This window comes from Chenopodium album, chromosome 4 (assembly GCF_948465745.1).
Source record: "Chenopodium album chromosome 4, dcCheAlbu1.1, whole genome shotgun sequence".
In the NCBI taxonomy this organism is placed as follows: domain Eukaryota; kingdom Viridiplantae; phylum Streptophyta; class Magnoliopsida; order Caryophyllales; family Amaranthaceae; genus Chenopodium; species Chenopodium album.
In genome coordinates, this window is record NC_137837.1 from 51,705,252 (window position 1) to 51,777,340 (window position 72,089).

The following is a 72,089-nucleotide window of genomic DNA, read 5'->3' on the forward strand; positions in this document are numbered from 1 at the left end:
CTTTCTTCACCTCCACCAGCAGGGGAGCCTTTCTTTTCTTCCCGGCTGCTAATGGGGCAGGAGCTGGGTCGGCATCCTTGACGTTGTCAAGGTCTATTGGTTCCTGTCCGCCTGGGGTCACAGTATCTCGGACGACTGAGAGATAGCACTCTCGGGCCGTCTTCTGATCCCCATTCAAGGAACTAACAGAGCCGTCATCCCTCTCATACTTGATGAGCATGAGAGACGAGATGATTAGGGCCTTGGCTACGTTGAGGGTTGGCCTGCCAAGGATGATGTTATAGGCGGTCAACTCCTCAACGACCAAGAATCTGACGACCATATGTCGTCCCTGGCCTTTCTCTCCCAGCCGGATGGGTAAGTCAATTCTCCCGGCTGGGTAGACCATCCCACCCCCAAAACCAACCAAGGGGTGGGTGACCGGATGCATGTTGCCGACGTTGTATTTCAGCTTTTGCAGGCACCGGAGGCTGATGATGTCTGATGGGCTGCCGGTGTCTATAAGGATCCGTCCAACCAGCTTGTTGGCAACCTTACATTCGATGACCACCGGGTCATCATGCGGGCGGCGGACGCTGCCCCTGTCTTTCTCAGTGATCAACACGTCTGGGAAGGAGGAGCTGGCTTCCGCCTGTTCATCATCATCTTTGTTCATCTTTCGAAGATGGCTCTTGGTGCCCCGGATGGTAGGGCCACCACATGAGAACCCGCCTGCTATGGTGTAGACCGGCTCCTTGTCGGTATCCGAACTACTAGCAGGCTGGGGGTAGTCTTGGAGGACTGACCCTTGTTTTTCTTTTTTGCCCCGGCTGGGGACTTAGAAATGTAGGACTTTAGCAGCCCTTTGTCAGCCAGACGGTCCAACGCCCGCTGAAGACTAAAGCAGTCGTTGGTGTCATGGCCAACTTCCTCATGGAACTGACAAAATTTATTTTTGTTCCGTGACTAGACAGAACTCTTCATAGGATTCGGCTTCTCAATGGACAGCCGGTCCTTTACCTCCATGAGGATGGAGTTGCAATCTTTGTTAAACTCGTACTTGGGGACGTACGGTTTAAACTCTTTCTTTTTCTTCTGGGACGGTTGGTCAGACTCAGTAACCGCCCAGACTTCTTTTCTTTTCTTGCTCTCTTCTTTATTTTTGGCCGGCTGAGCTGACCGGCTGACTTTCTGTTTGTCGGACTTCTTAGAGTCCGGCTGGCTACCAGGCGAGCAGAGGTCGGTAGCTTGAATGTAGCTTTCCGCCTCCCTGAGGGCCGCCTGTAGGGTGAAAGCCCCTTTTCTGACGAGGTCGAACTTAAAAGTCGACCCGTCTCTCAGACCCTTGAAAAAGTCTGTAAAAGCTACCTCGTCAGACAGTCCTTGAATCTGAATTCTTATCAGATTCAACCGCCTGACATATGAGCGCAGCCCTTCTTTCTCTCCCTGCTTAACAGTGCTCAAATCAAGGCTTGTTTTCTTAGCAGGGATGTTCATTGAGAAGTTGGAAGCAAACAGAAGGCAAGCTTCCTGAAGCTGTCTATGGACCCGGCTGGCAGGTTGCCAAACCATTGTTGGGCAATGCCCTTCAATGTAGCCGGGAAGCATCGACACCAAGTGGCATCATCCAACCCCTGCAGATACACGAGGTTGGTGTAAGCCATGAGGTGGTCTTCCGGATTGGTGGTGCCATCATAGGTACCAACCAACACATTCTTAACCTTGGACGGTTGTGCCGCCTCGGTTATCTCCCGAGTTAACGCGGAAGGTTGTTCACCCAGGCGCAGCAGACGAAGCTGCCAGTCCAATGGTTGGACATTTGGATATGCCGCCTGACCCCCAAAGAAGGCCGGTTGCATGAAGTGAGGAAAATACTGCCCGTAAGCCTAAGTAGGCACATACGGGACAGCTCCAATCATATAAGGGCCAGAATGGACGGTATTACCGCCTGTCTGACTCTCATGCAAGGAGGGTGCACTCCCTGCAGAAATGTTGTTGAAGCTGTCTGGAAAGTTCGACGTTGAAGCCGACTCAGACAGCGATTGATTTCTCTTCCGGTTAATAATTTCCCGGGCATTAAGAGTTGATTTTTTACTTCTCACCGGCTGTTGGGGCCGGCGAGTGTTATTTGTGTTCCTCCCAGGAAGGAGAATTTTAGACCAATCAATGGTCCCGGCTGCCTTCTCCTTTGGATGAGGAGTAGGTTGCCGGTTTCTGACTGACTTCCCCTTCTCTGGTGGAGTCTTCTTAGCCGACTGACCTTTACTTGGGCCAGCCCGACTTTTGGTGATCAGCTCTGTAATTTCACCCTTGAAACTAGTCATGAACCTCATGAGTTCGTCTCGGATGACAGGGGCTGATCCTGCTGCCGTTTGGGTTGCCCCTTCCGGCTGCCCAGTGGGTCTGCTCGGACCCGCCTGGGAGGCGCCCCGCTCCAGAGTCTCTCTGGGCCGGATGCGCTTGACTCTGAGAGAGCCGTCCTCGGCTGTAGAGGTTTCGACCTGAGGATCCTCATCCTCCTCATGGTCGGTAAAGACTTCTGGGTCTTCGCCCAGACGGTTAGGAGGTACAAACTCTTGAACCATCTTCGAGGTACTCTCCCCACAGACGGCGCCAAATGTTTTGGGTGTTTTTGTCCCTCGGGAGAGTTACAACACGAAGACTGATCCGGGATGAGCTGTACCTGCAAAACAAACGGAGACACCTGTTGGGTGGTGCTCCGCCTCCGACGATCAAGTTAGTAACTTGAAAAGGAATAAAGAGTACGGAAATTTAGGTGGGTATCTGCTCGGATTCCAAGCTCAGGTGTTTCTCTAATGTAAGAGAAGGCAGGTGTATTAAATGATAAAACGTTCTGTCCTCAAAGTGAGGGGTATCTCCCTATTTATAGGGTCTTTGGGAGTTGTGCCCCTGATTAGGTCACTGAACCCTAATCATTGGTGGGCTGCGCCGTTTTGCGGCATTCTCGGGATTTGGGCCTGAAGGCCGACTTTTTTCCCTTCTTTTCTGGAGTGACACGTGTCGAGCAGGGATTGGTCCACTTTGGGCCATCCTGAGGCTGACACGTGTCATCCTCTGATTGGACCACGTGGCGGGGTAAAATTACCCTAAACAAATTCTATATGCTCTTGTGGTTTGCTCTATTTGACAATTGTTAGGGAGGACGAGTGATTGGATGGATGAGATTGGTTGATGTTGATGCATGTCTGTCGGATTTTCCTTGAGTTGGTTGTTCTTAATTTTGACTATTTGGGGTGAGGCATGTATTTATATATTCATTGATGAGATCTTTGCTTAGGGACAAGCAAAGGTTTGGATTGGAGGAGTTTGATATGTCCATTTTATATAGTATTTTATCCCCGTCCCTTGGTCATAATTGGTAGTGTTTTTGGCTTGTTAGAGCCACTTTTATTACTAATTTGTGTTTTTTAGTGTTTTCATAGCTTTGGTTGAGTTTTGTAGGGAATTGCACTTTTGGAGCATTTTCCTGGGATTTATTGGAGCGACTACGAGCATTGGAGGAGCACGACCATCTTTCATAGCCTAAGGTCGGTTAAAGTCATCAAACTGGTGATTAAGGGCTCAACATATGTGATACCAGGGCATTTGGACCAAGTATTCAAGACCCGAAGAGAAAATCCAGATTGGGCCGAAGGATCGGAGCCCAATCAAGAGTCCAAGATAGCCCAAGAGCTTCGCCCGGCCAATTTGGTCTCGCCCGAAGGCACGCCCGGCCGGGCGGGGCGAAAGAAGAACGAAGCATTGCTTTTCCCGAGAAGGTCTTATGATAGCAAAAAGGCGGGCCCGATCGGGCGGTGTTTAGAGCGTCCCTAATGAGATTTAGAGCGTCGTTTAGTTGTTTTAGTTTAGGAATAACTTGCTTAATATAAATACGATTTCGTTAAGCAAGTTTAGCACTCTCTTTTAATCTCTTTTAATTCTCTTCTCTTAGACTTTCTCTCTCTACTAAGTATTATTTTCTCTCTCTATAACTCTATACTTTGTTCTAGATTCAACTCCTTATTTACGTTAATTTCGGTAACAATTTCTTCTCTATTAATTTCAGTATTTTATTTCTTTTATTCATCATGTCTTCTTTAATTGCTTTGTTTAGTTTAGATTTAATTATGCGTGAGTAGCTTTCTTTCTAGGGTTTATGGGGATCCATAAATAATATGAATGGGTAATTTATTATTGTTGATTGTTAATGCTTGATTAATTTCCTATTGATTGATTAATGCTATGCAACTAGACATGCGCAGGTCTCTTATGTATGAGTTTAGCAATGTTAATTCGAGATTCGAGAGATAAGAATTGATATTTAGGCTTAGTTTCAATAGGCAGGTTAATTTATAGATGGTTAAGTCGAGATTCGAGAGATGAGATTTAATACCGGTAGATTAATTTTGTGATTGTAATACGTAGCGAAAGCCTGATCTGGTTAATTGATGCATTGATGATTGATTTTCATATTTTACCCTGGAGTATTATTTATTGGTGAACCTATGCCCTAGGTCCTTTATTCATTGATTTCTCTTTACCCTTAATCTTCGTAGTTTAGTTTCCCTTTCTTAATATTAATTTGTTACTTAATAATTTAGATTGCTTTAATTAATTAAGAATAGAAAGACCAATTTCCCTGTGGATTCGACCCTACTTCCCTATCTGCATTAGTTAGAGGATTTAGGAATTACTTTTGATTGGGTGATACGACTTTAGCCTGTCAGACACGTGTCACCACCTGGTTGGCCCACGTGGCTTGGGTAAAAATTACCCAAAACAGCTATTGTCGTGGAGTGATAAAAAAAAATCACCTAAAAGTTTCATTTTTTTAGGGGGGGGGGGTTGTCAATTTCTTAATTGTTAATTTATGAGGCACGAACAATGCGTTTTTAATCTGTAAAACTAAATATACAAATGAAAAACCTATTCAGACTAATCTCAAAACCACCCTAACTTAAAAACTTGATCAAAAGCATCATTTGTTCTGTTATTTTCATCAATTTCATTTTTAATGTTGGAATTTGCAGAGTTGTTTGAGGCTAATTTCAGTGGTTGACACTTCACACTTCATTCCAATAGCCAAAGGTACTTTCTTCTTATTATGCAAATCAATTTTTAAAATTATAATGCATATTTCCTTTTGGGTGTTTATGTATTATGAACAAATCTACGTTTACTCTGTATAGTTGGTTAATCTCTCATTGTCACTTTTGATCAATTTCAATTATAGCTCAATTACCACCTTTTCATGCATGTGATTACATTTATTATTACTAAATCAGTTTCTGAGGACTTTATAGAAGGACTTTATAATTCTAGCTCATAAGTTACAACTACATAATTCTAGCTCAACCTGCGTTGTTTATGAGGACTTTATAGAAGGACTTTATAAAAATAATTTCATTGCCATGATGGTTGAATTTTTACAGGGAAACTAAACAAACGAAGCTTCTCAACTCTAGAAAGAACCTTATGCAAGGAGAAGATGCAGAAGAAAAACAATTCCCAACAAATAACAAAGATGCATCACAAAATGAAAAAAAAAAAGAGACATAGATAGAGTATAAATGATTTACTTGATAAATAATATATCCTACTTGTAGGGAATATTGATGAGTGTCATTTACGGCACTCATAGGGTAGTGTTTTAGGATATTTTCACTATATTTTTCATGCTTTTCTTTTACCATTTTGGTCATTTCTCCTTTAGTTTCTCTATTTCTTCTTTCTTCGTGTTTTACTTTCCTTTATGTGCTTTTCTTCGTGTTTTCCTTTTATATTGCTCTTTTTCTCTTCTATTTTCTCTCTTTGGTTTCTTTTGTAGGTGCCTAAGGATTTAGCTTTGCAAAGGATTCAAGAGGAGCAAAAAGAGTCAAGCAAAGGAGTTTAAGTCTCATGGGGAGGGCTTAATTGGAGAGGGCGCTCCGCTTCTTCTCATGGTCGCGGGCGCGGAACCTGAAGGCCTCGGGCGCAGGTTATATGCATCATTTTGGTGATTTTGGGAAGGAATTTTCCGCGCCCTAGTCGCGGTCTAGCCGCGCGCGGGCGCGGAGATTTTGGAGAGGCCGCTCCAGATAGAGAGACCGCGGCCCCCTACTTTGCCTGGAACAGGGCATCTGCCGCGCCCTGACCCGCGGGCGCGGGCTACAGTACCCGCGGGCGCGGGTTTTGCCCAAATTGCCTGCGGAGTTAGTTATGGGTTCCGTACCCATTTTTGCGTGTCCGCGGAGTCTTCTTGGAGAAGGCGTGGCCGATCAATTTTTCTTCTTTGTCTATATATACTCTTGTAAATCCTTTGGAAGGCCAACTTTAAGATAATATTTCATTTGCTTAGTTTTTAGAGAGAGAAACTAGAGAGAAAGTAGAGATTGTAATCCTTAGATTTGATTTGATTTGTAATTTAACATTGTTTCTTCAATCAAGTTTGTGATTCTTCTTCATATCAATCAAAGTTTGTAAGATTTCTTTCCTTTGAATTTACTTCAATTGCAATTTACTTTTATGCTTGAATGTTTGGTTTTGATTTTGATTTAGTTTTGAGAATTTGTTGATTGATTGTATTTCCTTTTGATTTAGCTTGAGATGAATATGTTTGTTATTTTGGATTTCAATTTCACCATGATTAGTGAGTAGATTAGTTGCTAGGGAGAAGGGGAAGCATGCTTGATTGATGATTTTTGCTAGTTGATGATCCTTGACTGATTGAATTGTTGCAATTAAATTGGTTGACTAATGAGTCTATTTTATGTATATTTTTATTCCCCGTCCCACGGTCATATTTGTGCTTATTTGAGCTATACGGAGCTATTTTTACTACTAATATATGTTTTCTAGTGTTTTTGTAGAGATATTATTATTTTGTAGGAATTTGCGGAATTATGATGATTCCCTAGCTTATTGAGCCACTACGAAGACATTGGAGTCGGACCGTATTTTATGACCAAATATTTTAAGCCCAAGACCGAGTTAGAGGAATTTAGTTCGGTAATTAAGGGCTCAATTAAGCGCGTAGGCTACGAAGGTCCAAGTTACTAGCATGAGTTCAAACAAGTATGATGGACTACATTTATTATAATGGACGAATTAGTGAACAAAAGAGAGAATTAAGGCCTGCATTTGATGGCCCAAGATTGCAAATCAATGGACCAAGAAAATCCAGCTGTTGGCCGTTATTTTAGCAGTCTCGATCTATCGGACCAAAGCAAAGTGGGTTGCTGATCTTGTAATTTGAGTTATTGTATTGGGGTAGGAAAGCAAAGTCGATGGACTATTTTAACTGAGGATTTGTTTATAGTGGAGTTGGAGGAGGATTAGAATTTAGAAGTTGATTTAGTTTTAAACTCATTTTTCCTATCCTATTTAAGGAGGTAGTACGTAGGTAGTTAGGCAAGTTTTTCTTACTTTAGTTTTTAGACTTCTCTTAGTTTTCTTTTAGCTTTGTTTCTGTTTCTACTCTTCGTATCAATTTTATTATTTTGTTTTCTTTTTACTTTCATACTATTATTCTCTTCTCTTAATTCTTGCATTTTATCATGCTTTCTTTAATTTCTTTGTTTAGTTTAGTTTTTATTATGTTTGAGTAGTTTAATTCCTAGGGTTGTGGGGATCCATGAATCATATGGAGGGTTAATTTATTATTGTTAATTGTCAATGCAAAATTAATTTCCTATTGATTGAATTAATGCTATGTGACTAGATTAGGCCTGATCTTTTATGCATGAGTTTGACAATATTGATTCGAGATTCGAGAGATGAGAATTGATGTTTAGGTCTAGTTTCAATAGGCAGGTTAATTTATAAATGGTTAAGTCGAGATTCGAAAGATGAGATTTAATACCGGTAAATTAATTTTGTGATTGTAATACGTAGCCAAAGCCCTTTATGATCTGATTAATTATGCATTGATGATTGATTATTATGTTTTACCCTGGAATATTATTTATTGGTAAACCTATGCCCTAGGTCTTTTATTCATTGTTTCTCCTCCTACTTTTATTCTTTTCCACTTATACTCTTAGTAGTTTAGTTTCCCTTCGATAATAATAATTTGTTACTCTATAATCTAGATTATATTACTCAATTATTAGGAATAAAAAGACTCGTTTCCCTGTGGATTCGACCCTACTTCCCTATCTATTTTAGTTAGTGGTTTTAGGAATTACTTTTGATGAGGTGATATGACTTTAGCCTGTCATTGACATAGCTGTGCATGTGATTAATTAGACTAGGAGTGATCAACCTATAAGATTAATCTAGATTGCATTGCAAATTTCAATGACACGAACACTTGATTTGGAAATTGCTTTAACTGATTGAATTTGATTGTAATTCTCCTTGTTAGGCATTCATAGTGAACCCTAGTGTCGTTTATAGGAGATAACCTTTGAATTCCTTTGATTGCAACTATTGTTTGTCCCTTGCAATGTTTGAATCAATTGGGTGATCTATCAATTAGCATGATTGTTAAGCTTGCATGTGAAACCTATATCCCTAGTGTTTAGCTATTTGATTGAATTCTTTGAATTGTCTTGATTCTTGTTTTCTTAGTTACAAAGCTCAACCATTAATATTTCTTCAATTTAGCTTAACATTAGACTATAGCATAGCTTCGATTCATTCCTTTGGGTTCGACCCTTAGCTTGCCTCTATAGTCGTATAAGGTTTGTTAAGCGTTTACAAATTTAGTTTGACCAAGGGAGAATTAGATGACGACCTAGTTCCAACCCTTGTCAAATATTTCAAGCATTACCCCAAACTTGAACCCCACTGTGATCATACACTTAAGCATGGTAGCGTCCAAAGGGAAGGAAGCTAGAGCAAAAGAGTCGCCAACAAGTTTTAGGAACTTGTAAACCGTTCACTAGGTGAAGGTTACACCCCTTAACGATCCAGGAGATCGTCAACTCCAATAGGTCTGGAACCAAGACTGGAAGTTCGGGGATGAAGGTACAAATTAATCCAATCTAAAAGAGAAAGAACTCGCCCTAATAATAGGCCTCTACTGTAACACCCCAATAATTCTCTCTTAAAACCTGTAAATACCCTGAAGAAAATCCAAAAGAATTACTGGCGTGCTACCGCCACGTGTTCAAACGTTAAGGCTTTATCAAAAAATAGCAGCGGAAAAACTAACTCAGTTATAAATAAGTTTCAAAACCAATAACCAAAACCAAATTAAATCATACAACTTGGAACCATTAAGGTCCTTATTCAAAACCCCACAAAAGTAGTAAATAAATAAAACCAGATTTTAAATAAATTCAAACATATAAAAAGAAATAAACTGCGAATAATAACCAACTCTCTACTCAAAATCCCACAACCATGATGCGAATGCTGCATATGTAAGAACCTGTGGTTAATCTGCTCCCCAATATTACAAGTGTAAAAATTGGATCGTCACAGGGTCATTGAAAGGCGAAGGCCATGACCAAAGAAAGACACACAAAGCACACAATCAGCAAAGCTGAGTACATACAAGCTGTGAAATAAAATAAGAAATCCCTAACAAGCTAATCAATCATAAGCATCATTAAATTATAGACTCAGCACATGACTCAACCATCAAATTTATTAAGACTTCACTAGTTAATATTAACTAACTTATTTATTTATTTCATTGGATTTAGCAATAGACAAGGTTGTCCAACCCATGTCCCATTTGGAACATCAATAAAAGAAAAACCCCATGCCTCCTTTCGGAAACATCAATAAACATCCAACGACCACGGGCGCGACTCCGTGACCGTAGTTAGTATGAGATCTCACCTAACTCCTAGTTTTAGAAAAATAATATTTGAAATAGGAGACTCGTAGATCAGACGGCCTCGATAAAAGTACACGGCTAATACCCCATGTACCCCAACCCCTGATTGTCATTACTCCAGAAGTGCACCAATCTAGAGTTTTATTGCTCATCCATCTTGCACTTTACGTGATTTACAGGTTTAGACTTGGTGATGACTCATATGCATAACAATGCAAACATTCTAAACACAATTCAATCAAACAAGACAAGTTTCCAATTTCAATTCTTGATTTATTAGTGACAAACAACACTTATTATTTATCTCTTTACTACCTCAGTGTATAAACACCTTGAGTGCATAAGGCACCCCAAAACCTTAACCTCGTCTTATAAGACTTGAATTCTTCCTTTCCTCATCCTGTTTGCATAATCATGAATGAGTAATAAATTAATCTTTACACCAATCACATACCTTTGCCTCTAAGCGCACCTTGCATAAGTAGAGCACAAATAATACTTGCAATATAAAATAGTGCACATCATTTGAAATTCACTATGTATAACCAAACAATTTAACTCAGTCAATCCTATACATGATACTAAGTTCTCGATCCATCCTTAAACATGCACCTACAAGCAAGGTTTCGTAACTTGTATGTACCTTGAATAATAAACGAATTGGTATGCCACTTTACTATCTAAAAATCACCTTCTATAAACTCCTCTCCTAAACCAAACAATAACATCTCAATCAATACCCAATCAACCAAATTTACAGCAATACTAACTTACTTTAAAACCTTCAAAATCCAAATCAAACAACACTTTAAAACCTTCCCTTTAGTTAAAATTAAAGGCTTATATATAGTTCTTTAAATTTTCTTCATAAAAACCTTAAAATACACTCTTATACATTAAATTACAGCAAGTTTAAAGTTTAATAAAAAATCTGAAAATTATTTAAAAACCCCTAATAATCTCCCTTTTTAATGGGTGATTAAACCCTCTTTATAAAACATCAAAAGTAGTACTTAGAAAATATTTCCAGCACTTAAACTTCAATTAAAACATATATTTATACTTAATTAACTTTAAACATAATTAATTTTAACAATAAAACTCAAGGATAATATTTTAAGTATAAAAAAAAAAACTTTGTTAAAATAAAAAAAAATTGCCCGAAAATCATATTTTGAGGCTGTATTTGGCCACGAGATGGTGGTACTCACTACCAAAGGTAGTGAGTATTTCTTAAAACATTGTTTCCACATGGAAAACACTACTTTTTTGTCAAAATCGAATGAGTTTAGAACCTGATCGGGATTAAAACGGGATTAATATTAACGAACGTAAATCTAAAAATTAAAACACGAATTTACATGTTCAAAATAATATGGAATTAAGTTAAACTAATCATTAGTTATAATCACCAAAATTTCAAAACATCATTACTATAAAAGCCCTAAATCAATTGTTCATAAAAACCTTAAAATCATGATTTTCAATAATTAAAAACCCTAGGTTATAAAATTTACAAAATCTGAAAATTATGACATTATAAAATCTGAAATTATAAAGTTTAATCATCAAAATACAACTTGATACTAATTAAATTACTTTCAAACAAAAAAAATCAAAATCCATAAATCAATAATTATAATTATACAAATTAATAAAACAAAGGAGAGAGAAAATAAGACTAACCTTTTTGTGTGGAAAATTTTTGGGGATTAATGGAGTATTTATAGGAGAGAATGTTGTAGGGTAAGTAAGAGGATTGTGCCTCATAAAATTAATGGGCCAATTAGGTAAATGAAATGGACTAGGCTTTGTTTGTATGATCATGAATTGTAGAACATAGGTTCATAAAATAGTTTGTGCTAAAATAATTTTCGACCAATATTAATAATTTGAAACTTTTGTAATTAAATTCCGGAAAAGTACAAATAAATATTATAAATAAAATAAAATTTCATTTATAAAATATTTAAAAATACGGGGGATTACATCTACTTTATTCTTCTCGTATTCATGTGCGCTTTCTGACTAACATGCAATCAATAGGTTCACCCTAAACTTGTTTACTCTATGTTGGTTGAATATTAATGCACAAATAAAACCTATTATTGGGGATCACTTGAATTATAATCATATTATCCTAAATAAGATTATTAACTATCTTATTAATCATGATTACAAATTCTCTTTAAACATGCATAAAAGGCGTGATCAAGCAATAACAATAAATATCAAGCAACATAATAATAAATAACAATAATTATAACAATCATAATTAAAATAATCATGTTAAAGCATAATATAGTAATAGCAAGATCCTAGACATGATACTAACAAGATTAATAACAAATCCTAGTATGTCACTAAACAATCAAAGATCAAAGCTTTAGCCCTAACATGATACTAACATGGTATTAAGAAAGAAAATAGAAGCATCATAGAAATTATAATTGATTTAAGAAACTTATTCATTACCCTAAACATGATACCAGGAAAAGCATCCTAACATAATACTCGAAATCAAAATAACAACCTAAACATGATTTCTATATCATAATATCAATTAAAGCACTTACTTGGATGCCTCGTACCTCTTTCTAATAACAAAATACACGCGTTAGTAACTTCAAGAAAAATATAAAATTAAAGAATTAAATTAAATAATTGAAATAGAGATTTGGGACCAAACCCTTAGAAATACCAAACCTTTCACTTCTAGGGCGAAGGCAACTTCGAACTTGGCTAAGTGTGTCTAGTGCTAATGTATGAGGAATTGTGTTTGTAAAAGGCTAGGCTAGAAAGAGGGAGAGAGAGAATAAGCTTTAGCTTAGAGAGAGAGAAGAGAATTAGAGAATTCTGGTTATCGAAAAACAGAGGTCCAGGGACCCTATTTATAAGAAAATAGTGCGAAATTAATAGAAAAGAATTAAAGTTCGAAAAGGAATAAAACAGGCCTCTGTCGCCAGGCGACGATTTTGTCGCCTGGCCAAGCGACAAACCTGTCGTTTGGCAATACAAGACAGTTTTTACGGATTTTGTTTTTATCATATGTTTTGATCCAGAAGTCCAAATAAGTCATATAATATGTCGTTGGAAAGCTCTTGAAGTCTACTTTCCAACCCAATTAAAATCAGATTAAAATCTTTTGTTGATAAAAAGATATAGCCGAAATAGTGAAAGGGTGTCAGTTTTGGATAGAGTTTCGTATCTCATTCATATATTTTTCGTTATAGCTCGGATTTAAAATTATAATATATCATTGGAAAGATAATTTCAAGATCTATGCAACCATATAAGATTTGGATAAAGATTATGAGTGATGTGTCCAATTTATATAGTGTTTTACCCTCATCCCTTGGTCATAATTAGTAGTGTTTTTGGCTCTTTAGAGCCACTTTTATTACTAATTAGTGTTTTCTAGTGTTTTTGTAGTTTTGCTTGAGTTTTGTAGGAAATTGCACATTTGGAGCGTTTTTCGGGTTTTTCATGGAGCAACTACGAGCATTAGGAGGACACGACCACCTTTGAAGCCCAGGTTTGGTTAGATTCAGTGATTAAGGGCTCGGTGTGTGATGCCGGGGTATTTGGATCGAGTATTTAAGACCCGAAGAGGAAATTCGAATTAGGCCGAAGAATCAAGCCCAATCGAAGTCCAAGCCTCGAAGAAGAAGCCGGGCCCGATCGGGCAAGCTTGCGCCCGATCGGGCGGGCGCGCAGAAGACAGCACCAGCAAGAAGGCGCGCCCGATCGGGTGAGCACTAGCTCGATCGGGCGCGGCTGCCTAGGAAGATCGTGAAGAAAAAGGCAGGCCCGATCGGGCGGCCCTTCGCTCGATCGGGCGCGTGTTTTTGGAGCTGAGGTTTTATTTTTTAATTAGGATTTGTTTTAGGGATGTTTAAGTACGATTTTTGTACGTAATTTTGATTACCTTCTCTTTTAGACTTTCTCTCTCTACTTAGAATATTTTCTCTCCCTTAAATTCTCTCAACTTTGTTCTTAATTTCATTCCTTAATCCAGATTTCTTTTGGTAACAATTTCTTCTCTTTTAATTTCAATTATTTTCTTTAATTCTTGCATCATGTCTTGTTTTATTGTTTTGATTAGTTTAGATTTAATTATGCTTGAGTAGCTTTATTTCTAGGGTTTATGGGGATCAAATAAATAATATGAAGGGGTAATTTGTGATAGTTGATTATCAATGCTTGATTATTTTCCTATTGATTGATTTAATGTTATGCAATTAGGTTTGGCCAGATTTAGTTGTATGAGTTTAGTAATATTGATTCGAGATTCAAGAGATGAGAATTGATGTTTAGGCTTAGTTTCAATAGGCGGACTAATTTATAAATGGTTAAGTCGAGATTTGAGAGATGAGATTTAATACCGGTAAATTAACTCTGTGATTGTAATACGTAGTGAAAGCCCTTTATAACCTGATTAATTGATGCATTGATGATTGCTTATTATGATTTACCCTAGAATATTGTTTATTAGTGAACCTATGCCCTAGGTTTTTCCTTCATTGATTTATCTCCTATTTTATTCCCTTCCTACTTTTACCTTTAGTTGTTTAATTATTCTTTTACAACAAATTTGGTTACTTGATAATTTAGATTGCTTCTAATTAATTAGGAATAAATTGACTCCCTGTGGTTCGACCCTTCTTCCCTATCTACATAGTTAGTGGATTTAGGTTTTATTTTTGATTAGGTGAATACGACTTGAGCCCGTTAATGAGGCACGAAAATAATATCTTAATATATTCCATTTCGTACAAAACAAGGATTCTCAAAAGGAGTAGTTTTTATTCAATTTCAAACTTTTTGAAACATAATTATCAATCCTAACTCCATTAGGATTTAAGAGAATCTTCTAGAGTATTCTAGAAGACTATAATCAATCCTAATAGTTTTACGAATGATAATTAATAATAGGTCCTCCTCTATATCATCGGGCCGTATGTAAGAACCAAACCGGGCCCAGTTTAGTATTTTGGCCATAACTTTCTCATTATTCATTGGAATTGGGCTTATAATATATCGTTGGAAAGGTCTTTTCAACCCCATCCAACTACACTATTATTGGACCCATATCATGGACCAAACTAAACCGGAATGCACGTTTTTCATAAATAGGGTAAAAAAAGAAATATTTTCAAAAACAGAAAGAAGAGATATTTTAATAAAAACATCCTTATCACTAGACTTTTCACACTTTCACCTCGTTCGATAATCAAATGACATGAAAGATATTCATCACTGGGTTTGGTTTTGGGGAGACACATTTGGGTGTCTACACTACTGAATGTAAAAATTAGCAATCAAGTATGGTATTGTTAATTACTCTAATTATTACTTATGCATTTACATGATTTTATTATTGCTATTTAATTTTCAATATATGTGCTATTTATAAATGAAAAACTTGCAAATTATAGGTACATAATTTTAGCAAGACAACATAGTGGAATTAAATAAAATCGTCACACACAACAACTTATTAACTAACTTTGTGGAATATAAAGTAATATTTTAAAAAAAACTATAAGCTGAATATCACAATATCTACAAACAACAAAGAAACAAAAACACGGGGCATCGTCCGGGTCACTAACTAGTTTTCAAATTTAAATTGAATCGGCTTGCTAATCATTCAACTCGTTATAAACCAATTTGTTATTTTACGAAACTGATAAATCCAACCCGAAACCGACCAGTTAACCGAATTGACATCCGTACCGGCTTCAAGGCTCCAACGGTCCAACCCATTGAATTGCTCTGCCTATAATTCTCAAATGTCAACAACTCAAAAAGGAAAAAAAACCCGGATGAACGTAGCTATACCTCTTCCTTCTCTTTCTCAGTTCTCCATTGAAGCGCCTATGATGTTCTCCATTGAAGCGCCTTCTAATACCTGTATCCCCCTTTGAAGCAGCTTCTGAGGTAAGTTGGTGTTTCCTTTTGTAACCATCGTATCAATATCACAATCTAGGGTTTAATTTAATTTAATTTAATTGTCAGTTTAGTTAGTTTAGCGTTTGGAAATCTGAACTATTGGTTTTAATTACTGAGATTATGAAAGATTATAACCAGCGATTATGTCGTTAATAAATAAAATTATGAGCCTAATTGATGATTGAATCAAATATGCCTTTTCTTCCTAACTTATGTGATAATTGAATCAAATGTGGTTGCTAATGTATTGCAGAACCCTTTAATGTTAAGATCGAACTATGAAATAAGAATTAAACGTAGTTTTTCGAGCTTACTTTGATAATTAAGTCAACTTTGGTTGCTAATGTGTTGCAGGCTTTGGTTTATACTCTTTAATGTCAGGACGAAACCATGAAAATGGACCTTTTTTCCCCTGGGCAGGGCAGCTGCCCCACCTGCCCTTGCTCAGGGATGGGCCTGCTTATATAAGGTGCAAAAGCATTAGGCATGTGAGAAGACACTTGTATGTTACAGATAAATGATTTGTAAAATCTTATGTGACAAACATGATACACTGATATGGGTCATAAAATAAATTACTGAGCTTACTTGTTTCCGAAAATGAATCTAATTGTTGTGCACAATGAATTAATGAGCTAACACGTGTTGCATAAGTCAAGGCACATTATAAATTTTGCAGCTAGTCTATGCCCGATTTGGGAATCAGAATAGGGTTCTTCTATTATTCATGTATGTAAATAATATACTAGTATTCCTACATTTTCACAATACCTAAAACTATAGTTTACTTAAATATAATAAGGAAGAACCGAAGAATAATCCAACCTTTGTCCGATTCTTCCAAAATAATCCCACCCTTTAATTATTCTAGAATAAATCCAACCTATAGGGGTATTATACTCGTACAAATCTAAATGACTGATTACATAAACAACACGCTATTTTTTTTCCCTTTTCCTTTTTAATCACATTATTAATATAATTAACTTATTTTTCATCCCTAAAATGAAATTTTAAAAAAAAATGCTCTCCCTCCACCACTACCAAAATCACCAATCCACCATCCACGCGCCTTCACTGAAGCTAACTCCAAACCCAGCCACCATATCCAACACTCCCCCACCACCACTCTCCTTCCTTGAAAAAAACAAAAACCCATATCACCACTTTAGCTCCCCCCCTCCCCCCGCCCCGACCTCACAACCCAACATGGAATTCACCTCCGAATGCCTCTGCATCACCGTATGCGCACCTACCCCTCTGCCCTCAAATCCATGGAGACAACCACCTTTCCCCGAAAAAATCCAAACACCAACATTGCTATCGCCCCATGGAATCCACCCTAACAACCCCAAAGACCATATCAATCCCCCTTGGAAACCAACCAACCCAAAAATAGAAAGAGAGAAGAAGAGGAGAGAGAACATGAGAAGGCAGGTTAGGTAAAGAGGAAGTGGCGTGGTGGATTGATGGGGAGGAGAGAGAACATGAGAAGGCAGGTTAGGTAAAGAGGAAGTGGCGTGGTGGATTGATGGGGAGGAGAGAGAAAGGAGCAAAGGGGCATCTAGCAGGAGAGGAAGAAGAAGGGGAAGAAAGGAAGCTACGGTGGTGGGGTGCCATGGGAAGGGGAAGAGAGAGAAAGAACTAGGGAGAGGAAGAGAGAGAAAGAAGGGGGAGGGTTATTATGTTATTGTAATTATTAGAATTATAAAAATAAAAATAAAAATATTTTCATATTTAAATAAAAAGTTTAAGTCAATTAGAACATGACACATAGATTGGCAACTGGAAACTAAGGTTTGGTGACCTACTGGGTTGCTACGAGTACATGGGTATCATAGCTTGGATTTTTTTTAAAAAAAATCAAAAGATAATATTATTGTGGGAGAAGTAGAAAAATGTTGTATTATTTTGGGCAATTTTTTCTAAAAAATAATAGATATCATGAAACTACACGCTACGACAAATTAATTTTCTTCTTATAGGTTAATGTGAATATGTGGTCAAAGATTGACTTAAACTTTGACTCTCAATTAGCATATGGAGTTAATATTTACACTTTGTTTGGACAAAAGGAAATGAAGGGAAAAGAAGAGAAGAGAATGGGAGGAGGAAACTTTTTCATGTTTGGGTAAAGTTTTGGGGGAAGAAAGGTGAAGGAGAGGAAGGGGTTCATTTTTCTTCCCTCTTTAATAAGCATAATCCCCCAAGGTTGGAAAGATTTAGAGAGAAAATGGAGCTCACCTTTTCCCTCCTTTTCTCTTCCCTTCCCTTCCTCCACTTTCCCTCCCCTTCCTCCTCTTTCCCTCCCCTTCCTTTCCTTCCTTCTTTGTTAAACAAAATGCAAGGAACGGAGGGTGTATATGCTCTAAAATTGTAGTGTGAACTGATGGTGTTTTATAGTGGTTTTCTGGTATATCTTATGTTCTATCATTAGACACCTTTGAACATAATTGTTTAATAAAACTGCTGTATCTATGTGCAGAAATATTCCTGTTGGTGTTTTTCCTGCTGGCTTACTATTGGCATGTGTCCCTATTTGGTATCTTTAGATCTATTTGTTGCCAATTTTTGGAAATAAAATGGACTTGGATCCAAAAATGTGATATATATCCCCAACTAATGCTTCTAGAGATTCTTTTCAGACGTGATTTAGTGGAGTTTAGCACCGTTTCTGATATTAGGTATCAACAAAGAGAATCAAGATTCTGTTGTGTATTGCCAGAGGTAGTGGATTCTGTAAAAGCCTAGCTATTTTAGCTTACAGCAATTGGGACTTGTGTTCTACTAGTGGGTGCTCCTTCATAGGTAAAATACTTGTCTCTACTAGGCTATTATTCTGTGAGCAATGCCTTCCACAAGCTGCTGAGTTGTGGGAATATGCTGTCGATCTGGAGGATGTCTATATTTGCTTTGGTTCTTGCGTTCATTTTTTTTTTTTACTATGCTATCTGCAGCATCTGAGAGTGAAGAGGATAATAGAATGGCACTATAAGAACAATGGAGGTCCTAGAGAAAAAATATCCCGTTGATGCAAAGGAATACAAGTTGTATGAGGAAGTTGGGGAAGGTGTGAGTGCTACCGTGTACAGGGCTCTTTGTATTCCGTTCAATGAGGTAGTTGCTATTAAGGTTCTTGATCTAGAGAGATGCAATAATGACCTGGTATGTGCTTACCTTATTAATTCTGCACTTATTGTATGACTTCAAAATATTATTTGAATCTAGTTGTTGCAATTATTCCATTTACTTATTATTGCCTACTTTTTCATAATTGTAAAATACTTCTTTTGGAATTATTCTCTCTGGAGCACGTGATTACTATTATTTGAATGTAGTTGCAACCATTTCTTTTACTTATTGCCTATTGGAAGTATTCTCTCTAAAGCATGTGATTACTATTGTATGTTTTTCTATTTCATTATTTATAGTTGTAAATATTTTGGAGTCCCTATAAATATGAGTAGTGCGATAGAGTTACAAATTTACAATGGTGGCCTATATGGGAGATGACCTGATTAGTAGGCTTATATCATGTACATTGGATTCTAAACATTAAAGACTTCTTTAAGTTCTTGAGTGTACCTTTCATGGCAGTCTTGTATGTCATTGAGTGGAGGACAAAATGAATGAAGTGAAAATTGATTCAAGTAATGGCCATCTTATCAAAAATTCTACGTAAGACCTTTCATTATTGCCTTTTCTTCTTCTTCTTCTTTTTTTTTTTTTTTTTTTTTTTCCCTTGGCATATTCTAAATTGACCCTCTACTTTTTTATATATCTCCAACGTGCCCTTGTAATTGTTAATGGCTAAGTTTTGGTTTTTATGGTTTTTTTTGGTTAAATAAGTAAAATCACTAACAAACCTTCCTAATTATCAGAGAACCACACGTTTTATGGAGGTGGAAAGAGGGCCATATTGCAATAGAATTGAATGACTGCTGCAGATTTGGTCTTAGTAATGGTTGAGTATTGTGAAAATCCACTGTATTTCATTACTGTATGAAAGATGGCGGTTTATGATACTTGACATAATTGTATGCATTGGTCATATATTGGATAGTTTCAGTATTTGGGAAAGCATTAGCCTTGTAATTTGTGTTGGCCATCTACTAATACTTGATAACCCCTTACAACTCGGAAATATATAATACCTTGATGGCAGTGGTCTCCAAGAATGAACCATTTACTCAACTAGGTGAATGGAGAAATATTGTGGGCCTATATTGTTGCCTTTCATGTTAAGTGTCAATAAATAAAAGAAATTCTTTGTCCTTCCATGTATTGGCATATTTTGACCGTATGATGTACTTGAGTCAACAGAGTTCTGTGATTAAGCTCTTGAACTCTGTAGGCATTTAGGTATGTGATGTTTTTGATTCTGCTTTGACCTCATCTGATGTTATGTGATGCAACAGAAATAATATCTGTATTTTTCTTAGTGGAAAATGTTATAATATGTTTATTTTTTATGTCTTATCCAGGCCCAAATATATAGGATGAAGATTTTGTTTAATTCTTGATATAATCTGGTATTCTGGCATAATTTTAATTTTACTACTGAGTGCATGTGCTTCATCTTATGCAGGATGGAATTCGTCGTGAGGTCCATACAATGAGTTTGATTGATCATCCAAATGTGTTACGTGCTCATTGCTCATTTACAGCAGGTCACAGCCTCTGGGTTGTGATGCCATATATGGCGGGAGGATCTTGCCTTCACATAATGAAGTCTACATATCCAGAAGGCTTTGAGGAACCTATTATTGCTACACTACTTCGTGAAACTCTTAAAGCACTTGTTTATCTACATGCTCATGGTCATATACACAGAGATGTGAAGGTAGTATCTTCTGTTTTATTTAAATTTTTTTTTTTTGATTTATTTATTTCTTTAAATTATTTAAAATCTTCGTTCAACATATTTTGATGCCTTTTTACATTGGAGATTTGTTGGTGTCCAGCCTCTTCTTAAGCAAGCTTGAAATTATAATATCAATTATCCCTAGTTTTTAGTTTGTTTCGGCATTGTGAGTTATTGAAGGATGAAGAAATAATAGTTAAGTTCTTTGTATGCTTATGTGCTAGTTCCTGAAATAATGCAAAAAAATTTATAGCCAATGGTTCATTGCTTGAATTTGCCCGCCTTCTTGCCAACAGTTATTGATGACTCATAATGCTAAAGACCTAATTCTGTACTCCCTTTGTTCTTAGTTTCCAATTAGGATGGTTTAAAAAGTTTTTTATTTGGAATCTTCCATATATGGTTAAAATATTTCCTTCAATCTTCCTATATATATTTGGTGAATGTGCCAACTTACTTTTTTCTCTTTTTTAGACAATTTTGTAAAACAAAATTCCACTATATTTATTTTCCCATGCATTTCCTATGCATGCTTTCAAATTTAATCACCATTCTTTCTTCCCAATCGATGCGGTTAGTGATTTTACTTATTTAACACAGAATTGATGTGGTTATCGCGGATGTGGTGATTAAATTTTAGTTATATAATTTTATATGTTTATTAATATAATTACTCATAAATTTTAAAAATTAAATTTTTATTTCATTTTCTTCTAATAAAAATTATATATATATTTTTTATCATAATTATTTCTAGTATTATTTTAATTATTATTAATTATTGGTACAATTCCTCTAAAATAAATATTGGGTAACAACTGTAACACATAAAGAGTAAAGAATTTTTTTGTTAAAGTTTTTTTTTTTTTGGTAAATAAATTTTTTTTTTTTTTTTTTTTGTTAAAGTTAGTAGTCAAAAGCAACACAAGTGGTATAGAAAATGACACCTCTCCTATACCTATTTCCCTACCCTGGACCTTTCTGACAGCCCCCCTCAAATAGCACCCATCTCCTCTTCCTGCCCCTCTCTCTCTCTCTCCTCCCCCTATTTCCTTTGCACTCTCTGGTTTTCAATGGAGTTGAAGAAAATTTCGCGAATTCAAAGCGATTTTTCCGGCGATTCGTAATGAAATCAGTGTAACGGCCGACTCAGTCCGAAAATGCGGTGTATTTTAAAAACCCACATCAAACCGCTAAATCTCGGTTCGGTAAAATTGAAAACCGCCACAACTCGCCCGATACTTGATGGCGCGGCTGCATTTTTGAAACCTGGCAGGATGGTCTTCAACGATATGGATGCATTAATAAGGTCTTAGGTTGTTTTTGGATGTTAGGCTCACAAATTTTTATATTCCCTTGGTGTTAAGTAAGGAAACTAAAGGAAGGTAGTGGAGAGTGTACTATCTTTATAGCTAGAAATTTCAATAGAGTACAACCTTAATTTTTTTAATTTTAAATAACTGTTTACTACTCATTAATTCCTCATCTCTCTTCGAGGGATGGTATTATCTTTCTTGGTGTTTCATTTCCGAAGGAACCCTCATGAGTTGAAGGAGCTAGCTAATTTGATGAGATCTTATTTTTTTTTTCTTATCACACCGATGATGGAATCTTAGAGTCTTTGCTTTTATTAGCATTTTTGGAGAATGATAATTTCAAGATTCTTTACTTAGAGTATGGTTTTCCAGTGGGTAAAAGCTTTTGTTTCAGTTGCTAATTAAGGTGAAATTGATGCTTAGGGTAGACCCCAGAAGAAATTAAGTCCTTACTTTTGCCTTGTATTTTGCTAGTGAAGACATATCTTTGATTTACTTTGGTTGGGATTCGTTGGATTGTCCTTTTCGAACCATTTAATTGTTTGCAATAGTATTGGTTATCGTTTGTCCTTTGTCTTCCTTGGCCCATGGGTTGGCAATAACAAATGTTGGAAATGGCAGTTATTCTCTAAGAAATTTTCTCATGACAATGGCATGTTAATGGAAATCCATCCTTGACTCGTTTTATCCTCAGAAATTTCTACCACCACTCAAAAAACTTTTAAAACAATGAGAAATGGTAATGCAAATTCATGAAGAAAAGGAGAGATTTAGGGCTGGCCAATCATGGAGAAAAAAGCGATCTAGGTAATTAAAATTCATGGTGAAATGAAAGATTTGGGACTGGACATTGACATATCTTATTTATATAATTACATATAATTTCATCATCATTACCATCACCGCCTACCTAACATATTATAATATTAGCTGAATTTTATGCCTTGTAAGGTTGTTCAAAATAATGAATGTTGTTATCATTCATTTTCTAAATTCTCCTTGATTGCCTTCTTATGGAAATATGAATCAATACAAAGTGTGAGAAGGATAAAGCTCTAAGTTTGTTACAGAAAATACACCAAATAACTAGTTGATTAAATTATTTTATTGCTTCTAATGTGATGTTTCGGTATAAACTTTACATTGGATTTGCTCGTGATGTCTGACTCATGATGTGTTTTTGAATTTCGCATTGTAGGCTGGAAATATATTACTTGACTCCAATGGCACAGTGAAGGTGGCAGATTTTGGTGTCTCAGCTTGTATGTTTGACACTGGTGATAGACAGCGGACTAGAAATACTTTCGTTGGTACCCCGTGCTGGTACTAGTCAATTGTTTCATTTATTTATTATCTGCAAGTTTTTATGTATCAATTCCTCTTAAGGATTACTCTGATTTTTTTGCAGGATGGCCCCTGAAGTTATGCAACAACTGCATGGATATGATTTTAAGTATGTGCATGGCAATCTCAACAATGTCATTTCCTTTAGTAAAAAAATTTGTTACCTTTTAATCTTAACTTAAATTAATTTGAAACTTGGTCATAACCTCTCTTTAACCTTATTCATTCATGTATCTATATCAATGGATTCTCGGACATGGGGTTGGACGCGTTATTTCGGACCAAAGTCTGCAAAATATTCATAAAAAGTGTTGACTCTAACACCAAAATGCATCAGTTTTGATACCAGAACCCGAGTTTGATTTAGAGACTATCATTGTTTTTGTCTTCAGGGATTCGTAGTTTTGATATTGATTTTGAGTCTGTTTGTTTTGCATTTTTTTAAATTTTGTTTTATTACTTTTGCCTGCTGAAGTCCTAACAAGAATTTTACTACTTAAGTCCTGTAGGTTTTGGCAATTTTGTAAAGTTTATTTTTATATGTAAACAGAGCAGATATATGGTCTTTTGGGATAACAGCTCTTGAGCTTGCTCATGGTCATGCCCCATTCTCCAAGTACCCTCCAATGAAGGTATATTAATGTTTACCTACTTATATCAGAGACCAATGCGTTTGTCTAGATCATCATTTTATTCTTTTTTTATGGAATTTTATAGGTTCTTTTGATGACTTTGCAAAATGCACCACCAGGTCTTGATTATGAGAGAGATAAGCGATTCTCAAAGGTGGTGGTTATATTCCTTTTCTTTCTTTCTTTTATTTTGTGGGGAGGGAGGGGGGGGGGGCTGGGTGCAGTTTAGAGATAAACTTTGCACAAATTGCAATTTTTTCACCATTTTCCCTCAATTTTACAGTCTTTTAAAGAATTGGTGGCTGCATGCTTGGTGAAGGATCCAAAGAAACGACCCACTTCTGAGAAATTATTTAAGCATCCCTTTTTCAAACATGCAAAATCATCTGATTTTGTGGCTCGCTCAATACTTGATGGCCTGCCTCCACTTGGTGAACGTTTTCAAATGCTTAAGGTTTGCTGCTTTTCTTTTGCCTCTGCTGGCAGCTTCAAATTGCCAATCTGCTAATTTTCTATATTTAATAAATGTTTTTATTTATAATTTTTTTTTTAATTTTTTTTCTTCTTTGTTATCCGTTGTAGGCAAAAGAAGCAGATCTTCTTGTTCAGAACAAAGATTTGTATGGGGACAAGGATCAGTTGTCTCAGGTAACAACTTATCTTTCCTTGTAGAGATAATGCACTTAGATCAATGATTTCCCAAACAATTATCTTTTTCATTAGATCTTGTCACGTGCTTTAAATCCACAATAAGATTCTTATTCTTCTTTAAATGTTATTGCCTAAGAGTTCAAGTCTTGTATGGACACCACTATCCCAGGAAGAAGTGTGATACAGTTCAAGTAAAAAACATTATAGCATGATAGTAGATAAAGTAAATTCGAGGGGATCCTGTTACCCATTGCACTCTGTTCGGTTTATGTGTTTGTGTGAGGGGATTTATTTGAATGTATTGACTATTGAAGAAAGGAAACATATAGGATTGCAAAAATAGGAACTAAAAAAATTACTGGTCAGCTTGGCCTTCAATAGTGATATGCTGCTATGGTATAGGCCATGGTATAAAAATGCGGCCGTTACGTCGCGAACCGGCCGATTTGTAACGGATTTTGATCTTACCGATCCGATATTTAGCGTTTTAGCACGGAGAATTTCAAAAGGCCGAGATTTTGGCCGATATAGCCGATACGAAATGAATCTCGCCCGCATCGAACGTTATTGACTCAAAATTTGGTTAATTTCCAGAAGATATACTCACTTTGTAGACAAAAAGAAAGGGAAAAGAGGAAAAAAATGGAGAAACTCCATTAAAACCGATGAGTTTCTTAGATCAGAACCAAAGGAAGAGAGAGAAAGTAAATAGTGGCAAAGTAAAGTAAATAGGTAATCACGTGTAAGTTGAATTGGGTTTGGTAGGCTTTATTTATTTATTTTATTTTATTATAGAGTAATATAAGATGGTGGGTACTGGTGGGTCAATAGTGGGCCAATGGTCACTTCTATGACAGGTGGCTTTTTATGTTTGGTATTTGTTTTTAAATTGCTGTCAATGGGTAAAAAGAAAAACAAACAATCTTAGGAGTAATACGGACTTATGGTATTGGTTTAAAGGTCATAAAGTATACTCTTAATAATTTAGTTCAAATCCCATATAAAAATAAACGAAAAATCCTAAATTATAATTTTTTTGGATTAATAAATTTTAAATAAAATTCTACCGCTACAACCGCGATCCGGTCCGCGATCAACGCATCAATACCGTTACTGTGATACCGCAACCGTTCCCCCGATCGCGACCGAGACCGCATTTTTATACTATGGTATAGGCACTTGTATAGTTGTATTTGTTCATGCCCAGTGAGCAGTGGAAGGTGAAGGAAGGAGCAAAGGGCTAGGAGGTCAAAGGTGAAGTGTCGGTTAGAAGTTAATTTTATATAAGTGGGTTGGGCTTTTGGTTAATCTCGTATCTTTGGGGAAAAGGATGGGTACATGTATAAGTCAAATTTAAAGTAGGTTTTTGCTTTATTATTTTTGTCCATTTAATGTTTTTTTCGAGTAAAGTTTTTTATTTTATTTTTATTTTTATTTTTTTAATTAAGAAGGAGGATTTAACAGGATAAGAAGGATTTATATAAGGTTTTCATTAATTTGGAGAAGACATTTTGCGGAATTATATTTTATATTTTCATCACTAAGGACGTATATGCGAGAGCTATCTCGAGATTGTAGACCACTATTGGGAAGACCGAAGAGTTCGTGTTAAAATTAATTTGAGTTTTGTTTCTACCCTACCCCTTTTCATTTTGTCATAGTCATGTATATTAATTTACGAGTTCAATTCAAGTTGATATACAGGGATGCATGATGATTTTTGATGAGACGAAGGAATGCGTGGAAATTAAGTTGGAATTGTGGAGACAATTTTTGGAACCTTAAATGGGATGGCTCTAAGGGGAGTAGAAGTAAGTCAAAGTATTTGGAATGTAAGTTTAGTGGGATTGGAAACGGGGAGGCGATCACCTTTTGGATCGAAAAATTGTTCAAGAGGTCTTTGACAATCCTTTATTCAAAAGGATGGGGGAATTGGATGGAGATGTTGCTCATGGGTTCAAAGCAGGTTGGTTCAAATGTAAGGTGCTATGGGGTTTTTATGTGATCCTGGCATGCCTCATAGATTGAATGGTAAATTCAACTGAATGACTAGTAGGCCTAATTAGGTCCAGTGAAGCATGTCACGTTCATAAGATGAATGTGGCGGAGATGCATACGTTGCGATGGATGTATACCTATACAAGAAAGGATCGGTTGAAGAATGAGATAATTAGGAAGAAAGTAGGGGTTACGCTTGTTGAATACGAATTGAGGGAGAATCGCCTAAGGTGGTTTGACCATGTAAATTGGAGGCCAAGTATGATGGGATTGCAAGGGGTATGGGAAGACCTACCAAAAAGTTGAAATTGTGTGATTGAGAGTGATATGAGTACTTTGAGGATTGAGGAAATTATAGTGTTTGATTGGTCGGAGTGGAAGAAAAATAGGAAAATTTGTCAAAAATAACACCACCTTTGGGCGGTCTTCCTATAATAGCACCACCTTTTGATTATTCTAGAATAACACCACCTTTCACATGCATTTGCCAAAAATGAAACAAAAAACCGGTAGCCTGTTTTATAGGTAACCTTGGGACACGTGTTCTAATTTGATTGGTCAATTTATTTATTTTTATTTTTGATTTGAAAAAAAAACTTAAAAAAACAAAAAAGTAAAAAAAGTAAAAAAAAAAAACCCTTCCCAGCCTTCTGCCCACCCCCTTTCACCAGCATCCACCACCCCCACCAAGACCATCCACCTGAAAGCACCCTTTCTCCGGCCCCTCCACTTCCCGACCCAATTTTCAGCACCCCCTCCCCTTTACCGACCCATTTTCGGCCCTTTCCCCTCTTCCCAAGCCATCCAAAAACCACCCTAAGAATTTGGGGATTAATGTTTCGGGTGGTGATTCGTGGGGGGAAGGGGTGGAGATGGTCGTCTGAAGGGAGAAATTGGTTTGTCGGCATAGTGGAGGTGGTTTGGCGCCGGCCGGTGGGGAGAGGAACGTTTTCGAGGGGAGGGAGGAGGATTTTCGAGATGAATGAGGAGGGTTTTAGGGCGGGAGGAAGGTGGTTCAGTGGTTGGAGCTGGTGGTCGGGGTCTGGGTTAGGAGGGGTGCCGCCGACACCGGAGTTGGGGCTCTGGCCGCCGGTGGTTACAAGGAGGCCTAGTGTTGGGGTTGGCTGCTAGGGAGGGAGGGGTTTTTTTTTTTTAATTTCAGTTTTTTTTTTTTTTTAAGAATTTTTTTTTTAAAGGTTTGTTTTTTTGAAAAAAAAAAATTTAAAAATTGACTAATGACATTGTGACATGTGTCATTAGTAACCTTTTTAACAAGTTACCAACAGGTTGCGTTTCATTTTTGGCAGATGTGTATCAAAGGTCGTTTTATTTTGGAATAATCTAAAGGTCGTTCTATTCTTGGAAGACCGATGAAAGGTGGTGTTATTTTTGACAATTTTTCCAGAAAAATATTCACGTTAAGGCGTGTTATGATTTAAAATTACTTTTTGGTTTATTTGTTTTAAGTGTTTAGCTTTAATTATTTACTTGACTCATGTTTTGCAAACTCTACTTATTTCCTTTGTTAAGGTTTCTCAAGCCTTTATAGTGTTTTACTCGCATATTTTAGGGTTTTAAGATATAGTTGCCACATTCTTACTTTTGGTGATTTATGCAGCAAGAGTACATTCGAGGCATAAGTGCCTGGAATTTCAACTTGGAGGATTTGAAGAATCAAGCAGCCCTTGTAAGCCTCTTATGCTCACTGAATTTACTCCAATCTCCTTGCTATGCATCTATGTGTAGATGCAAGTGTAGGTGGAAACAAGCACCTGTTTTGTTTTGTTTGTTTGTTTATTTATTTATGCAATTACCATATATTTTAGTGAATTTCTACCTTGTGAATTATGTTTTGAATACTAAAGTGTTGCCGCAGATTCAAGATGACGACAATAATTTAATTGAAGAAAACCCTAATTTAGGGTTGAAAGACAGGCTCGATGAACAATCTTTTCATACAGATAAACCATCTTCCGAGGGGACGATTCATTCAAATACTTCAGATAGTCATGAGGTAATTTAGCTATTTCATTCACACTAAGTGGTTGACATTTTTATTTGATGTATCCTTGGTGATTGCGAACACTTCCTATCTCAGGATGGGTTTGATGATCTTGATAGCTTGGAAGGTTCACTGGCTTCATTTCCTATTCAACCCCTGCAGGCACTTAAGTAAGTTTGATTTCTATTGTTTGCTCTGATGGAGACGTTGGACCATCTTCATTCCATTTAGAACTGATGGTGCATTTTAAATAATTCAATGAACCTTTCATGTGATATACTTTTTTTTTTATTATTATTTATTTATTTATTTTTATTTATTTTGCAATGGGGACATAATGGGCCAGTCTTTAAATTTTCTGATTAATAATATTTTGTATTTTTCATGAACTTCATTAAGAACCACTTCCATAAGCTAACTTCTAACTACCAATAGCCTATGCCTCCTTGCTCACTAATTATGTGTGGGAGCGTTCTGCATCCTAAATTTCAGTTGGTCCAGTCTTTAAATTTTCTGATTAATAATATTTTGTATTTTTCATGAACTTCATTAAGAACCACTTCCATAAGCTAACTTCTAACTACCAATAGCCTATGCCTCCTTGCTCACTAATTATGTGTGGGAGTGTTCTGCATCCTAAATTTCAGTGCTGCAAATTTTTCTAGAGGCCCAGAAACTGGTAAGGATTTTCAAACAAACATCAACTTGACAGATGGGACTTTTCTAGCTTTAATAATGCCAGAATCACTTGCTTATATAATGTTTCTAAATATTCTTGATAGACATGTTCTAATTTTGCATATGTAAAGTAAAAAAGTAATAAAGAAGAAATGAATTGTGAATTGTAAGAGCTACTTGCAGAAGTCAATACATCAGACTCATTTCTTTCTGTCTGCTCTATTACTCCGTCGTTAAGCTCTTACTCCGTCATTCTTTTTGCCTCATTCACTAGCTTCTCTAGATCCTCAGGTAGCCTTCCTCTGTTTAACTAAGGTGTCTTTTTTTGCTTGTGTATCCTTGTGAGTGTATATGTTTAAGAATAAATTCTTACCACTTGTTACTGACTTTGATTCCAGTTCTATGCTACATAGTTGCTTACCAGCACTTCTTGTTATTTCTGCAGAGGGTATTTTGATATTGGTGAAGATGACATGAAGAGTATTAGATACAAAAATGCATCTCTGACAGATGCTGAAATAAATTTTTCCAAAACTGAAAATGAGCAAGTAGGAAGAACTAATGGTGACAATTTGGTTCGGAGTAGCTCCCTACCGCAATTTGTTAATGCTGGACAGAAAAAGGTTCTTAGTGGTCCTCTCCTCTATGAAAATGTGAGCTCATCAAGGAAGATGATCACTGATGGGGATAGGTAATTCTATCTTGCTCTTCTCTATCTCTCTCTTTATTTTTTTTTTTTGAAATTTTATTTATTTATTTTTTAATTTTTTTTTTTTGGGTTTGCATTGCCAAATTCTTTATTTTTTATACTATAGTATACCTGTGCATTAATGCACGGGATATTTGATACCATAAGAAAAGTTCTCTATCTAAAAAGACTGTAATTTGAGAGAGAAAGAAATGGTGTTTTTTGTTTTTGTTTTGTAATATCTTTTTTTGTTCGTGCGTGTGAATGATAGAATTAACTTTTTTTCAATTTTTTTGTGGTGGGAAAGTAGATTGTGACATGTAGTTTAATAAAGGAACATTTACACCATGTTTAAATAACAATAGTGAAGGGTAAGGGAGGGGAAGGAAAAAGAGGGAAAGAAAGGGAGGGAGAAGATGAACTTCCATTTTCCTTCCAAATCTCTCCAACAATGGTGGGATTTGATTTATTAAAAGGGGAAGGAAAATGGATCCTTTCAATTCCCTCCTTTAGGTATCCGAACAAAAAATAATGCATCCCTCCTTTTCTCTTCTCTTCCTTTCCCTCCATTTCTCTCTATCCAAACATAGTGTCAAGAATAATTAAAATTGTATTTCGGTAGTATCCAGAATTTGATATGTCAGGGTACATAAGGAGTTTTTGGAAGGAATGCAATTGGTAAAATGGTTTTTTTCAAAAGTTGTGGCATAATAAGAATTCTCAATTGTTATTATGATTCATTTGAATTTCTATCACAGGGACAACATGCAACCAAGGCATCCCGCTGATAGAAATTACAGCGGCCCAATCTCATATCGTCAAAGGAGAGATACAAATAACAATACATTAGGTTTCTTATTTGCCAAATCTGATGCATCAGAATTTTTAATTTTATTTTTTTTAATCTTTCTTTTCTTTGTGAAACAAGTCTCTCTTCTCTTTTTTCTTCCTTGTTATTGCAGTGGAGGATTCTTCAGAAGGGGCTGTTGTTAAGCGCAAAGGTCGTTTTCAAGTTACATCAGCTGATGTCAGCCAGAAGGTGTACCTTCTTTTTTGTATTTTTTGTTTTTTCTAGTAAATTTTTTTAATCCTTTGTATGAACTTATGTTAAAGCACCCAAGGTCAGGACTGAAATTGGATTGGAATTTTTATGTATTCCTTTTCTTATTCTGCAAACACATTTGGAGTTCACGTAGATATACTAGATAGCTATGTTACTCAGACACAAGTCCACAAGTGCAAGATCAGGTCCATATCCACGTACGTGACACGTCAAGGTCAGAAATTTCAAAAATAGGGTCATCGTCCTAAATTTGGATAAAAATTTGGGGACTTTGCATAAGTAGAACATATTCCTGTAAAGTCATTTAGCATGAATTCTATTGTAGAATTACATAAAACACAGTTTTTAGGCTGACTTGATTGTTAAAATGCTTATTGGAAGCCTATTTCTTGCACCTATTTTTCTCTTCCTTTTAATCCTACCTTTTCTTCTATGGTTATGTGGTTCAAATAGTGTCTAAGTAAGGATTGAAGTGTCGGGTAAGGATTAACTTGCAACATTGTCAAGCAAGCATTTGAATATGATGTCTTTGTGTCAATATAACATGCACATTATCAGAGCGAGAACTTTGGGTCATCACTGTATGAAATCTTTAGTTGATAATGCTCCATTCGTATTTGTTCAACTCACTTTCCATTTTAATGTGTTCTTATTTGTTCTACTCTGCTTTATTCTATTTTAGGCTTGTTCCTTTTACCATCATACCCTTTTTACCTCAGTAAATTCACCTTTCAACTCTCTGCCTCTTACTTTATTCTTCTTATCCTTATACCCACCCACCTTTTAAGATTTTATCTCTTGTTTTATCCTACCTAGTCTGTACTCACCTTTTTCAATATTATCTTAAATGTTGTATGTTATAGCAATTGAGTAGAATATAGAAGAATAGAGGGAGTGATTTTTCATTGAGTTGCTAACACTTGTTGTTTAAAGTTGCTCCTTTGTTTGTGTATCATCATTATTCTAAAGAGTTGAGCTAAGTAAGTTATCTTGTAGGCATGATTTTATAACATTGCCTTTTAAATCTCTTCAGGGCCAGATTTGCCTAAGCTCTGGGAGCACAGCTGGGCTCATGCCTCCATACCTTTCTGCTAGTACAATCCTTCCAACCTTGCAGTATGTTTTGCAGCAGAACAATTTGCAAAGGGTTCGTATATATTAATTTTGAAAAGGTAGCATTTAGGTAGGAGGTATTTGTTATGGTTATAATATGTATTTTTTCTTTACAGGACGAATTAATAAAATTAATTAAGCATGTGGAGCTAGGTAATACTGTTCTTTTCTGTTTAATTTGAACTCCTTTTTTGTTTCCATTGTTTTGTAGTGGACCTCACAATTTTCTCTTGTTATGCAGGCAACATCTGTGAGTCTGCTGATGCAACGAGTAATGGCATTTCACAGGTACCATTGTACAAAGTACTAACTATACAATTATCTGTGTATAGTATCTACTATTCTGTGTATAGTATCTACTATACTGATAATTATTCCACTTGATTGTCTAAAGAAGGGGGAAGAACTAGTAAAAAATAAAATGCAATTTTTTTGATTTTATTTCTCTAAATTTTTCTTTATTTTCACTTTGTTGTAGGCTCACTTCTGATAATCATGTTAAGAAGTATCTAATCCACCTGAGCATATTGAAATTTAGCAACTTGTTAAGAACTAGCATAACTGGACTTAAATTTATAGGAAAAGTTGTGAGGATTTATAATTTGAAATTACAAACTATAAAAATATTATATTAGATACTCAAGCTTTTGAAAGTCTTGATTCTCTTATAATCACTAATGAAAATGCACTATAATATTCATCCTCCCGTTTTTCTTCTCACTGATCTCCTCTTTATCTAGCACTATTCTGTCTAACGTACTTGCTTTTTTCCTTTTCAAACTAATTCTAACCGGTAAAACTGTATGCATTGCTTACAATTGCCCTCCAATAAGCATGGCTATTATTACATTACCATCCTCCTAAACTTCCACCTTATCTTATCCTTAATGGTGTGTTTGGATTGAAATGGAGGGAAAGGAAGGAAAGGGAAATGGAGAGATGGAATATCTTTCATTTGGATAACAAATGAGGAAGGAAGGGAATTGGAGGGGAGAGAAATGGAGGGATTAAATTGCAAGAAATTTATCCCTCCAACACGGAGAGATCTGTAAGGAAAACTCACCATTCTTCCTTCCCCTCCCTTTCCCTCCCCTTCTTTTCCTTCCCCTTTATTTATCCAAACACAGAGTAAGTTGGTTTGTAACCACCTTCATCTAAGTGTTGATAACATTGTTCATCATTCCATTAGTTGAATAGCTCGGAGTTGCTTGGCATTGGAGTGGTAAGTCTGTAGACTGTTACTCTGACACCTTCCTTGCTCATGAGTGTCGCGTGTCGACACAACACGACGCGCGACACGAGCCCTTAGGCACAACTCCGGGAAAGTGTCGACTCGGGGATCGGAAAAGTGTCTGAAATGGGTGTCGATTTCAGAAAGAGGGGATTAAGTTTGAACTTTGCATGCATCTAAATTAATGGAGGAGAGAGAAGATAGAAAGAGAAGACTACATGATAAAGAATTAGAAAGGGAAAGTGGGAGAAGGTGAAAGGTTGATGAGGTGTGAGTGTGGGACAGCTGTGTGGTCATGTGGTTGTTCTTTAAAATATTATACTTTATCCATGTCCTCACAAATTCTTTTGACTTTTGGACCCACCTTTACTTTTATACTTTTACTTAGTACCATGTGATTATTATATCTTCTTACAGCTTATGTACTAGAGTACTTGTATGACACTATGTACTACTTTTATTAGTTTGGAAAAATTGACAGGAATATTATGACCGAGAATAAAACCACCTTTTGATAATCCCCCAATAAAACGACCTTTGCACATGATCTTCCATAAATAGGATAAAAAACTATTAACCCGATTAGTAGGTTAAGGAAGGACACTTGTTATATTTTGATGGGTTAGCTTTTTTATTTCAATATTTACATATTTCTTTTTTAAAAAATTAATTATTTTATAAAAAAATTAATTAAAAAAAAACCCTCCTCCTTTAAATTCTAACCACCGCACCCCTCCCCCTTTCTTTTCCCCGTCCTCTATCTAACAAATGCGCCACCACCAACGACAACAAAATCCCCCACACCTACAAATCTTAATGGAAAAAAAAGACCGAAAAAGAGCAAAATTTCAGAGATTCAAAGCAACACCACATTTCTTTTGGGGTTGAATTTGGTAAATTGCGAACACAGGAGCAACAAATTTCTTTTATGGTTGAATATGGTGAATAAGTCGGTGCGTGATTGTTATCAGTGGTGATTACGGTGGTTGTGATGGGGCTTCGCGGTGGATGTATGGTGGGTTATCATGTCGGTGATAAGTGTGTTGGTGAGGAGAGAGAGAGGTAAGAGTTTAGGTGAAAGAGGTGGAGTTTGCGGCATAAGGTGGTGAGTGGAGAGTGCGGTTCAGGGAAGAAGAGAATGTGGCGGCGGCGGTATCGACGGTTGTTAGTGCGGTGATTTGTGGGGATATGTGGGGTTCACGAGATGGGGGTTGGGCGGTTATGTTAGTTTGTTAGGTAATTTTTTTTTTAATATTAAAATAAATTTATTTAAAATCGCTTTTTTAAATAGGAAAAAAAACCAACTAACCAACTACAAAGGGACAAGTGTCATACTAACCCATTAATTCGGTTACCAACCGGTTTCCCCCCATTTTTGGAGATCATGTAGAATGGTCGTTTTATTGGGGGATTATCAAAAGGTGATTTTATTTATGGCAGACCGAGCTAAGGTCATAATAAACCTATCAATTTTTGCTATTAGTTTTATGATTTTTAGCTATTTTTTATTTTTAAGTGTCGGATTAAATTGTTTGGACACTTTATACAGCAGTCGTATCCTAAATATTAGTCAAGACATTCCCTTGACCATATCGAAGTGTCGACCAAAATTTAGTCGGACACGACACTTAACGACGAGTCCAAGTAACGTTGGATGAAGGTATCGAAAGGTTATGTTGCATTGGTTGGGTAGACTGAACAAGGAGTGGATGTTTGGATCTTGAGAAGTAGGTTAATTAGACATAGGTTGTCTCATTAAGGATAGACCCACATGCATCCCTTTTACCAATTTCCCTTAGTAACATCTAGGATTTTCTACAAGGCCACGTATGAATTAGGGAGGCTTCTTCGATACTCCATCCTTTGTCCCCACCATTATAACCTTTAGTGCATATCACTATGACCACTTCCAAAGCAACCTCCACCCAGTGGCAGATGGGGGAGAGGGGGGGGGGGGGGGGAGGACAAATTTTAGATGTTTAATAATTCGACAAAAATCTTAAGAAAAAAAAATAATTGATCACAAACTGTTTTAAGAAGGCCTAAGGTCTAAGCACACCTCTCATTTGAAGTAGACCTTACCTATGCAATCTTCCTTCATCTACTACAGGTTTATTTTTCTTAAATCCTTTTTTTTCCTCACAACATTTAGCCATTATCATGAGGTTTTAGGGTTTTTTCAATAAAGAAATTCGCAAAGCATTGTGTTTGGGGATTGTATGTAGGACAAAGCAAGTACAAGATATAGAATTAAATCAATTTTTATTACGAAACTTTTTGAAACAAAAAATAATTCAAATACTGTTTGTACAATATAATCATAATTTACAATAGTATGGACATATGATGTTCTTGTTTCAGTTTTAAATTAATATGTTTCATCTTTTCTTACTTATTAAGGAATAGGAGGGAGGGGGGGGGGGGATGGGTTGGTTATGACATCTATGTAACAATAGTTGTAAGATGAATCAAGAATGCGGAAAATTTTCTTACATTGCCAATAAGGAGTGTGTTCTGGCTGTTCACAGCTAGGTCATGACAACCTTTTGTTGGAAAAATAGGGTTCTAAAGTGACTTTATGTAGCACTTGAGAACATAATTTTTAAACATAATTATTCAGTTATTATCTAACACTAAGATACTTTATGTTGTTCTTGTCAGACATTGCCGGTCTCTACTACAGAGGGTGAACTTTTGTCTCAAGTTATGCAATTACAACAAAGGTATATTATATTACCTCCGTTTTTTTAGTAGACGTCTTTTAACTTTAGCACTATTCACACATTTTCCTTTGACCGTATTTTGTGATTTATATGTCATGAAAAATATGGTCAGGTTAGATCTTGTTATATTCGGCATGATATACTCCCTCCGTTTTTAAATACTTGCTCCATTTTTCCATGCACGGAGTTTTAGGAGAAATTGAAGAATTTAATAAAATATGGAGGTAGTGGGTAGGTGGAAGAATAAAAAATTGTAAAAAAGCAAAGATAGTGGAGAGAATTGGAGGAGAGAGAATATGAAAATGAAAATGTGATAATGGTGGTTCCTAGGTTGCACTGATACGGATACGGGAACAAAAACGGGTACGGGGACGGGAACGAGATACGGCAATTTTTTTTTTTTTCAAAAAACGGTTACGGCAAAAAAAAATCAGCAAAATATAAATCCATTAAAAAAAAAAATCCATACAACACAACTTAGAAGAAATATTACGGAACTTAATGTCTTAAACTGCTAAAATTCTTAAGAACATAAATAAAAGCGGTAAATTTTGAGACTCCATTCAACTGTACAATGTAAAAAAAAAAAAAAAAAAAAAATCACCTATTGACATTCTCAATTAATGTAGGTCACTAAATACAAAACTAATGTAACTATAATACTATATCAATTTTTACAACTTTTACATAAAATTCACTATATACAAAAATAAGGTAACTATCAATTTCTACAACATTTACGTAAATGTTGCATATATCATTGATGACTATGCAATAGAGGTCTTTTTTTTTTTTTTTTTTTTTTAGAAAAAGGTAACTATATAAATTTAAATAGATCAGTACATGTTAAAAATTATTACTATATGTAATCTAAGCCTATGTAATATTCTAACTTACATCCCGTGACTAATAGGCTTGCAACGCCAAAAACAAATTTATATCTCATAAATTAAGTAAATAAATAGAGAACAATGGTACAAATTTTTTCAATGAAAATTGAATTTTTTTTTTTTATTTCTTATTAATTGGTTTTACCATTCAAAACTTTTTGTTGTTAAAAACTTGTTTTCACTTGTCATTTTTTTAGCTAATTTATTGATGTTTGTATCCAATGCAATTACTAAATTACACTTGTTTTTACTTATCGATGTTGTATTATACTAATTAAAGCTAGATTTTACTCAAAAATATGTGATATGTAACAAACAACAGTGTTTAACTAAAATAAAAATCAAAGACAAGTGTCATGCATTAAAAATTAGAATTTTAGTGTGTAGTGACATTTATTCATTTAGACCAACTTAATTAATAATCAATTAACTAATCAATTGTTAAACACTAAAGAATTATAATTTCCTATAAACACAAACTTAAAACAATCAAATAATCAGCAACAAAATTGTAAAGAACGTAAGATTTAGATTAACACAAAGAAGAATTGCAAAAATAATTAATAGATCACTTACACAAATTTCCTAATTTTGATAAACTTAAATTAAGTACCAATTAAAAAAAAAAATTATGTAAACATTTTTTTTACGGATTGACCCAAAGTAGAAAATTAATTGGTTGCAATACTGTGTGAAATGTATAATCTAAAAGTAGGATGAAGCAAAAACGATCTTTTAATCAACTACGAAACTCTAATAAAAATCTTATTACAAACTCTAAAAATCAAATGAAAATTACTTATACTACCTCCTTGAACTAAGTATTTGATGTACCTCCTAGAACAAACTTTAATCCTCCTAGGGTTTTTTTAGCACGTGATGCGCGCGGATCAGTTTGCATAAATGTGTAGCTATTCTAGAGATTGGGTTTACGACTTTATTATGATTATGTTATGGGGTGTTATATACTTATATTGTTGATATCTTATATTAGTTCGTTTGTAAAGATTTTTCACACAATAACACAAGCTCATAGTATTATAAGTGATTAACCAAAAAAAAAAAAATATTTAAGCTCAAAATAATGTTCCTAGTCAATATCACACGTATTATGAAAACATTAAGTTACTTGATAGAGAACATTTATTTAGACAAGATTGTAAAATAAAATAAAAATAAGGCAATTCAATAAGGCGATACAGAAAAATATCCAAGTTATCCATCACATTCCACAATGGGCATAATTTAATCCGAATACTGTCTACACATTCAAACTACTACTACACTACAAAATTACATAAATGATTCGGCTTTTAGATGCATAAACTTCAGAAATTTTGAATCCTCAATTATCAGTATTGCTATTTTTTTTTTTCCTTTCAGAGGAAGTATATAATTTACCAATCAAAACATCAAACATTCTCCAACTACCTTCATAAATGCGTATGGTAACAGAAATGTGTAACTATTTTAAAGATTGGGTGCTATATTGTTGATATCCCATATTAGTTCATTTGTCAATATTTATATACACAATAACACAAGTTCATAGCACTATACACAATAGCTAATTAAGAGTTGCAAAGAGTAGTGAGAGTCAAATGGAAGCAAACTGTATCATCTCTATTAGAGATCAATAGACAGAAGTTCGTAAATTACATTACAAATAATACAACTTTAGCATTTTCTGGCTACTTTAGTGTAATGAGGCCAACTCAAGTAGATCTTTGTATTCATCAGAAACAAAAGACTTCACCTTGACTCCTGGTTCTTTTGTATTCTTTGATGGAGAGGCGTACTTCACTCTGATCATAGTCACTAGACCTGCAAAACCACTTCAGGAATTAGACAAGAGTTTTTATAGAAGAATGTCTATAACGTGCAGATATAATTAGAATGTATGTGAAAAAATAGGGGTAATAGGGACCAGCAGAAACTCTAATCAATTGTGAACAATCAGGCTTTATAACAATACTTAAAAGTTGAAATCATTAATGAATACAAAGCTCAGCATAGAATTTTGGATCTTCACTTAGTAAGAGGAAATAAAATTGTAAATTTTTAACTGATCATTTTAAAACTTCCATGTTGACAAGTTTCAACCCAACTTACAGCGCCAGTATTATTTGCAAAGCAAGTAAATACTGGTATGCCATTTTGATGAACTTGATTCATTGTATGGTGAATATGGAAACTTACTTTGATGAACACGTCCATAAAAAACCATTCACCTCTCTAGTACTCTAATTGTCTCATTCTTATCCTTGTATTACGCCTAACTCCAGCCTCCCCGATCTGTAAAGTGAATAAACACAAATTAGCACAAAAAAGCCAAGGTGGATGGCAATTCAACAAATTCAAAAGCAACAAATAACTATTGGTTTCACAAAGCTCCTTGGTCCCTTTTCTGAGTCTTGGGCGAGCACCTTCCACATTTTTTCTTTTATTCCTAGCTTCTCCAGCCTTTGATATCTCCTCTTGGAAGATCTCACAGTTTCCTCTTATAGAAAAGCACAAATCCCATACTCAACTAAATAAAATTGTTATTACTTAATGGACCTCAGCATACAAAAGCAGAGATGAAACCAGATAGCAAATAATTCTAGTTCATTCAAACTGGACACCCACCCAAGAAGCTCGGCGCAACCACAAATGATTTGGGTGCGCCAGGAGAAACATCCAGGAAAGGTGGTCTATCACAAGTACCTGTATACTTTCGTCATTTAACATCTCAATCCTTGCAAATTTATAGCTGAGACAGCTTAATCGAATGATTTTTTTTAATAGAAGTATAAATGTATTATAGTCCCTTGCAGATTCACAAATCAGAATGAGGAATATAACATTAAGCAAAAAGAGGACATCATCATGTAGCAGCATCAGAATTTGTCTTTCTTCATTATCAGACTACAGAAAAATGGTCGAGAGCAATAATTATTAACACTTACCAAACCCGTCTTTGTCTTTCTTCATCTCATTAGGAGATTTTTTATCACTGAAGTAATATTCAATTACCTGTAAAACCACCAAAGCTTCAGAAAAACATAACAGTGACCTACTTGGCATAGTAAGTACTTTTATTGCAAACCATTGAAAAAGAAGTAGATAGTCTTTCTTGTTAATTCAATTATATATAATTTTGAACCCTAACCATAAATTATCCAAATAAGTAGTGTGCAAAGTGACAATTCAGATTCCTTCTTAACTCAATAATTTCAAATAAAAATCTTAAATCCCTAAGAATATGAACCCCAAATCACCTAATTATTAAAAAAAAAGGGCCAACATTTCAATTTTAATTTTTTTAATTTCCTCTTATATCTCCTTCTCTTTTAATTTGCTCTTGTATGCTGAGGTTTTCAATGTGTGGTGATATCCCTACTGGCGTGTCCCAGCTTCTCCATCACCAAATTACTCTAATGTGACAATAGGGCCAAGTCAAGTAGCATTAATGAGCTTTGGATTTTACAAGTCCGAGACCCTAAATGCCCAAACGATAATATAAAATTAGATAAGCCTTTAATTCTAATAGTTAATCATAAAATCAGCAAGAAACATTTTAATTAAAGCAGATTTCAAACAAAAATTGAAAACATATAGTTAATAAACTGGTATTCCAAAAAAAAAAAAAAAATCATAATAAACAAAAACAGGAAGTAATCTAACATGCTAAAGAAAACCCAAATTGTGTATATATTAATTTTCAAGGTTTCAATCTCTATTTGTCTCCATTGATCTTCCTTCCCCCACGAAATTAAACTTAGAAACAACAAGATCAACAAACCCAAAAATCAAACGTTTATGGGAAAGCTGAAAATTTCAAAAAATCATTAAAAAAATTTATCAGAAGAAAGAAATAATTAGTAGACACATAATTTATGAATTCCAAAAATCATTTAAGATAGAAAATCCAGTTCGAGGTACCTCATTATTGTTAATACGAAATAGGCAATTAGAGCCTTGCCAGGATCATAAGATGCGTGAGACTCTAGAGGACAGAGAAAGCGAGTTACCTTTTGATTGCAAATAAGAGATGAGTGTACAAAAAATCACTCAAAAAGACAAAAAAATCTTAAAATGAGAGTAAAAAAAAAAAAAAAAATGAAATGATTATACATCTTAAAACCAAATAACTAAAATGGGTAAGGACTAGAGATGGCTGGACAACTCTAAAACAGCAAAACCTAACTGATTTAGGTTAAAATAAAAAAATATATATATAAAAAAAAAAAAAAAAGAAAAAGATATGAAGATGCCGCACACCAATTGTCATCGTATCTACATCTGCAAAAGGTCTCCTCGCTACAAATGGAGTAGTCGACTGTGAAATAAGCATCAACATTGCAACTGTAAGTAGCCTTCTAAAATTTCCAAAAATTTATCAGGATATTGAACATTGATTACATGGTTTTTATTTTTTAATAGAGGAACGACAAAATTGAGCAACACAACTTAGAAATTGAATTCGAAATAAAAAAGAAATAAAAAATAAATAAAAAACTGGATTGTTTTTGTAGTGGCTAATAGAACCCATACTAACATCAACCCTAGAATTTTATGAAAAATTCCCCAATTTACACACTTAATCCCAAAATGTCAATAGCAAATTATATACAAACCTTTAAACATTGAATAACAAAATTAACAAGAAAAACTTGAATTGAACCAGATTTCCATTGGGAAATTAGCAATCATATAACAAAAAAGAGCTTAAGTTAAAGCTCAAATCAAAGTATTCTGAAACAGAAATTGGGTTGTGAAATTAATTTCGATGAATAAAATTAAAATAATCTTTACCTCATACGCTGATTCAATGGAGGAGAGATAGGCAGATAGCTCATATGCTGCTTCATTGGAAGAGAAAAGGCTCACATGCTGCCTCTCGCCCTGTAAAACCATAATTTGTTTTTTTTTTTAATTAATAAAATTGTCGTACATGAGTATATCCATTCTTGGCAACGCATGGTAGGATGAATTGGAGTTGCAGTTAGTTTTTGCAATCATCTTCTGGGTAAAACACAACACATCAGAAAAGAGGGGAAAAAAAGTGGAAGGTCGAAAGCATTTTTGCCCGAATCATGAAAGAGAGGAGAGAGAAAGCAAATGTAGAAAAAGACAGGTGGTATTTTCGATATCATCAAACATTAAAAAAAAGACAATGGTAATTTGCCATGTCAGCGTTGCTCTCACACATGCGATTCTCATGTTTGAGTACTGTTCATAAGAGAGCAAGCTCAAACCTTTTAAGGGTTGAGGATCAAGTTACTTGACTTCCTTCTAGAACTAAGTATTTGATGTGCAATAATGTAGACTAACTCCTTGATCTTTCTGATCTTCAACAGCTCCTTGAATTGATTATTAGCTAAGAAAGTTTAAGCAACAGCTAAACAAAGTAATTGAATAAATCGGTATGAACATGTTACAAGAGTATTTATAGCTAATAATAAACCTATTAGGACTAGGACAAGCCTCTAGCCTTTAGGTCCAAGTAATCTAAATAGAATGGGATAACTAATTCTACTTGGATTAGGAAACTAGTTACAAACACAGATTGACCTTGGTCTTTATTTCCTAAAACAAATCCTAATAAATTAAGGAAACATGACCCAACTAAAATGACATAAATTAAAACATAACTAATTATTTCAAATGAAAGGTAAAAAACTTGCAAGCAAAACTTCTAGTTATAGAATAAACTAGCTAAAAAACTTACAAACAAAACTTCTGACCACCGTGTAGGTGTGTCTTAAAATACCTACTTCACCTTCCTAGAATGTATGCAATAACTCCCTCTAAGCACCAAAACGATACATTTTGTTTATATATTACTCCTACATTTAATGCAAATCACTAACTAAGAATGACAAAGTCAAATTGAATAAAATTCAAAATCCAGAACTATATATCATGCATAAATCCAACAGAAAAAAAACCAATCAATAAATCTCAAAGTTATTCAAAATATGTTAAAACAATTTCAAGAATTGTAGACCCATCGAAGGCACAGTTGCGATGTAAAATATCATTGGATTGAAACCTGATAGAAAGCAATTGAAAAGATTGTAGATTGTGAGTTTTGTTAACATTGCTTTTGTAAAGGGAGGTTTGCATAGGCCTTTTTGGCAGCAATGTTAGACACATTGTTTATATATTATACAATTCACTTTTACTATAAATCTATTTTTGGCAAATTCTTATCACCCATTGTGCACCCTTTACCCCACAATATTAATACCTTTGCTTTCACTCTCTTTTACTTTATCCACCTTTTTTCTTACACCCACACATGTGCTCCAAATTTCTTAGAAATAAGTCTAGTAATCGAACTTTAGTTATGTGACTGAATTGTAATTGTTCTAACTTCTTTCGGTTACGTGACAGAATCGGGAGCCTGGTAGATGAGCTGCAAAGACAAAAATTAAAGAATGCTCAGGTAAGTTGGGTTCTTAAGTTTCATTTTTGAAGCTGGTAATAGAGAGATTAAAGTCAAACAATTTTGTGCATGTTCTTTTTTTTTTTTCCAACTTAGCTTATAGTATAATCAAACATTCAACACCGCTTTATTCAAAATTTCACCCTGCTGAGTGCTGAGTCACATAATTTAACTCACAATTATGATTCTTGTTGACTCATGTTGCCACAAGTGATTATCCAAACTGTTAAGCATTCAAAGGGAAAGCTATTTTTCAGTGTAGCAAGCAGAGGCTTCTACTTTCATTTCCATTGTCTTTCATTTCTGTTTTCCCTACCTACTATGGATGCTTTCAACTGGTAGAATGCAGAATCTAATGCTGATCTCTGTTTCTGTTTTATATATTTTTATTTAAGTATTTCCTCCGTTTCTATTTAGTTGACGTGTTTGATTTAGACACATATTAAGGAGAGGAGAGAGAGTGAGACAGAATGAAAAACCTAGTGGGGTAGCTTGTAAATGCAAGGTAAAAAAGTTACCCTAAAAGGAAACTTGTCAACTAAAAAAAAACTTCCTAAAAAGGAATACGTGTCAACTAAAAAGAAACGGAGGTAGTATTTGTTTATTCTTTCTTTTAAACTTTTTAATTTATGTAGTTTCACTATTAATGTGTAAGATTCGATGCACTAAGAATGTCTAAAATGTTTAATAGGAAAGTGGACGCAGGGTGGTGTCAATTGGCTGGGTAATGGTTTCACGTGTAATTGGTGACATTTTCACATAAAACAATTGTCATAGGATGTCTTTATTTTTTGCAGTTGGAGCGGCAATTGGATTATTTTTACAAGAAAGCTGAAAAGACAAAAGAATGATCTCTGATTACCAAAAATGCCTCCTTATGTAGATGGTGTAATGGTGGCGGCGGAATGTAATCAGCTTTGCCTATAACACAGTTTGTCTCCTTGTGAGGATGGTGGTGAACTGGTGGCGGTAACATATTTTGATAACCAGCTTTTCTCTATATGGGGACGCATGCATAGCTTTCATATTTGCTGCATGATGCAAGCTCCAAGGGTTTTATTGTTCATTTTTTTGGTATTGTGTAGAACATGGTACTTCTGTAAAATGTAAGTCTATTTTCTTCTTCTTAACGCAATATTATATTTAGTATTAGGGAAAGTATCTCGCTCGGTCTTGCCATGATAAAAGAAATTGAAATATCTGCTATTTAAATTTTAATATAAATATTGTATAAAAAAAACAAAAGGATGAGGTTTGTTTGAACAATTGTATACTTTGTACTTTTGCTTAATTTGCTTCCTATTTCTTATGCCCTACCAAGCACCACGAAACCCACACCAACTTGCCTACCCTGCAGGCCTGCAGTATGATTTTATGAGACAAAACCCTCTAATTTTCGTTTCTTTATAATAATATAGACCCTACAACCCTAATGGTAATTTTTAAGGGTTGTAAAGATGTGTAAAATTCTGTTATATAAAATATTTCTATTGATAAACATTTTTAAGGCTACAATTCTTATTTGATATCGATTTAAATTAAAACTAGGAGATACAAAATAATTTGGACAATATAATATATTAATTTGGCAAAGGAAAATTTGTCGTAAACTTAATTTTAATGGTGGGTTTTTTTTTTTTTTTTTTTTTTTTTTTTTTTTTTTTTTTTTTTGTGATAGGAAAAATATAATTTTATATAATTTCGGGTGATTTAGTTATCAACTAAGGTTTATTTTTGCATAATCCCAAGGATTCCCAATTATGCTACTCCCTTCGTGATTTTTTAAGTGTTACACTTTTCATTTTCGGCCGTATTTTTTTAAGTGTTACACTTCCTTTTTTGGTAAAAAGCTACATTAAAATATTATATCTCCCTCCTCTCATGGTCCCAACCCAAACCCACAACTACTTTTCTATTGTATCTTTCCTCTCACACTTACATTCATAACTTTTTAATAAACTATTAACCCCACTATCTTTCTTTTACAATTTTTTAATACACCAACTACCCCACTTACCTATTATTTTATTTAAGTCGATTAAATTGCATAAAATTATGTACCGGTCAAACTGTAACACTTACAAAAACACGGAGGGAATATGCGTTTGCCTCCAATGGTCCTCATGGGTGGAAACATGCTAAATGAGTTTTATTTATTTATTTATTTATTTATTTATGTGTTTTAATAGCCACGTTGCACTAAGGGCCTGTTCTGATTGACTGAACCGAGCTGAACCGAACTGAACTGAATTTATTAGAGCAGAGCTGAACTGAACTGAACTGAATATTTTATAAGAGAAGAAAATTAGGAGCTGAACTGAACTTATGAGAGCTAAACTAAAGTAAAAATAATCGTATCAGATGTGCCTTAAGTAATTAGTCCATTATATATATATATTTATTTATTTATTTTAAAAAAACATTAAAATAAAAACTAAAACTAAAATATTTAAATAAAAACAAAAAAAATTATTTAAAATAAAAACCAAAATTCCCAAAATCCCAAGCCACTTTTCTTCCACCGCCAAACCTTAATCTGTCCCTTAATCTCGCTGAACATTGTCCGACCACCCACCTTAACCACCAAAAACTCTCCCTTTTCCTTGACCTCTGTCGCATCCACCTTCTTTCTCGAAACCCTAACCACCCGACATCCCTCCTCCTTCCTTACCCCACCTAAAACAATCCCCAACTCCCTTCCCATAATCTGAAACAGCAAGGGGTGTCGGTTCTGAGGTGGAGGAAAGGGAGTGGTGGCTATTTCGTGGTGGTTTAAGAGAGGAATGAGGGTGGTCGGTGTTTTGGGTTGGGTTGAGGGATTGTGTTTGTTGTGGGGTAAAGGAGGAAGAAGGGCGAGGGAGAAAGGGAAGGGGTCACCGGCGGGAGGAGATGTGTAAAACTCTAGAAATTCCTTTCTTTTAATATATCTGTTTTGCTATTTAAAAATACGAATTAGGAAAATCTAAGACATTATTGCCACCGTGAAAATGGCCAAGGCAATTATCAAAAACACACATCGAAAGACTATTTTTAAAAACTATTCAAAACAAGTAAACTTCAAAGTCAAGACCCTACGAAAGTAAAGTAAAAACCAAAGTTAAACGAAATCAAACAAAAACAACCTACAACTTGGAATCATTGTAGGCCTTTATTAAAACCATGAAAATATCTAAACCTTTGCATTAGTTTGCAAGCACGATAAATAAATAATTAATAAAGCAATAAAACACATCATATTCCTATGAGAACTAAGCATGATTCGCTCTTCACTCATGCCTATCATGAATATGCTTCATCACCTGAAAACCTTGTCTCTACTTGTCCCCACTACTCGCCATTAGAAATGGGTCGTCGTAGGGCCAAGGTAAAGACAAGGCCAAACAACACATGCAAACACACAATCAACAAAGTTGTAGGGAATATTTCAAGCATCCCACACTTAAGCCCCATTGTGATAATACAATTAAGTATGTTCAAGTCTGTAGACACCTAAAAATGTCTCCCCAAAACCAAACCCGATGATGAACAACCTTTCACCGCCGTTATTGGTCGGGTTCAGTATTTAATCTTGGAGTGCTTAAATCCATATTTCCATTTCATAAACAAACCAATACCAAGCCCATTTCCCCAAACCATAACTTAGTTTCCTCTTTTCGTGCCTTTAAACCCAAAATAATTCATTTAGTGTCCTTTAATATCAATCATTGCTTGTCCTTTTTATAAAAACGTTTAGTCCATTTTATTTTGGTCCATAATTTGGGTACAATGATTAAATAGTTGGATGAGGTTTTAAAAAAGCTTTCCAACGATATATTATAAGCCTAAATTCGGGTTATAACGAATAGGTTATGGCCAAAATATTAAACTGAGCCCAAACGGAACCTAATCCCACCTTACCTACGACCCAACGATCATGTGGAGGGTCCAAATTATTTAATCCCATTCCGAAACCAATTAGGATTAATTGGAAGCTTCTATAAGTTTCCAAAAGATCTTAATTATTCCTTTTGAAAAGATAAGATTAAAGAGTTTGAAATTAATAAAACTTTTCTTTTTGAAAATCCTATTTCTATCCGAATTGAAAGACCTTCAAAGATAGTCTGAAAATATTTTCGTCCCTCATAGTTTTTATCCAAATCTTAGATGGCTAGATTTCCCTTGAAATTATCTTTCTATTGATAAATTATAATATCAATTCCGAGCAATAACGGAAAAGATATGAATGAAATATCAAACTTTATCCAAAACTGACACCGTCCCAATATTTCGTCCATATCTATTACTCCACAAAATATTTTAATCTGATTCCAATTGGGTTAGAAAGTAGATTTCAAGAGCTTTCCAACTATATCTTATTTATCTTATTCCAATTTCTGGATCAAAATATATGATAAAAACAAAAACAGCAAAAACTATTGTCTATCGAGTTTTATTCCGATTTAATTCTTATTTTTTCTTAATTTTTGACCCTTCTTTTTCCTTATAAATAGAGCTCATATCTCCCCTTTTTCAATCATCAACAAGCTTGATCATTCTAAAATATTAGTGATCACTTGATATTATTAAGCTAATGACAGGGTAAAGTCGTATCCCCTAATCAAAAGTAATTACCTAAATCACTAACTGAGGTAGATAGGGAAGTAGGGTCGAACTCCACAGGGAAACAGGTCTTTTTAATTCTAATTAATTAAAATAATCTAAATTATCTAAGTAACCAATATTTTAGATGTGAATTCTATACTACGAAGAGTGAGTTTAGGGAGAAAAGAATCAATAATAAGGAAACCTAGGGTCACAGGTTCACCAATAATTAATATTCCGGGATAGAACAAAGTAATTAATAATTAACAATGCATAGATAATATGATTAACAGGCTCTCGCAATTTATTAACCAACATAGATCTAACAGGCTCTCGCAATTTATTAGACCTAAGTTCCTATTAAAAATAGCCTTTAATATTAAATCAACATCTGCTCGATTCATCAATTCAATATTGCTAAACATTCACAATCAAATTACATCTGCTCGATTCATAATCTAATTGCAAAGAATTAAAACAATTCAATAAGAAATTATCATGCAATATCAATAATCAATATTAACAAACTATCCCTTCATATTAATTATGGATCCCCATAAACCCTAGAATTAAACTACTCAATAATCATCATAATTAAACCAAACAAACAAATAAATAAGAACATGATCAAGAAAGCAATTAAATAGATGAAATTAAAAAGGGAAGAAATTATCTGGAATTAATGAAGGAATTAAGAACAAGAGTTAGAGAGAATTTAAGAGAGAGAAAAATACTAAGTAGAGAGAGAAAGTCTAAGAGAAAGAAGGTACGTAATTAATCCGTACAAAACGTATATATATTTCTCCTAAAACAAGAATTAACTAAACTTAATCAGACACTAGGAAAAACACGCGCCCGATCGGGCGAAGGGGCGCCCGATCGGGCCAGCCTTTTTTTTCTACGCCCAATCTAAAGTGCCGCGCCCGATCGAGCCTACGCTCACCTGATCGGGCGCGCCTTTTCTTGATAGCCTTCATGCGCGCAGCCGCCCAATCGGGCGTATGCTTGCCCGATCGGGCCCGGTCTTCATCTTCAAGGCTTGGACTTCGATTGGGCTAGATTTCTCGGCCCAATCCATATTTCCTCTCGGGTCTCGAATACATGGTCCAATTGCCTCGTGATCCAAATAACCGAGCCCTTAATCACCGGCTCGATGGCTCTAGCCGGCCTTGGGCTCCAAAAGTGGTCGTGTTCCTCCAATGCTCGTAGTCGCTTCATAAAAATCCCGGGAAAGTGCTCCAAAGGTGCAATTCCCTGCAAAACTTAACCAAAACTACGAAAACACTAGAAAACACATATTAGTAATAAAAGTGGCCCTAAAGGGCCAAAAACACTACTAATTATGACCAAGGGACGGGGGTAAAATACTATATAAAATAGACATATCAAACTCCCCCAAGCCAAACCTTTGCTTGTCCCTAAGCAAAGAGCTCATCAATGAACATATAAAACATACTTCACCCCAATAAACAAATCAAAAGCCAACGATTCAAGGTAAAATTAAATGAACATGCTACAACATCAATCAATCTTATTCATCTAATCACCCTTCCTCCTCAACAATTGTCAAGTAAAGCAAACCACAAGAGCATATAGAATTCAAGACTAGTTCTCACACACTCGACTCTCATTTATGTGGCGAGTAAAGAATGTACTCGATCGCTCTCCACCCAACCCCTTTAATGTGAACAATGCCTTCCCAACTCACACTCTCGTGTGTATAAAAACATTGAACGCTCATCCTACTAGTCGACTCGAAATATGTCAAGTCATAACTTGCATTGAAAAACAACACTTTCACATTTACATAACTTCTATGCACAAGGTCGGAAGGTCTTTTAAGCTTGTAATGTAAGGCTAGGGTAAAGGTAGGATAAATTTGGGATTATGTGAGAGAAAAGCTATGCATTAAGGGAGTCAAATCCTAATAAATCCATGATAAAAAATAATGATCATACACATCTCCAACATAACCAACTCCAAACAACAATCCACCAAATATACTCCAAACAATAAAACAATCCCAACACTCACAATTTCACTCATAAAAATATGATGATGTAGAATAAGAGTGAATAACAAACTTTGAGCTCATATCTTGAAATATTTACACTGAAACACAACTTTTTTCCTTTCTTTTGATTAACCTTCACTTAGAACATTTGAACATCAAGCATTTTTTTTCTTTTTTTTTTCTTAGAAGTTCACTTTCTTTTTTTTTTTTTCAAATTTCTCACTTTTTTTTTTCCTTTGAACTTCTTTTTTTTCCATCACACTTTTATTTTTCTCAAATATTTACAAATTTCAACCTCATAAAAACAAAAATATGATCAAAACAAATTACTTCTCAAAACCCACCCAAATTGTGCAAATAAAGTGCACACTACAAACTCCCTCACCTCACTCACTAATAGCTCCCCCAAGCCAAGCTTGGGACTAGTAACCAATGGGGAAATTAAGGCTTGTAATGTGGCTATAAACAATAAAAGGGAACAAGCAACAACATGGGTGACAAGAAGGGAACAAATGTATCTAAATACTCTAAAGGCTACCTAAGAGAATGAATGCCTTCGTCCTCCTCATGTGCATAATAAAAAGTCATGAAACACTACTCATAGTTGCAAATCAATACTCAAATTCATTGACATACCAGGAATTATGGAACTATCACACATTTCCTAACCAAATCAACTAGTCAAGCACTATATTCACAAGTAGTTGGGCAAAATTGACGCATGTTTAGGAATCCAAACAATTAGACTTCAAATCATGACCAACAAATCCATAATATTCATCATCAAATACCAAGAATCAAAACAATTTTCTCAAGTATGGGGCACAGGGAAGTATGATTTACAATTCATTGGAACGTATTTTTGAAATTTTTTTATTTTTTTATTTTTTTTTTATTTTTCAAATTTTAGAAAGCAAAAAAAACTACACTAGCAAAGCAATAAAAAACTATACTAGGAAGCAAATAAAGAGAGAAAAGGAAGAGAATTTCCAAGTGAAAGAACACCCCCCCAAGCCAAATCAAGCAATGCCCTCATTGACATGGGAGAGTAGCCTACTCTTCATCCTCATCCATCCTAGAGTACCCCCCACCGTGGCTAGAGCCGGCTCCTCCGTGGCTAGAGCCACCACCACCATACCCCGAACCACCGGCATGGTAGTTGGGGTCTACATTCCCACCCATACCCCCATATCCGTGGACCGAAGAGTAGTCCACATAAGTACCATAAGCACCGGGGTGAGAATACCCTCCTTGGGGGTATTGGAACCAATCGGGAGTAAGGGAATCGGGAGGAATAGCCCCCCGACGGGCATAATCATCATACATTGGGTAAAGGCCCCTCCCAAGGTTCCTCTCAATAAGACCAACCCTCCCATCTAGGGTGCTTAACCTAGAGTCTAGGTTTTGCATCATGCCCTTTACCCTCCCTTGCCCCGTCTCAATGCGGTCTAGTTGGCTCCTAAAAGCCGAAAAGTCATATGGGGCATTTGGGTCGACATTGTAATCGACCGAGGAAGTTGGCATGCTGTAGGTGAAAGGTGGGGGTGGTTGGTAGTGGGGTGAGTGGTGAATGGGGGATTGGTGAGGTTGTGGTGAGGGGTGAGGTGGTTGAACCTCACCTTGACCATCTAACTCGAAAGTGTAGGATGGCTTCCCCCTCTCAAATTTGGTCAAGGCGGGGTTGGGTAAGGTAAAGGCTTGGTCCCTCCTACCCGATTGTCGGTGGACAATCCACCAAGTATCACTCCCCACCGGTTGTACCCAATTCAAGATCCCTAAATAGGGTAGGTCCATTAGGTTCGATCCCACAACTTTCCTATGGCCATCGGGGTTCCAACCTAAATGTTTCCTAGCTATATGGGTCACTAACCCCCCAAAGTAAATAGGTGCTCTAGACCTACTAGCCTCGGTCGCGTTGGCCGCCCTTTGGAAATGATTGGCTATCCTATGGGGTATGTTTAATTTTTCAGCGTTAGGAATTAAATAGGAAGCCAATAACTCCAATTCATCCCTCCGAACATTTGCCGGTTCATGCCTCCCAAAAATGGTGAGGCCGACAAATCTTTGCCAAAGTTTGGGGACGGGATGTTGAATCCACGTCCCTTCGGCATGTTGGAGGTTCACCAAATCCTCCCCTGTTAACCTCTTATAGACCACGGCGGTGTGGTCTTGAGAGGGTTCAATAGGCTTGTCCGATTTCAAGTCAAACAACTTACCAAATTCTTTTAAAGTTAGTCTCACATTGTTGTTTAACAATCGAAATTGGATATGAGTGATAAGTGCATTCATTTTGATAACATTAAAACTTGATATAAATTCCAATGTTAAATAATCATAAGTATCATGGCACATTTGAAACAAACCACTCATGCCTATGCCCTTAAACAATTTTTCTACGTATTTATCAAGACCTAGCCTAGCTAAAGTAGGATGATGAATGAAACGGGTAGAAATTACCTGACGATCGATGAGGTTGATCATCCGAACCCGTTGCTCCTCCGAGGTGATTACAACCTCCTCCCATCCCGGAATTTGAAGGTCCGGGTTGATTGTTGGTTGTGGTGCAGTAGAGCTCTCACCCCTTTGATTTCTTGAACGCTTGGAGGCCATTATCTTTGAAAAATAGTAGAAAATTTGAGGTTTCTCTCTCTTAGGGTTTGGGAAAAGTTGAGAGAAAATTGGGGAAAATTAGTATAGGGTGTAGAGGAAAGTGAGGGGAGATGGAATACGTAAAATTTTTTGATTTTGGATGGAAGAATTGGAAGAGATCTTGGATTGAAGTGTAAGTTTAAGGTTTGAAAATGGAGGTTTTAGAGAGAGAAAGTGAATGAAGAAGATGAAATAAGGAGGAAATGAGGAAAGAAAGAAGATAAAAGAAAATAAAGGGTGATCGACTTGAAGGCGCGCCCGACGGGCGAGCTTTGCCCGATCGGGCGAAAGTGCGAACATCCAAAACTCAAGTTGCGCGCCCGATCGGGCGAGCTCCGCCCGATCGGGCGCGAACGCGAACGAATTTTCGCCCTTTTTCTCGCCCGACATTTCTTTTTCTTTTACTCAATTTTCCAAAAAAAATTGCCCGATCGGGCAAGCTTCGCTCGATCGGGCGGAAATAGCCCCTGAATCCAACAAAGCTTGCGCGCCCGATCGGGCTGCTTTGCCCGGTCGGGCGAATTTAGCCTCGATTTTTAGCTCGCTTGCGCGCCTGATCGGGCGACGTCGCCCGGTCGGGCGAAATTTCTGCTAAATTCTGGGTAGCTTGCGCGCCTGATCGGGCCCGAGAGAGCCTTATTCCCCGATTTCGTTTCTTCTTCAAATTTTTTCTAAGTCTTTATACCTGTCAAATGCATACCTGTACAACAACACTTAAAACTGGTGAAATATCACTCTCCTCGCCTCTAAAAAAAAAAAAAAAGTAAAAATAAAAATAAAAATAAAATAAGAAAAATTAAGGAAAAGGAAAACTAGCCTAGAAAGCATGAAATACGGGTTGCCTCCCGCAAAGCGCTGGTTTATCTAGGTCCCGCACGACCTTCTCACCACCTTGAAACTCATGCTTGAAGTGGATTTAGGAGAGTCTCCTCCACATCTCTCATGGTAGCACCTTCATGATACAGTTTCAACCTTTGGCCATTCACCTTGAATTCTTCACCTTTGTCATTCACCAGCTCTACCGAACCAAATTTGTTCACCTTTGTGACAGTGAAGGGACCGGACCATCTAGACTTCAACTTTTCTGGGAAAATCTTCAATCTAGAATTAAAGAGAAGAACCTTATCGCCCGGTGCAAACTCTCTTGGTAAGATCCTCTTGTCGTGCCACTTCTTGGTCTTCTCCTTGTAGATCCGCGCACTATCATATGCCGACAATCTAAACTCATCAAACTCATTGAGTTGGAGGAGTCTCTTCTTACCCGCGGCCTTAGATTCCATATTAAGCTCTTTGATCGCCCAAAAAGCTTTGTACTCCAATTCTACGGGAAGATGACATGCCTTGCCATAGACCAATCTATAAGGTGAAGTACCGATCGATGTCTTAAATGCTGTTCGGTATGCCCAAAGTGTGTCATCAAGCTTCATGCTCCAATCTGTCCTTGACTTGGCTACTACTTTTTCTAGGATCGCCTTGATTTCCCTATTAGATACCTCAACTTGACCACTAGTTTGAGGGTGGTAACTAAGCCCTGTTCTGTGATATACGCCATACTTCTTGAGGAGGTTATCCAATTGTCTTTCATGGAAGTGGGTGCCCCCATCACTAATAATAGCTCGTGGAACACCAAACCTGGGAAATATGATCTTCTTGAAGAGCTTAATGACTACCTTGGAGTCATTTGTTGGTGAAGCTATGGCTTCAACCCACTTGGACACATAATCGACGGCTACAAGTATGTAACAATTCCCATTGGAAGATGGGAACGGCCCCATATAATCGATACCCCAAACATCGAATATTTCAACTTCGAGAATCCCAGTTTGGGGCATCTCATGCCTCCGCGAAATGTTGCCAGTCCTCTGGCAAGAGTCACAAGCCTGCACAAAAGTGTTAGCATCTTTAAACATAGTAGGCCAAAAGAAGCCTGACTCATTAATCTTAGCCACCGTTTTAGTGGGGCCATGATGTCCACCATAGGGTGAAGTATGGCAACTGGTAAGGACGCCGTGAACCTCCCATTTGGGAACACACCTGCGAAATAATCCATCTGCACACTCACGAAACAAAAAAGGGTCATCCCAAAAATAATGTTTAACATCATAAAGGAATTTCTTTTTCTGTTGGTAGGACAAGTCAGGAGGTAGAGTACCACCTACTAAATAATTAGCAAAATCGGCGTACCAAGGGTGATGCTCTACAACTGCATACAGGTTGTCATCAGGGAAAGAATCATCTATAGGTAAAGAATCCTTACCCTCATCATACCTAATACGTGACAAGTGGTCTGCCACTACGTTCTCTGCTCCCTTTTTATCTTTTATTTCAATGTTGAAATCTTGGAGCAAGAGAACCCAACGGAGTAGCCTTGGCTTTGATTCCGCTTTGGCTATCAAGTATTTCAATGCTGCATGATCAGTAAAAACAATAACTTTAGAACCAACTAGATATGATCTAATTTTTTCTAAAGCATAAATAACAGCAAGAAACTCCTTTTCTGTGATTAGCTAACCTCTCAAGCATTTGATCAATAAAGGGGAGAGGGAAGTGATCCTTTTTAGTGGCGATATTTAGTCTACGATAGTCTATGCACATACGCCACCCTGTTACAGTTCTAGTGGGAATTAATTCATTTTTATCATTAGTTATCACAGTCATCCCACCCTTCTTCGGTACTACCTGCACAGGACTTACCCACTTGGAGTCAGAAATAAGATAGATGACACCTGCATCAAGTAATTTCATCACCTCTTTCTTGACTACTTCCTGCATGTTTGGATTTAATCTTCGTTGGGGTTGAATGCAGGGCTTGTAATTTTCCTCTAGATGAATCCTGTGCATGCAAAAATCAGGGCTAATACCCTTGAGATCATCAATACTGTACCCTATAGCCTTCTTATGGGTTTTGAGGACCCCTAGAAGTTGGGAAGATTGTAGGTCAGTGAGTGCAGTACTGATGATCACGGGGTGTAGTTCCTGCTCATCTAGAAAAACATATTTTAAATGAGAAGGGAGAGGTTTTAGCTCAGGTTTCTTGACCTCTGCAGGTTTTGATTCCTGAACTAAGTTTACTACCTTCATTGTCTCCTTGGGGCTTAACTCTTCGAAGGAAAGAGCCTTTTCAATATCCTGTATCTCATTACCCCAAATGCTTGCATTGTCGCTAGATAAATTCCCGTAGATAACTTCCTCCAAGGGATCCTTCGCAAGGACCTGTGGCAAGATATCAACACAAATATCGTCCATTATATCAATTTTATCAATATAACAACAATTTTCCTCTAACATAGGCCCTTTCAAAACCTTCCCTAAATTAAAGGTGACGTTATCGTCACCTACAGAAAGGGTTAGTTTACCATTTTTCACATCAATAATAGCTCCTTCAGTGTGGAGGAAAGGCCTACCTAATATAATGGGTATTTGTGTGTCCTCTTCCATATCTAAAACAACAAAATCAACAGGAATAAAAAATTTACCAACTCTGACAGGTACGTCCTCTAAAATACCTAAGGGATATTTTACCGAACGATCTGCCATTTGCAAAGTTATATTAGTAATTTTTAATTCCCCCATATTTAATTTAGCACATATAGATGATGACATGACACTGACACTAGCACCCAAATCACATAAAGCTTTATCAATAAAAACATTCCCAATGTGACAAGGGATAGAAAAACTACCGGGATCCTTTAATTTAGGAGGTGATTTATTTTGCAAATAAGCGCTACACTCCTCTGTGAAAGATACAGTTTCTACTTCATTAAAGGCCCTTTTCCTAGTCAGAATGTCTTTCATGAATTTAGCATAAGCAGGAACTTGAGTGATTAAATCAGTGAAAGGAACTGTTACCTGCAGGTTTTTCACAACCTCTAAAAACTTACCGAATTGTTTATCAAGCTTACTCTTCAGTTGTCTATTAGGGAATGGAAGCTTGATAACTGGGCTCTGCACAACTCCTCCCTTATCCTGCAATTTACCCTGCACAGAAACATTAGTAGGGTTAGTATCTTTTTGTAGCCCTGCAGGGCTAGCAGGATTACCGTTTGGTATAGAGGAATCTAGATCAGGAACTGGTCCATCTTCCTTTGGCATAGGAGGTCCATCATAATGTGAACCACTCCTTAGAGTGATTGCATTAGCATGATCTGTAGGATGGATAGGTTGTGATGGTAGAGCTCCCTGTTGACGAGATTGTAGGGTAGATGAAAGTTGTGCAATTTGATTGTCCATGATTTTATTATGGGCTAGAATAGAATCAATTTGGGCATCCCTACTCTCCATGTGCTTTTGCATATTAGCTAGCATCGCTCTAATTTCTGTCATGGCAGGGTCGGAAGATGATGAGGGTGATGCTTGGCTTTTCTGGCCGGCATTAGGATGATAATATTTTTGCTGTGGTGGGGGTTGCTGTTGTGGTTGTTGTGGAGGTGGAGGGTTTTGTACATTGGTACTCCGGTATGAAAGATAAGGATGGTTTTTATAACCGGCATTGTAGGAATTGGAATAGGGGTTATTTTGCCTATAGGTTTGGAAGGCATTAACTTGTTCCATAGAGCTCCTACAATCTTGATCCCAATGACCTACAATTCCACAGTTTTCACAAAAAGCTTCATGGTTAGCAACAGCAGAAACATTAGCTACAGAGTTAGGAGCAGCAGTAAGATTATCTAATTTTTGGCAAATAGATGTTAATTGAGCTTGCAAAAAGGATACGGAATCGACATTATGTTTTCCCTTATTTGCAAACCCCCTCGGATTCCCATATTGGGAATTGTGTATTGCCATGTCTTCGATAACCTGTCCTGCATCATCCACATTTAAATTCATAAACCTCCCACTAGCTACCAAATCTAGTACTGATCTAGAAGAATTTCCAAGTCCATTATAGAATGCTTGGATCAATTGCCATTGTGCTAGATTGTGGTGGGGGCACTCTCTCTGTAGATCCTTGAACCTCTCCCAAGCCTCATATAATGTTTCGTCGGCCTCTTGAGCGAAGTTCTGAATAGCACTTCTTAGTACCGCTGTTCTCTCTGCAGGATAATATTTATTATAGAAATTCAAAGCAAGAGTTTCCTAGTCAGTAATACCAAGTGCAATTCTATTCAAACCATTAAACCATAATTTTGCTTTGCCACATAATGAAAAGGAAAAAAGAATCTCCCTGATTTGGTCCTGCGTAACCCCGGCTTGTCTAATGGTGTTACAATATTGGCAGAAATCTGCGATGTGAAGATTAGGATCTTCACCTTTAGCTCCGCTGAACTGCTTCCTCTCTATCATAGTGATAAATTGGGGCTTGATCTCAAATTGAACTCCATCTAGAGCCGGAGTAGGAGTAAGGTGCGGGAAGTCTGTGAGCTTCGGTTGCGAATAATCACTGAGTTTCTTCTGGGCCGTCATCTCTGATTCTGAATCTGAAGGAATATCTGTATCACTAGAATCAGGGGGAGAATCTCTTCGATCGTTGTCCTCCTCAGAACCCGCCAGAATTTGTCTATAGAGTCTCCTTTGCCTATGAAAAGAACGCTCGATCTCAGGATCAAAAGGGATGTCACCTGATCTAGAACACCTGGGCATAAACAAAGAACTAAAAACAAATATGAGATTTGCCTCAAAGAACTAATGTTCTCTGAGGCAAAAAGGGGGGATAATCTAGACTACAAAAATATAATTAGAAAATAAAAATAAAACCGTTTCCCCGGCAACGACGCCAAATTTTGACAGGGTAAAGTCGTATCCCCTAATCAAAAGTAATTACCTAAATCACTAACTGAGGTAGATAGGGAAGTAGGGTCGAACTCCACAGGGAAACAGGTCTTTTTAATTCTAATTAATTAAAATAATCTAAATTATCTAAGTAACCAATATTTTAGATGTGAATTCTATACTACGAAGAGTGAGTTTAGGGAGAAAAGAATCAATAATAAGGAAACCTAGGGTCACAGGTTCACCAATAATTAATATTCCGGGATAGAACAAAGTAATTAATAATTAACAATGCATAGATAATATGATTAACAGGCTCTCGCAATTTATTAACCAACATAGATCTAACAGGCTCTCGCAATTTATTAGACCTAAGTTCCTATTAAAAATAGCCTTTAATATTAAATCAACATCTGCTCGATTCATCAATTCAATATTGCTAAACATTCACAATCAAATTACATCTGCTCGATTCATAATCTAATTGCAAAGAATTAAAACAATTCAATAAGAAATTATCATGCAATATCAATAATCAATATTAACAAACTATCCCTTCATATTAATTATGGATCCCCATAAACCCTAGAATTAAACTACTCAATAATCATCATAATTAAACCAAACAAACAAATAAATAAGAACATGATCAAGAAAGCAATTAAATAGATGAAATTAAAAAGGGAAGAAATTATCTGGAATTAATGAAGGAATTAAGAACAAGAGTTAGAGAGAATTTAAGAGAGAGAAAAATACTAAGTAGAGAGAGAAAGTCTAAGAGAAAGAAGGTACGTAATTAATCCGTACAAAACGTATATATATTTCTCCTAAAACAAGAATTAACTAAACTTAATCAGACACTAGGAAAAACACGCGCCCGATCGGGCGAAGGGGCGCCCGATCGGGCCAGCCTTTTTTTTCTACGCCCAATCTAAAGTGCCGCGCCCGATCGAGCCTACGCTCACCTGATCGGGCGCGCCTTTTCTTGATAGCCTTCATGCGCGCAGCCGCCCAATCGGGCGTATGCTTGCCCGATCGGGCCCGGTCTTCATCTTCAAGGCTTGGACTTCGATTGGGCTAGATTTCTCGGCCCAATCCATATTTCCTCTCGGGTCTCGAATACATGGTCCAATTGCCTCGTGATCCAAATAACCGAGCCCTTAATCACCGGCTCGATGGCTCTAGCCGGCCTTGGGCTCCAAAAGTGGTCGTGTTCCTCCAATGCTCGTAGTCGCTTCATAAAAATCCCGGGAAAGTGCTCCAAAGGTGCAATTCCCTGCAAAACTTAACCAAAACTACGAAAACACTAGAAAACACATATTAGTAATAAAAGTGGCCCTAAAGGGCCAAAAACACTACTAATTATGACCAAGGGAAGGGGGTAAAATACTATATAAAATAGACATATCAGCTAAATTGGTTTAATATTAATGCACCACATAATTCTAAAATATTAGTGATCACTTGATTAAACAACAAGATTAAAAAGGAACCTAAGCCGGTTCTCCAAATTATCTTATTAGACGCGATTTTCAATTACATATTCCCTTTAAACATGTAATATGGTGATCATAAAAAATAATAGAATAAACATCAATATTGGAAGCAATTTAACAATTATAACGTTAGCCAACTCAAATAATAATAAACCTAATCTGATACTAGCAATATTAAAATAAAATAAGAGATTAAATTAATTAATTACTCACATTCCGCGCGTTCCTTTAAATTTCTACATCATGAATAAATAGTTAGTAACTTCAATAAAAATATAAATCAAATGAAAATAATTAAAAAAGATAAAAAGTAGAGTTGATTTGGTCCAAAATCTCAATTATTGGTACCTTTCACGCCTTGGTTTAAGGACGGAACCAAGGGTGTTGTATGGACTCCTTGGAGTGCTTAAGGGAAGAATGGTGTAATTAGGAACATAGGTTTAAGGCTTAGAATATGAGAGAGAGAGAGAAGAGAATGATTTTTGGTGTAAAAGAGAGAAAGAGATAATGATTTGATGATCAAGCTTGTTGATGATTGCAAAAGGGGAGATATGAGCTCTATTTATAAGGAAAAAGAAGGGTCGAAAATAAAATAAAATATATCGTTAGAAAGCTCTTTTCAAACCCCATTCAACTATTTAATCATTGGACCTAGATTATGGATCAAAATAAAATGGACTAAACGTTTTTATAAAAAGGATACGAAATGAATTATTTTGGGTTTAAAGGCACGAAAAGAGGAAAATAAGTTATGGTTTGGGGAAATGGGCTTGGAATTGGTTTGTTTATGAAATGGAAATTTGGATTTAAGCACTCCAAGGTTAAATACTGAACCCGACCAATAACGGCGGTGAAAGGTTGTTCATCATCGGGTTTTGTTTTGGGGAGACATTTTTAGGTGTCTATAGCGTCCAAAGGGAAGGAAGCTAGAGAAAAAGAGTTGCCAACAAGTTTTAGAAACTTGTAACCGTTCACAGGGTGAAGGTTACACCTCTTCAAGATCCATGAGATCGCTAACTCCACAGCGGTGTTGAACCATGACTGAATATTCGGGGATGAAGGTACAAATCCAACTTAAAATAGATTGAACCTGCCCTAAAAATTGACTTCTACTTTATTCCATGCGCGCTTTTGACTAACATACAATCAATATATTGATCCTAAACCTGTTTAATCTATGTTGGTTGAATATTAATGTACAAACAAAACTATTATTTGCGATTACTTGAATTATAATCATATTAGCCTAAACAAGATTATTAATTATCTTATTAAGCGTGATTACAAGTACAAATTCTCTTTAATCCGTGCAAGAGAGGGCGTGAACAAGCAATAACAATAATAATATCAAGCAACATAATAACAACAATCATCATCATCATCATAATATTCAATCTCAATAAAGCATAATAATATATGCAAGACCCTAGGCATGATACTAACAAGATTAATAACTAGCATGTAACTAAACAAAAAAGATCAAATCTTTATCCCTAACATGATACTAACATGATAGAAGAAAATAGGAAACAACCTAAACATGATAATCGAAAGCAATAAAAGCATCCTAGCATGCTACTAGGAATTAATAAAATCTAAACATGCTTTCTAAAGATATAGAGCAATTAAAAAAACTTACTTTGTTTCCTCGTATCTCTTTCTAATAACAAAATACACACTGTAGACACCCATTGGTGTCTCCCCAAAACCAAACCCGGTGATGAATACCTTTCACGTCGAATCATAATCGAATGAAGTGAAAGTGTGAAAAATCTAATGTTGTGGTTAGTCTTTATAAAAATTATTTCTTTCTGTTTTCGGAAACTTGCTCTTTTTTATGAAAATAGCCAGTCCAGTTTAGTTTGGTCCATGACAAGGGTCTAATAATGGTGTAGTTGGATTGGGATGGAAAAGAGCTTTCCAACGATATATTATAAGTCTAATTCCGATGAATAATGAGGAAGTTATGGCCAAAATACTAAAATGGGCCCTGTTTGGTTCTTATATGCGGCCCAATGATCTAGAGGAGGAACTATTATGAATTATCATTCCTAAAGCTATTAGGATTGATTATAGTCTTCTAGAATCTTCAAGAAGGTTCTTTTAAATCCTAATAGTATTAGGATTGATAATTATGTTTATGAGTTTTATTTGGAATAAAAGAAGTGTTTTATATGAAAATACGATTTTACCCTTAATACGGATTTTACGACTTAATTTTATTGAGAAGTGAATTCCGCGTTGAAAACCTCTTGCATCACCAAACGACAAGTTCGTCGCCTGGCGACAGGGGGTAGTTTTATTCCTTTTCGAACTCTTATTCCTTTCTATCAATTCCGGACTATTTTCTTCTAAATAGGGTCTCTGGACCTCCGTTTTTCAATAACTAGAATTCTCTAATTCTTCTCTCTTTCTAAGCTAAAGCTTATTCTCTCTATCTCTCTTTCTAGCCTAGCCTTTTACAAACACAATTCCTCATACATTAGCACTAGACACACCTAGCCAAGTTCGAAGTTTCCTTCGCCCTAGACGTGGAAGGTTTGATATTTCTGAGGGTTTGGTCCCTAATCTCTATTTCAATAATTATTTAATTTAATTGTTTGATTTATTATTTATCTTGAAGTTACTAATGTATGTATTTTGTTATTAGAAAGAGATACGAGGCATAATAAGTGCTTTAATTGTTTAATTGATATTTTGATATAGAAATCATGTTTAGATTGTTATTTTGATTCCTAGTATCATGTTAGGATGTTTTATTGTTTTCTAGTATCATGTTTAGGGTAATAACTAAAATTTCTAATATCAAGTATGATTATTATGATGCTTCCTATTTTCTTTCCTATTATCATGTTAGTATCATGTTAGGGCTAAACCTTTGATTTTTATTGTTTAGTGATATGCTAGAGTTTGTTATTAATCTTGTTAGTACCATGCCTAGGATCTTGCTATTATTACGCTTTAACATGATTATTTTAATTATTGTTATTATGATTGTTATCATGTTGCTTGATGTTTATTGTTATTGCTTGATCACACTTTTTATGCATGTTTAAAGGGAATTTGTACTTGTATTCACGCTTAATAAGATAATTAATAATCTTTTTTAAGGCTAATTTGATTATAATTCCAGTGATCGCCAATAATAGATTTATTTGTGCATTAATATTCAACTGACATAGATATACAGGTTTAGGGTAAACCTATTGATTGCATGTTAGTCAGAAAGCGTACATGAATACGAGTAGAATAAAGTAGAGGCATATTATTAGGACAGGTTTTTTCTCTTTTAGATTGGATTTGTACCTTTATCCCCAAACTTTCAGTCTTGGTTCTAGACCTATTGGAGTTAACGATCTCCTAGATCGTTAAGGGGTGTAACCTTCACCCTGTGAACGGTTTACAAGTTCCTAAAACTTGTTGGCGACTCTATTGCTCTAGCTTCCTTTCCTTTGGACGCCACCATGCTTAAGTGTATGATCACAGTGAGGTTCAAGTTTGGGGTAATGCTTGATATATTCCCTACAGTTTTTTGGCGAATCAAATGGGGAGGATCTCTATTTTAATTCCTAAAATTTATTTTGGCATTGATTTAGAATGAGTAGATGAGACCCGAAAAGTTCTAAGTATTTCATGTGCGTAATTTTGATTGACATTATTAGCATAAGCATAAAATAGGTTCTCATTGAAAAGACCATCCATAATGAGTCAAAAACTTAGGATTTTTACACGTAGGAAATTTGAGAAATATCTTTCACAATTATTATCGAAATAATACTGCAAAAACTGGAAAATTCTAAGAACACAGAAAGCTGCTGAGGCACGTAGGAACTAGCGTCTAGAAAACAAAGTGCGTCTCCTAAAAAATGGCCTCATCGCATGGAGACAATTTTGTCGTCTGGCGACGGAGCTTTTTTCAGGCGACATGCTCTGTTATCTGGCGCCATGTTCTTCCAATACCGAGCCAGAACTCTGCCTTCTTGTTTTGACTAGCTCTAGCACTGTTGGCTCGATTCTACTTTCTGATTGAGTTTTTCTCTCTTTTCTGAACCCATATGTGTTCTACATATGGACATAACACTCTGGAAATTCACGCTCCATCTACCCAATCGAACGCTCCTGGCAACAAAGGGTACAACCGAGATTGTTGAACTCACCAAACCATGGAAGCGAGTTTAACTCGCGGGGTTCCATCCACACGCGCCAACCCTTCCAAAGGTAAGGCTTCCGTGCAGTGCATCCGACTCATAACCATGGACCCTCTTTGACTAACCCTTATCCTTGAACTTTAGAGAACTAGAGCCATGGTTAGGTTGCGAACACATTGCATCGTGTTGTGACTACTTGACTACTTGTGCATTATTTGCTTGTGCATACTCACATGTGATTAAACTAACCGTTTGGTTTGACTTGTAATTATGAATATGCTTAAATAAACTAACCAAGGAATAAAAAACTTTGCTTAATTAATTAATTAATTAATTAATTAATTAATTAGAGCTAATAAATATGTCTAAAATCGAGTCATAGTTCCTTTGCGTCAACCTGGATTTTTATTCCCGTATACTGCACAAGCGTCAACTTGTTTTGGTCATACCAGGAGTTCTAGGAAGAGTTATGAGTTGTACAAGATATGGATCTGTAGCCCCGAGTTTTATCTTTAATTTGGAGTTGGTTTCGTCCCAATCAGAGTCATAGATCAAAAGTTATGACTAAAATACCACAGTCTGTCCAGTTTAATGCATATATGTGAGGTCTTAACTTAGTCTTTGCTTGAGTCTAGTCACATAGTCTGGCCACATGGTGACAGGCTCAAGTCGTATCACCTAATCAAAAGTAATTCTTAAAACCACTAACTAATAATAGATAGGGAAGTAGAGTTGAATCCACAGGGAAACAAGTCTTTTTATTCCTAATTAACTAATATAATCTAGATTATGAAGTAACCAAAATATTATAATCAAAAGGGACTAAACTACGAAGATTAAGAATAAGGAGAAAACAATGAATAAAAGGTCTAGGACATAGGTTCACCAATAAATAATATTCCAGGGTAAAACATATTAATCAATCATCAATGCATAAATTAATCAGATTATAAAGGGCTTTCGCTACGTATTACAATCACACAATTAATTTACTGGTATTAAATCTCATCTCTCGAATCTCGACTCTAACCGGCCATGGGCTTCAAAGATAGTCGTGCTCCTCTAATTTCCGCAGTTAATCCGTGAAAACCCGAGAAAATGCTCCAAAAGTGCAATTTCCTACAAAACTCAACCAAAACTACGAAAACACTAGAAAACACCAATTAGTAATAAAAATGGCTTTAAAGAGCCAAAAACACTACTAATTATGACCAAGGGACGGGGGTAAAATACTATATAAAATAGACACATCAAACTCCCCCAAGCCAAACCTTTGCTTGTCCCTAAGCAAAGATCTCATCAATGAATAAATAAATATGCTTCACCCCAAAAAGTAAAAATCAAGCATAAACAATTCAAGGTAAATCCAATAAACATGCTTCTAAGCCAATCAATCAAATCTATCCAATTACCCTTCCTCCTAACAATTGTCAAATAGAGCAAACCACAAGAGCATATAGAATTCAAGACTAGTGCTCACACACTCAACTCTCATTTATGTGGCCAGTAAAAGATATACTCGATCGCTCTCCAACCAACCCCTTTATTGTGAACAATGACCTCCCAACTCACACTCTCGCGTGTATAAAAAGATGTACGCTCAACCTACTAGTCGACTCAAAATACATCAAATCATAACTTGCATTGATAAACAACACTTTCACATTCATACAACTCTATGCACAAAGGTCGGAAGGTCTTTAAAGCTTGTAATGTAAGGCTAGGGTAAAGGGTAGGAATCCTTTGGGAACAAGTGAGAGAAAATCTATGCTTAAGGGAGCAAATCCTAGTAAAACCCATGATCAAAATAAATAATGATCAACATCTCCTACATAACCAACTCTAACAAAAATCCACCAAATACAACTCCAAACAATATAAACAATCCCAACTCTTACAATTTCACTCATAAGATATAATAATAAAGAACTGGAGTGAATAAACAAACTTTATTTTCTAACTTGATTTTTTCATAGAAGCTCATTTTTTCCTTTTGATTAACCTCCAACGTAGAACATTTGAACATTGAAGTTCACTTATATTTTTTTTTCATTTTTTCTTGAACTTCTTTTTTTTTTTTTTTTTTCATAACATCATACTTTATTTTTTTCAAGAAGATATAACTTTCAACTCATCAAAAATAAACATGATAAAAAACAAAATAACTTCTCAAAACCCACCCAAATTGTGCAAATAATAAGCACACTACAAACTCCTTCACCTCACTCACTAATAGCTCCCCAAAGCCAAGCTTGGGGCAAATCGGCTTGTAATATGGATAAATAAACAACAAAAAGTCAATGCAACAACATGGGTAGCAAGAAGGGAACAAATGTATCCATAATCATCTGAAGGCTACCTAAAAGAATGAACGCCTTCATCCTCCACAATGTGCATAATAATGAGTCATACAAACATTACTTATAGTTGCAAATCAATACTCAAATTCATTGACATACCAGGAACTAACACACATTCCTAACCAAATCAACTAGTCAAGCACTATATTCACAAGCAGTTGGGCAAAATAGACGCATGTTAAGGCATCGAAGCAATCAAACTTCAAATCATGATCAACTAATCCACAATATTTATCATCATATACCAAGAATCAAAACAAATTTTCTCAAGTAAGAGGCACAGGGAAGCATGATTTATAATTCCTTAGAACGTATTTTTGGATTTTTTATATTTTTCAATTTTTTTGTATTTTTAATATAGGAAAGCAATAAAGAAAACTACACTAGAAATAAAATAAAACTATACTAGAAAGCAAATAAATAGAGAAGAGGAAGAGAATTACTAAAAACAAGATCATCCCCCCCAAGCCAAATCAAGCAATGCCCTCATTGACTTGGGATTGTAGCTAGAGTAACTACTCCTCATCTTCATCCATCCTCGAATAGCCTCCCCCATGGCTAGAACCGGCTCCTCCATGGCTCGAAACATCACCTCCGTAACCCGAACCACCTGCAAAATAGTTAGGGTCTACATTTTCCTAAGCCCACCAAAAGGAGCATCGGTCCCATAACCGTGGACCGAAGAGTAGTCCACATAGGTACCAAAGGTACATGGGTCCGAATATCCTCCTTGAGGATATTGAAACCAATCGGGAACAAGTGAGTAGGGGGAAATAGCCCCCCGACGTGCATAGTTATCATACATGGGGTATAAACCCCTCATAAGGTTTCTCTCCACATGCCCCACCCTTCTATCTAGAGACCCTACTCTCGTATCTAGGTTTGGCACCATACTCTCCACCCTCCCTTGCCCCATCTCAATCCTATCTAGTTGGCTCCTAAAAGCCAAGAAGTCATAAGGGGCGTTTGGGTCGATGTTATAGTTCGTGGAAGAAGTAGGGATGTCATAAGTGTAGGGATGGGGTGGTGGTTGAGGGTGAAATTGAGGTTGTGGTGAAGGTGGTGCTTGGTGAGCCGCTTGAGCCTCACCTTGGTTACCTCAAACAAAGGTGTAAGAAGGTTGACCCTTCTTAAACTTAGTCAAAACGGGGTTAGGCAACGTAAAGGCATTGTCCCTTCTACCCGAATCCCTTTGGATTACCCACCAAGTTTCACCTCCTATGACATTGATCCAGTTGAGGCTACCTAAGTAGGGTAAGTCCATAAGAGTTGGGCCTACTACTTTCCTAAAGTCTTTAGGAACAAAGTTAAGGTGCTTGACCGCTATGTGGGTGACTAAACCACCAAAATATATAGGGGCCCTAGACCTACCACTCTCGGCCGCGTTGGCCGCCCGTTGGAAGTGTTGGGCTATCCTATGAGGTATGTTTAGTTTGTCACTCCTAGGGATCATGTAAGACCCTAACAACTCTAGCTCATCCCTCCTTAGATTGGCGGGTTCATGCCTCCCAAAGATAGTGAGGCCAACAAACCATTGCCAAAATTTTGGCACGAGATGTTGTATCCAAGTGCCCTGGGCATGTTGGAGGTTTAGATTAGCATCCCCCATGAGGGATTGATAGACAACGGCATTGTTATCTTGGGATGGTTTAATAGGTCTATCCGATTTCAACTCAAAAAATTTACCAAATTCTTTCAAAGTCAATCTCACATCATTATTAAGCAAACTGAGTAATCAAAGCATTAGATTTTATCACATTAAAACTAGAAATAAATTCCAAAGTTAGATAGTCATAAGTATCATAATGCAATTGAAACAAACCACTCATTCCAATACCCTTAAACAATTTTTCTACCGGTTTATCGATTCCTAATCTAGATAGCGTAGAATAATGAACAAAGCGTGTAGGAATTACATGCCTCGAGATGAGGTTGAGCATCCTTTGCCGTTGTTCTCGTGAGGTTATCACCACCTCGCTCCATCCCGGAATTTGCAGCTCCGGGTCAACCAATGGTGGTTGTTGTTGCCTTTAGCTTTCACCCCTTACGGTTCTAGATATTTTGGAGGCCATTTTTATGAGAAATGGTGGAATTTGAAGCTTTCTCTCTCTTAGGGTTTTGGAAAAATTTGAGAGAAAGTGGTAGAAATTTAGTGTAGATCGAAGGGAAAGATGAGAGGATTAAGAATATGTAAAATTTTTTGAGTTTGGATGGAAGAATTAGAGAAGATCTTGAAAGGAAGTAGAGTTTGAAGGTATTAAAATGGGGGTTTTAGAGAGAGAAAGTGATGAAGAAGAAGATGAAATAAGGAGAAAGTGAGAAAAGAAGAGGAAAGGAAGAAATTAATAGGTTGGCCAAAGTGGCGCACCCGATTGGGCGAAAATAATGTATTCTGAAAATTTAATTGCGCGCCCGATCGTGCAGGCTACGTCCGATCGGGCCCGAATGCGAAGGGAATTTTCGCCCTTTGCTCGCCCGATCGGGCGAGATTCGCCCGACATATCTTTTCTCCTTACTCGATTTCTCAAAAATTGCGCTCGATCAGGCAAGCTTCGCCCAATCGGGCGAAAATAGCTTGATTTCCAACCTCACTTGCGCGCCTGATCGGGCGAAAATAAAGCTGGAATTTTCTTTACTTGTGCGCCCGATCGGGTCCGTGCCCAAATCGGATCTCTTCTTTATTTTCTACTTCTTTTCTTAAGTCTCCGTACCTGTCAAATCTATACCTGTACAAAAACACTTGCAAAAGGTAAAATTGTACTCTCCTCTCCTCTCTAAAAAAATAAAAATAAAGTAAAATAAAAGAAAAACTAGTCTAGAAAGCAAGAAATACGGGTTGCCTCCCGCAAAGCGCTGGTTTATCTACGTCCCGCACGACCTTCTTACCAAGTACAAGAACTGGGACCCTTGACCTAACGCTTGGTCGGGTGGTTTCTCACCCGGTCGAGCAATGTTTAGGCTACGACGCGGCTTCCTGACATACCCTGTGGGACGCCAATTCACCTTATCTGGTGGATCCTCCTTGACTTGGACTGGATTTCTTCAATGCGACGCACTAAGGATCCCTCTTCGATCGAGGGTTGCTTCAAATTGTCATTGCATTTAGCACTTGCAACTCAATTTGGCGGAACACTCACCGTAGGCTCAATTTCCACAACTTGCTCGATTGCTTTCACCTTTTCATCTTCAATGCCAAGACCGACAGTGTAGAGGGCTCTTTCTATTGCACCAACTTCCTTCTGCCATTTGTCCATCTCATCTAAAAAGGATGCAACACAAGATACCACCTCCAAGGGATCTTTTACAAGAGCTTGGGGCTTGTTAGAATAAGTTTGAACCACATTAACACTAAAGCACTTCTCCTCTATCATGGGGCTTTTAGGGGTATTATTAAGATTAAAAATAATTTTATCGTCCCCTACTGATAGTGTTAATTTGCCACTTATCACATCTATAATTGCTCCTGCGGTGTTAAGGAGTGGTCTACCCAAAATAATTGGGGTTTGAGTATCCTCAGCCATATCAAGAACAACAAAATCAACATGTATATAAAATTTACCTACTCTAACGGGAACATCCTCTAAAACACCTAAGGGGTATTTGAAAGAATGGTCGGCCATTTGTAGAGTAATATTAGTAGCTTTTAATTTACCCATATTTAACTTGGAACACATAAATAATGGCATAACACTAACTCTAGCACCCAAATCACACAATGAATTATCAATCATTAGATTGCCAATATGACAAGGGATAGAAAAACTACCCGGATATTTTAATTTAGGTGGAGATTTATTTTGAAGTACGACACTACACTCTGCAGTGAAAGCTACTGTCTCTACCTCACTAATAAACCTTTTTCTTGTCAATATTTCCTTCATAAATTTTGCATATGCAGGAATTTGTGTGATTAATTCAGTGAAGGGAACTGTTACCTTCAAATCTTTTACCATCTCCAAAAACTTACCAAACTGCTTATCCAAATTTGTTTTCAAGTGGCGATAGGGGAATGGAAGTTTGATAACTAGCTTTGGAGCATTATTTCTCTTATATGGAGTGGCCACCTTCCCTGGAGTCATACCTTGCAATGTAGAATTAGATATATTAGTACTACTCTTTAGCCCTGCGGGGCTATTAGCTACATTGTCTGGTTTAACGGAATCAAGATTAGCATTATTTATTAAAACAGGTTCATCATCTCTAGGCATAGGGGGCCCTTCATAGTTTGACCCACTCCTTAGAGTAATTGCATTGGCTTGATCCGTAGGCCTGGTCGGCTGTGCTGGCAGAGCTCCCTGTTGGCGGGCTTGTAGAGTAGCGGAAAGTTGCGCAATTTGAATATCTACAATTTTATTGTGTGCTAGAATTGAATCAATTTGGGCATATCTACTCATGTGCTTTTGCATATTAACCAACATCTTTCTAATGTCTACCAAAGCAGGGTCGGAAGATGAGGAGGGTTGTTGTGGTTGGTTCTTCTGGCCAGCATTAGGGTGGTAATATTTTTGCTGTTGTTGTTGTGGCGCCTGTGGTTCTTGTGGTGGTGGATTTTGAACATTAGTACTCTAGTAGGAAAGGTACGGACGATTCCGGTACCCAGGATTGTAGGTGTTGGAGTATGGATTACTCTGCCTATAAGCTTGAAAGGCATTAACTTGCTCCACGGAACTCCTGTAATCTTGTTCCCAATGACCTAGAATTCCGCAATTTTCACAGAAAGCCTCATTAACATTATTATTAATTGCAGAAACATTAGCTACATTAGCAGTGCTAAGATTATCTAATTTCTGGCAGATAGAGGTTAATTAAGCTTGCAAAAAGGATACAGAGTCAACACTATGCTTCCCCTTGTTAGCAAAGCCCCTGGAATTCCCATATTGGGAATTATGTATTGCTATATCTTCGATAACTTGACCTGCATCATCAACATTAAGATTCATAAACCTCCCACTAGCTGCAGAATCTAAGATTATTCTAGATGAATTTCCAATGCCATTGTAAAAGGATTGGATTAACTGCCATTGTGCCAAATTATGGTGGGGGCATTCTCTTTGTAGGTCCTTGAATCTCTCCCAAGCCTCATATAAAGTTTCATGGGCTTCTTGGGCAAAGTTTTGAATTGCACTCTGTAGTACAGTTGTTCTCTCTGCAGGATAATATTTATTATAAAAATTCAAAATAAGAGTTTCCCAGTCAGTTATACCAAGTGCAGTTCTATTTAAACCATTTAATATTCATATTTGTTTGGATTAATTTTTATGTTTTATTCTTGATTAGTGTAATGATGATTCTAGAGTAGTTGTTTGGCTAGAAATTGGGTGAAACTTGTATGATTGATTTATTGTGATTAATTTGGGAATTGTGTTGATTGATTGTTGATATTAAAGTGATTAATGGAAACAATGCATGTGTGTAATTTGATTAGGCCTTGAAAATTATGCTAGATTGCATTGTAATCGCTAATGACACGAACAATTGATTTAGGAATTGCAATTATAGATTGGTTTGGATTGTGGTTCTCTTAGTTTGTTATTCGTAGAGACATCTAGCTTAACGATTAGGAGATAGCTCTTTGATTCCAATTGATTGCTCTTATCATTAGTCTTCACAACTATTGATTGGCCTGCTTGTCCCAAGTTGTTACAATTGTCATGATTGCTTGTTGATCCCCGCTCCTAGTGTTTTATTTCCTTGGTCCTTTGTTTGTTAGTTGTTTGTTTTACCTTTACCTTTGGCCTCGACCTAGCTTAGGCGCCCAAATAGAGAGCATTTGAAAATTACCGTTCCTTTGGGTTCGACC

At 36.2% G+C, this 72,089-nt stretch overlaps 1 protein-coding gene and 2 non-coding genes across 11 annotated transcripts; all 3 read left to right on the plus strand.

Moving 5' to 3' along the window:
* The first annotated feature begins 15,527 nt into the window (after positions 1 to 15,527).
* LOC145629133 (serine/threonine-protein kinase BLUS1-like) lies at positions 15,528 to 44,620 on the plus strand. 9 transcript variants are annotated; one of them, XM_081681653.1, is made up of 23 exons: positions 15,530 to 15,691; positions 16,058 to 16,172; positions 18,189 to 18,511; positions 18,661 to 18,868; positions 20,292 to 20,546; positions 23,082 to 23,206; positions 23,292 to 23,336; positions 23,778 to 23,859; positions 23,945 to 24,013; positions 24,143 to 24,313; positions 24,442 to 24,507; positions 28,127 to 28,195; positions 28,385 to 28,522; positions 28,607 to 28,680; positions 29,634 to 29,879; positions 30,635 to 30,726; positions 30,839 to 30,915; positions 31,973 to 32,086; positions 32,169 to 32,205; positions 32,294 to 32,340; positions 35,945 to 36,006; positions 43,278 to 43,329; positions 44,127 to 44,620. In XM_081681653.1, exons 4-23 carry the CDS (start codon positions 18,704 to 18,706, stop codon positions 44,178 to 44,180), a joined length of 2,040 nt encoding a protein of 679 aa, XP_081537779.1. In that variant the 5' UTR covers positions 15,530 to 15,691; positions 16,058 to 16,172; positions 18,189 to 18,511; positions 18,661 to 18,703; the 3' UTR covers positions 44,181 to 44,620. The 9 variants fall into 9 exon arrangements, with proteins under 9 accessions (XP_081537786.1, XP_081537779.1, XP_081537783.1 ...); XM_081681657.1 differs by having other exon boundaries at positions 18,349 to 18,511; XM_081681654.1 differs by having other exon boundaries at positions 16,085 to 16,172.
* A 12,871-nt stretch (positions 44,621 to 57,491) lies between these two features.
* On the plus strand, positions 57,492 to 57,598 carry LOC145629783 (small nucleolar RNA R71). The gene has a single exon (XR_014111925.1). It is a non-coding gene; the product is annotated as a small nucleolar RNA R71 (small nucleolar RNA).
* Positions 57,599 to 71,317: 13,719 nt separating this feature from the next.
* Positions 71,318 to 71,424, plus strand: LOC145629774 (small nucleolar RNA R71). The gene has a single exon (XR_014111921.1). It is a non-coding gene; the product is annotated as a small nucleolar RNA R71 (small nucleolar RNA).
* Positions 71,425 to 72,089: the final 665 nt, after the last annotated feature.

Bases quoted from the DNA above. Each gene is read 5' to 3' on its own strand.
- LOC145629133 (XM_081681653.1), top strand. From the start codon at position 18,704: ATGGAGGTCCTAGAGAAAAAATATCCCGTTGATGCAAAGGAATACAAG. The intron at 18,869-20,291 runs GTATGTGCTTAC...CATCTTATGCAG, and splicing joins AGAGATGCAATAATGACCTG to GATGGAATTCGTCGTGAGGT. The intron at 32,087-32,168 runs GTTCGTATATAT...TTTTCTTTACAG, and splicing joins AGCAGAACAATTTGCAAAGG to GACGAATTAATAAAATTAAT.